This window comes from Varroa jacobsoni, unplaced genomic scaffold, assembly GCF_002532875.2.
Source record: "Varroa jacobsoni isolate VJ856 unplaced genomic scaffold, vjacob_1.0 scaffold_928, whole genome shotgun sequence".
Classification (NCBI taxonomy): Eukaryota; Metazoa; Arthropoda; class Arachnida; order Mesostigmata; family Varroidae; genus Varroa; species Varroa jacobsoni.
Window position 1 is genome coordinate 192,963 of NW_019213830.1, and position 53,642 is coordinate 246,604.

At 42.9% G+C, this 53,642-nt stretch overlaps 4 protein-coding genes across 4 annotated transcripts in view; 3 read left to right on the plus strand and 1 right to left on the minus strand.

Annotated features, from left to right (window-relative positions):
• Nucleotides 1–7,282: 7,282 nt before the first annotated feature.
• cno (adherens junction formation factor afadin) lies at nt 7,283–38,885 on the plus strand (the record flags this gene model as incomplete). Its single annotated transcript, XM_022841398.1, is given in 12 exon segments — nt 7,283–7,594; nt 12,541–12,736; nt 21,642–21,940; nt 22,427–22,703; nt 26,787–26,936; nt 30,441–30,688; nt 31,271–31,448; nt 31,681–35,102; nt 35,376–35,589; nt 35,911–36,095; nt 36,434–36,789; nt 37,053–38,885. Coding segments are annotated over 12 exon segments (6,033 nt in total), but the record flags the coding sequence as incomplete, so codon positions are not given.
• Nucleotides 38,886–39,046: 161 nt separating this feature from the next.
• LOC111265059 (uncharacterized) lies at nt 39,047–41,660 on the minus strand. Its single transcript, XM_022841402.2, has 3 exons — nt 41,233–41,660; nt 40,362–40,571; nt 39,047–39,687 (listed from the first exon to the last, which is right to left on the minus strand). The coding sequence occupies exons 1-3, from the start codon at nt 41,343–41,345 to the stop codon at nt 39,537–39,539; spliced, it is 474 nt and encodes a 157-aa protein (XP_022697137.1). The 5' UTR covers nt 41,346–41,660; the 3' UTR covers nt 39,047–39,536.
• Nucleotides 41,661–41,806: 146 nt separating this feature from the next.
• Nucleotides 41,807–47,253, plus strand: LOC111265057 (uncharacterized). The gene is made up of 5 exons (XM_022841399.1): nt 41,807–41,969; nt 43,067–44,229; nt 44,409–44,468; nt 46,003–46,101; nt 46,290–47,253. Exons 1-5 carry the CDS (start codon nt 41,947–41,949, stop codon nt 46,568–46,570), a joined length of 1,626 nt encoding a protein of 541 aa, XP_022697134.1. The 5' UTR covers nt 41,807–41,946; the 3' UTR covers nt 46,571–47,253.
• A 5,712-nt stretch (nt 47,254–52,965) lies between these two features.
• The window catches only part of LOC111265058 (uncharacterized), a 10,536-nt gene continuing 9,859 nt past the window's right edge, over nt 52,966–53,642 (plus strand). The window contains exon 1 of the mRNA XM_022841401.2: nt 52,966–53,157. Within this exon, the coding sequence (XP_022697136.2) occupies nt 52,966–53,157 (192 nt within the window). The remainder of the gene's footprint in view (nt 53,158–53,642) is intronic.

Consider the following 53,642-nt stretch of genomic DNA (forward strand, 5'->3'; position numbering starts at 1 on the left):
GTTCGCAAACTATTCCCCACCTATCAAATGGGAGTTCCGGCCGGCAATTTGTGTCGTATGAAAAAGGCACCAAAGATACGCCCAGACTATAATCGAGATTTACGTACGCACTATATATGAATTACAACAAATACGCCTAGTTTCCGTGACCAATTTTTCGCCCTTATTTCGTCATAGCCGCATAGGTGCTTCAATCGTCACTTAGTCTCGTCGTTATTGTGTTATTACCATTGTCACCGACAGTTTTTTTTATCGCTTATAAACAAGATCTAGAAATTTACGTTGAATGATTTATTGAACCCATCAGACAACCGGAAACGAAATTGACTGCTTTTTCGGTACGAAGAAGGATGATGTCTCAGCAAAACTGACTATAGCATCGTTAGTTATAACGAATACTATACTTTGTAAACAAGAATTTCGTTACTAGTACTATAATTCTCTCTAATACATCGTGTCGTTCTAGGCCATTCATATTGGCTCTGTCCGTCAGCAAACGACCAACTAAATACATTAGTATTGCTCGCCCCACGATAGTCCCACCATAGTCGTGACAGCACTGATCAAGTAAAATTTATAAATAATTACTGTTATACTACCGTACGAACTAATAGATAGCACGTTCATAGTGCGATCAAAGAGATCCACGAATGGATGAATGTTGCAGAATATTAGCGGACAGCAGACGCTGGTAGCAGATAAACAATAACAAAGTAACATCATCAGCGACCCCTAGCAGCTGCCAATGCATATGGATGTATGCATCGTCATATATGGCAACATATTCGGTTTTGAATCGTCTATTCGAATGTAGCATGCTGTGTTCTATTTAATAAACATTTAGAAACGAACAGAAAGCTAATCTAAGATAAAAGAGGAAAAGTTTACAGATGAAAAAAAGTAGAAGTAAAAGAGATTGTCTAACAGGCCTAGCCCGTAAGATGGCAATGAAAATATATTACAAAATTATAACCCCCGCTAACACATAGAACCGTGTTTATATATCGTTGTGGGAGTACTTACAGTTAGTTCGTAATAAGCAAACAAAGGACTGTCTAAATATACCGAATAAAACCTAGCAAGCAGTTTGTAGCATCATGTATGTATGAACTGAGTGTAAAAATGTCTGGCTATGTAATCCAGCTATGGGAAAATTCATTATGTGCAAAGCAAATGCTTGCACACAATGTATATGTACATATATGCATTGCAATTTTACTTTCATATTAGCATCGACTGGACGTGACGGTCTCCTCTCTGCTATTCGCGCCGTAAAAACATTCGATTACATCGCCTTCGACATGTTAGCCTTCGGTGAGCCACGAGCTCTTTCTTACCTATTGAAACTGAAGAAAACTATTGAATAAAGGTCGTTCACGCTCTTGCTACCTCGCGCTGTTCATGCTGGTCGACCTATCGAATTAGCAAGAGTTAAGCATGTCAACTTGATTACGCTAAGGATAGTATACTGGTCAACAATTGCTCGATCGTTTAATTTGGCCTCGCTGAGGAAATTGCCGTTGTAGGTTCGCATCTTTGGAGGAAACTTATTACTCATGAATGCGAAACAGCCCCCCATCACTTTCCGTGGTTATAGCTTTTCAAGTGAAATCTACTGCTACGTTCTTCGTGACGCCTGCTGTTTAACTTTGATGACATGACGTGCTGTTTTTCGGCTGCTTCCACTGCTATCGTCATGGCTAGCTTGTTCCCGTAATACTGGCAAGTATTCATTTGTTCTGATTATTGTCCTCGCTCTTCTGTGACAATGCGTAAAGATACATTTCTAGATAAATGAAACGGTCGTAGATGTTGCGTAGTCCACACAAACTCTTATTGTACTCCCATCGCCGAATCAGTAAGGTTCATTAAATGGACCCATGATGGGTCGTGACGCAAAGTCGCCAACAGAAGAAAAGAGGTTGAGACCGCTAAGCGACAAGAAATCTCCTTGTGCTTCTATTCTGTTCGGTGGAAATTTTGTCACCTGCAGTGTTTCCCACAGCGTTGCCTGGTACCTGATTGAGCAGCGTCATCAACAAAAGCGTCGCCTTGATGCTTACTTCATACACGGGAAGGGGAGCAGTTAGATCAGTGAATTCCAATATACTCTGTATCGTCACGTACATAGCGGCGTTGTATGCCTACACCTCATATTCAGTCATCCTCATTTACTGTGTCACGTTTTACCATTATTCAATATGCTCAGTCTAAATCGTTCCGCCTATACGAAGTCAAAGTTTACTTTTTCCAGCCTTTTCCGACTGCAACTTATAGCTGCATTCGTGTAAATAATGCCCTTTTGCTGACCAGGTTAGTTGTCCTGATGTGGCACACATGTTCGCTGGGCCCATTCCACACAAACTATTTATTTAATGTAAAAAGTGTATAGATGAAAGTTCGATCTATAGCACAGGACACATACGATGCCAGCAAGGAACACATGGTGTTAACATTAACTTATCTAAGAAAAGTCTAGCAGTTCGATCGACACGCAGCATGTGAAATGTAGGCTGCGATGGCAAAATGAATAAGGCTTTTTATCCTTCAGCCGACGCCATGACTACTCTTCATGACGCTGCAACGGCTATTGCAGCCAATATGAGCAAAAATAGCTACCGTTTTAATTCTAGAACGCTCACTTAGTTTAGTCGATTATTTAGTGTTAGTATGGTGAGTCGAGGCTATTCAAAAAGACGCGCCAACGACAGAGAAAATTTTTCGTGTAAACAGCATTGCACAATAACGCAACGAGTTTTCACACATTCTCATACAGTTGTCTTATTTATGAGAGTGGTTCCTGCGTTAGGAGTGGTCCCGAGACTGCCTAGTACGGCGAGGCAGATGCCGCTGTCGCAAATTTCCCCCTTCCGACCGTTGTAAGCAGTTGTTGCTGGTCGGGTCAAACCTGATCGGGCTGACCATGTCGAACCGTTAGCTGGATTCATCTCAGAATCGATTGGATCCCGTTGTTGCTGCTGTGTTCGTCGACAAAACCCAGGGGAGCGTGCAGCGACAAGTAACAATTGAAGCCGATTTTTACCGATCGATTTCGATTGATTATTGCTAACGGACGGTAACTCCAGCCGGCTAACGTATTCCAAACTCTCTCTTTTATAAGCTGATAAATGTATGTATCAAGGCGTTGTTGTTGTCGTTGGTTGTGATATCCTACATGGAGATTTCTGGATGAATAGTGTTCGTTGGCCAGCATTTGTATGCGATACGGATCGCAATCATTACTGTCAATCATATCATACTCTGATAACATTAAAAATGCTAGAATATCGAGATGTTAGGCAAGCGCAGGAAGAAAGAGTGCGGTTAGATTAGTACGATGCTGCTGCTATCTATACAATCTAAGAGCAATCTAAGAAAATTCACGAAAACGTAAAACGAACGCTGAACCGTTAATACGCAAAGGTAGTTATTATATGTACCCATTGTAAAGTAATGCGTGTTAATAAAATTTGTCGCAGCGCTGAATTTGTAGCCTTTATCTAGTAGGTATTTACTTGGCAGGCACACAGTATATTCTTTTGAAACGGTAAGAGATAAAGTAGATGTAGGAAATTCTGTGAAGGTGATTTCTCCATTACACGCCTTAGTCGAATAGTGGCCGACTAATCGTGAGCTGGCTGGCTAGTTGACACGTTATGCAGGCACGTGCTTTTAGCTCCGGATGCTTTCGGCTAAGGATGGCAAGTACGGATCGAACTATTGACAGCAGCAGCAGCAGCATCAGCATCAGCAGCAGCAGCAGCAGCATCAGCATCAGCAGCAGCAGCAGCAGCAGCATCAGCATCAGCAGCAGCATCAGCATCAGCAGCAGCAGCAGCATCAGCATCAGCAGCAGCATCAGCATCAGCAGCAGCAGCAGCAGCAGGATTGCTTGAAAAATTATTCAGCTTGTTATTAGCGTTTATGCGAGTTCGAGCTGGCCATATCATGATCAAATAGGGGCATTCACTGGCGTCAACGTGTCGTTATTGGAGATTCGACCGTTACTATTTATCCAAACAATCGATATTGTAGACGAATGTAGAAATAAGCATAATCAATGTAGAGATAGTTAAGTGTAATTGGAGCAAAGATGTAGATATGGGTAGATTCAACTGTATTTTACGATGAGCTGAGTTTGTCAGCTAAGCCTTAATAACAGATTGTCGGTAATTGGATGTTAGTGCTTTGAATAATAGCTTATTAAACAAAATAAAATGAATGTTTTTAAATTAATAGATTATGTTTACGTTTAATTATTATAGCTATAATTATAAATTTGACACTAGTTTCGTATTTGACGCGTGTCACTTGTCGTACAAATCCAATTATGGTGGAACACCAAAAAGATAGAACCTAAACGTGTGTCATAACCTACATCATAATTTTTCCGTGGCCTTCTTTTAATCATTACCGATATAAAACCGAAAAAGAAATTCAATGTAATTGCGCGTCTGTGGTAAATGTGTCCGCATGATCAACAGCCGCCATTCTATTACTGAAACAACTGTACTTCAGATCGTCAAGTGGAAGAATTCTATTGAAAATGTTTAGATAGTGTGATGTCATGCACACATATAAACGTACCTTCCATTTCGTCGAGCTCTCCCGCGTGATAGGACGCTTCTCTTCATTTTGCTTGCTTCATAGTCGCCAGTTGCTGACTGCGGTCGTTGTTTGATCTGGAAGCTTCGTTGGCCGCAACATTCCTGTTGCTTTTTTGACGTCTGACGCATAATATTAACAGATCTACGTCGCTAGCCGATCAACTGTCTTTGGCGTTCTTGTCTTCTTGACTGACTGCTGTTGCTGCTGCTACTACTATTCCTGCTTGTGGTCATGAAGGCGTGCTGATGCGGCATGTCGGAATTGTAGCAAGTGAGCTCTACATCATATGGAAACGTGCATAACTATGAGGAAATAGCGGGGAGTCGAGTCACGTCAGCCTAGTTGCTTGGCTTCTTCTGCCACTATGAGCCTTAATGTCTCACATGAGAAAAGCGGCCAGCTGGGTTCGATTGAGTTTCCTATGTTTAGTGCAAACATTTGCGAGGCTGCGAAGCTGATACCGTCCCCTTCGACCACGAACAAAAAAGGAATCGCCAGTTATACTCACCAACATAGATCTTAACATGTATAAATCAAATTTACCGTTCATCGAAATATCATTTTGAGTCTTGTATTGGGAGCTGTTTCTCCTAACAGACTCTCTTAAAGTTTATCTGAATTAAATCATAGACGATTTAAAGCTAACGTTGTTCCTCCTCCAGCGGCTTAACTGTTACCGCTTAGAAGTTACTAAGTACTTAATTAAAATATATTGACGCTGACGTGGATTGTCAATGCAACGTAAAGTTGTCGCTAATCGTCTGCAATCATCCATCTGAGCCTGTGCTGCGAATGACGGCCAGTGGCTTGCCATCGGGTGATTCACCATTGAGTTCCTATATACGTTTTGGATCTGTCTAGAAATAGATGATATCATGCCGTACGTAGGTCCCTCCTGAGCCGCTTGATTATTGAGTACAACGTTATGATGTCCTGAATATTTTCAGGTTTGAAGGGAACTATCTATCCTTATATTATCTTCGTGCATGCTCTATCTGGTATCCCTCCCCACATCGCCACCAATGTAGCGTAATAAGGAATTTACTAATTAGGACGAAAAATGGAACGACAGTTGTCAACAAACCATATACCGGACCCCACTTCCAACTCGCAGATACTTGTATTATTATATAAATTATTGTCCCGCTTGTATTTGTGACTCAGCTTAATTGAATGTGTGACTGGTCGGAAATGTCTGCGTCTGATCTCGTTTCATTATTAATACGTGTAATGGGTATCGTCAGCAGCATGTCGTCTGAAGTTGGCGTCTTCGATTTGGAACCGTAAGATCAATCAGTTTCCAATTTTAGTTACACTGTTGTTGTTATAGCATCGTTCTACTATATAAAGCACGCGATATCGGTATTCTTTTGTTACGTATGATGAAAGATATCACATCGAGGTGGGGCCTTTGTCCGACCGCTATCGCAATAATTCTATAGCAATTAATAATAATAATAATGAACATTTTTACCAGGTAATTAGAAAAACAAAAAGCAATTATATCTCGCTGTTTAAAATATATGGCGATTGCGAGCGCCTTTTATAGAGTCCGTAAGTCATTTGCTGCTGCCGGCGCCACTGCTATGAAAGTCTGTAATCCTGAATAGACGAACGTCCTGCTGATTGTTCCGTTGTCGTTTACACGAAGGGGCAATATGCAGGAATATCAGGCCTTCGCCATGCGGCACAAGGAGCGACAGCAGACCACTGAGGGAGCTTCAGAGATTTCCAGTTAACTAATAGACCAGTTGGCATACACGTCGAGGCTTACATTAAGTTGAACTTTTTTTCGTGTGTCAGCATTGCTACCTACCACCAGTGTCACCGTTCACGCTTTTAGATAATACGACATTATCGGCAAATACGTTCGGTTAAATTTGTCGAATAAGTGGGGATGCGATGATGTCGATGGAAGGAATACCATGTGGCGAAAACGCTGGATAAACAAGCCTATGAAATTAAGGTTTACCAAACAAGTTACGTCAATTAGAGGTTCAAAGCGTTTGGCTTATCGGCGACCGCTTTTCGGTCACCGACGATCGAGGCAGTGTCGGTACGGATGTCTATTGTAACCGCCGTTGATTCAGTGTTCGGTGAAAAGCATGTGGACGAAGGGGTGGAATAAATAGCAACACGTAAAACTATTATTATGTAATGTCCCGTTCGTCACAGTTCAGCTTGTTCAGTTTGTTTTTCAATTATGTTTTTGTTTGTTTTGATATAACGTGTGAATGTAGCCACTAGGTGACATTCAAAGTTTCACACATTCGCGCCAAATTTCGGTCGGCTTGTAATGGGCGAATCGAACGTCGAGTGCTTTATAATAGCGATGATCAGACGCAATGCGTTTGTTTATCAGTAGCTCATTCACACGTCAAAATATATACTGATGCTGTTAACATGAAGATTTCGCGATCTTCCGATTGCGACGTTCGAAGCTGGTTACATTCCTTGTGTTCACTAAACACAAAACTACCTCATGGTATTTTTATCATAATTCGCCTATTACAAAAGCAACGCCGCTATATTCCCCTCCTCAGAAGACGAGCAATGCCTATCAATGGTTGCGCTGTTAAGTTGAATCTTCTTTATAATAGTAGTAGTAATGCCGACAGTGTTTGTTAGCAGGCCAACCTGTTTAACCTTACGTTCGTGTTTCCTTCGTTAATAGGACCTCGAATTCCATGGCGTGATGCGTTTCTACTTTCAAGATTCGGACCAGCGAGTGGTTACGAAATGTTTACGCGTAGCAAGTTCAGCCTGGGTGCGCGACGTCGTACCGACACTCATCGAGAAATTCCGACCAGATATCGGAATGCTCAGCGCGCCAGACTATTCACGCTATGCTCTTTACGAGATCCATGAAAATGGTGAAGAGCGAAAACTCGCCGATGAAGAGCGACCTCTCATCGTGCAGCTCCGATGGCACGAACATGACCGCGAAGGCCGGTTTCTTTTTCGGCGGATGGATGCCAAAAGTCACGTAAGTACAGTAGCATGTATATCTGTGGCTAAATCCATGAAGAACTGACCGTTTAGCTAGTTTATTGATCAGCTGTATTATATATCGCTTAAAAGGGTTAATTGGCAAAGACTCATAGGGCTCATAGAATCAATGGGACATTTGCACAATGGCGCGGTTATAAATACCGATCGAATCTATGATTTTTTCAGAAAAACAAAACTTGGGCGTGAACCATTATTAGTTTGGTCAATGCTGTGAAATATTTTTTTACAGCTAAGAAAGGGAAAACTAAATATGGAGGTCTATTCTATTGCTGCGCATTAGCCATACACATCCCTGGGGCGTTCCTGAGGTATAGGTAAGGATAGGTTATTAAGGTAAAGCTGACCCTTCGGCATGCATGGATATATTTATTCTGACCCACACGTGCCATAGGATCGTCGGAATCATTCACAGCGATCGTGATATGCATCTAATACGCGGTTGCGCGTCCAAATACGAGCGTATGTTCATTGAATCGCCCGACATTGAAGCCCGACGAGGTCGTATGCCTCTGCTTGAGAGCGCATTCTGTCTAATAGCCTTATTGAATTAATGTTTAGGAAAAAACCGTGCTCTGCGCAAGCTAACAAAACCATTTTGTATTTCAGTTTTTTGCGCTCTCCAGCCGAACAAAGAAACTAACAGCTAAACACTGAGAATTGATCGCCTTTAAATAAAGGCGATCAATTCTCAATGTTTACCTGTCTTGTGGCGTACGCAATAACTTTTATGTGATGACTTTCCTTTGAAGTATTTTTTGACAACTGACCAAACAGTGAGCCATTCGTTAAATTCTACTACGCTATACCGTTTTACATAGTATGGTCTTGTGTGAGATTCGTTCGAGAGACGGTTAAAGCCTTCTTGAAGGGTATAGGCGTCTGTGCATCGTCGAGATGTCTAGTTTTTTGGGCCGTATAACGTGGTATTTACATGTAAAGCTCAAGCCAATTCCGCCTGAGGAGCGGAACAACTCCACGCAGCAAATGGGTTAACGGTAACACCGGGAACAGGCTCATTGCAATAGGAACACAAAATAATTAACGGAGGCCTATAAGACACCTTCTGTTAGGTCACGCGATGGCCAGTAGAGGATAGCGGACTATTTAAGTCATCGCAATTGAATGACTGAAGTAAGGTGGCGAATTTACTGAAGCTACGCAATCGAAGTGCTGAAATTATGAAGCGAAGTAACTGAATGATTCGAGCAGTGCACTAGATTACGAAAATATACGATTTACTGTGTGGGAAAACTACGGTGAGGAAATTACAATGGGGCTGAAGGAAGAGACATACTGCAACAGGGTACGAGAACAACGGGCACGAGTTTCATGTTTAGAAACCAGTTGGAAACTGATCCGGTCTGAACTTGTTTTCTACACTAGTGAAAATAGCAACAGAATACTATTAGATTGCGTCCGCTGTAGGGACCCGTGCATAGGTATGTATTACATGGCTTATGTGCGAGGAAGTAATAAAGCTGGCTTGGACCTACGAGTAACTCACTGCCGTCCGGACGCCCGAATCGTTAGTGCGTGCTTCTTCTACATGCATTAACACAGCGTACATTGATTTGTATTTTCATTAGCATAATTCCTTTATTAATAATCCTTCAAAGATACTAGCTATCGTTCAAGGATACGTTTCCCCGCGTTCGCAAACGCCATCGACCGTTCGACGTAACGGTACCCAATGTAGATTTCCCCTATTTTCGCGATTTGCTTGCTTCTCGGATTAAAAAAATGAGTAGTCGCCATTTGCTAACGAGTGCTTAGGTGGATACTGTGTGGTTTAGCGTATACTTTATCGAACCATTGTTATTTCTGCCGGCGTTCAGCCGGCGGCTTCATAAACGGGACGCGACAAAGGCTTGTACAAATGTCACGATGCAGTAGCCTTATTGTCGCAAGTTTGTTTCTGACGCCCGTGTGCCAGTGTTACGCTATGGCAAAACAATACTTCCGCCAAATTTAGTCTGGCCATTTTCGTCGCTTAACGCCTAAAGGAAGAAACGGCGTTGATTCAAATTGCTAAACAACAATACCCTTATTATCTCCTGCTGACAACTGCCAATTTTCCGTCACTCTGTGTAAGCAAGCAGTCGATCCATCCGGCCGTCGTCTCGTCACTGCTATGGCCTGCCGCATTGCTTACGGCAAAAATTGCCGCATCGGCGTACAGAACAGCGTTGCTGCAGGTCTAGATGGCCAAGGTAGCAAGCACGAGGAAGGCGTGGAAACGCTTTCAGTTAACGTGTCACCGAGGATGTTGCCGTCTTAGGTATTGTTTTCCTGCTATTGCTTCTGTTCGCCGATGGCGAGCAGTCACTAGACATATATATACATATGCAGCTGCGTTTTCATTGTAGTAATAGCAATTACACATATAATACAGAGAGAAGACTTTAGAAGATTTGCCAGTGGAGGCAGCTTGAGTTGACGGCGCAACCTACATTTGCTGTTGTTGTCGATAATGTTAGTATTTGTTGTTGGCCGGAGAGTGGTTCGCGATTGCTTCGTTTCGTGGGATGCACTTTCTAATATTGGATTTCGGTTCTCGCGCATTCGGGCACGAGCTGAACAATTCACGAAATCGTTATCGAATGTTGCCTATCTGCCGCTGCATGCATCCAGCCTGTGTTCCCGAGTGCGTCGAGTTTGCTTTGTGTCATATTATAGAATTGTTTTGGCGTATAGGACTGGCTAGCTTTTTATGTAGGTCGTTACTAGCTGTGGATCCGAAACCCTGCTGTGGCGTATTGTGGAGTAGGCATTGATGACGGCGAAATTATCGGAACGTAGATATTACGTGTATAGAGGAGCATGAAAGGAGATAAATACGGGTGACATCAATGACTGCTCTTCTCAGCGGATTTTTTTCACAGTGAGATTGACGCCTACCAGATACTGCCGTCAATTACTAAATTTTCAGTATTCGTGTTGTGGTTTGCTATCTTGGGTTAGTGGCAGGAGACTTACGTGATCATACAAGCTTGCGGTTGTCGGGCTCCTTTGGCTATAGCTATATGTTACCGAGAAAAATCGATAACAATAGTCATCATTATGACTGTTATGAGGTATTGCTTATTATAAATGCCATTAATAATTACAGACGCACATCCCCACAATTTGTTCGACAAAAACATCGTGATTGATAAAGGCATATTTACACTCTGAGGTCTACTTAATAATAATTCTACTTAATAAATAAAAATAATATATTCTTGTTTTATTTTGCCTCACAGAACACGTCTCGTTGAATTGATATCATCGTTCCGTTGATTACTAAATGTATCCATACTTTTTACCCAAAGTTTGCCACCTTGTCAAGCTGTGATGCCGAGAATCAATTTTTGCTATCAAAACAGCAGCGTCGAAAAAAGATCATACAAATGCACAGAAACGAATCAAGGTAATGTTACAATGACTGGTCTAGTTATTTTCGATGCCTGCTGGGTACGGAAACGGGTCACAGATGGCTGGGCCCTATTATAATTGTTCTTGAACGTCATGCAAACTGAATAGGTGAGTATGAAGCGATTTAAGAGATAATAACCACATTTGCCCCTGTGATTAACTTTCATTTCGTAGCTATTGGCAAACACTTGTCACGAAATTGTCCGATGTTTTGCAAACAAAGTATGAAAGTAGAAAGAATATTGCTTCTTGTTAGAGACACTTGACTATAGCTCGAGTTTGCACATTTATGATATTTTCAAATAAGGGCAACAAAGGACTTATCTATTGAATATAGGCATAAAAGCGTATACATAGCTGTTACTGCGGGATGCCACATCCTTGCCTAGGACGACATCACCAACGTTTGGTCGTTGTCAGATCTGTTTTTACAGTCGTCCGCTATACCAATGGCCAAAAATCACTTTACTTACCGGCCGTTTGTAAAAATCAAATACTAGATAAACTGAACCAGAAAGTAGCTTGGTTCCTTTTGTATGTCATCGTTATTAATTATCGTCATTAAGATCTTGTCGCTGAAGTTCCCTATCAGTTATTAGTATATAAGTGGTCGAAAATCTGCGGGTAGAGCGAATCTGAAGTTGTATCCCTAAATGAAAGACTGCCTAAGCGTATCTGATGAAGGCAGATTGTTGGCTGCCCTTGTACACAATAGGTAGATGCGCATCACGTCTTATTACATATACGTTATTAGTGAACTTCCTATTTTATTCATAGAACGATGTATATCACATAAGAAAATGTCTTCCGAGTAGATCACTGGCCTCTAAGTGATTAAGCCTAATTAGTTGGCTTTGCTGTCTCTATCTGTAGACAAAAAAAGGAGCGTCCTACCCAGCTATTTTTGTCTCGTTTGACGAGTCAATTTTGAATTTATCGATAACCGACAACAATAACATTTGTTAAAAAAAAATCAACGACAACAGGATCGGAGCAAACTCTCACCCCGCTAAGAATAAGCTATCCATATATATGTTTGGGCGTCTGAACCTTATGTTTTATCATTATTTCGAGCTAAGACGTAAGCACGCGCCAGCAGAGACGATCAATTTATGGCATACTGTAATCAAATCGAATTGATCAACTCTAAAATAACTTTCTAGCGGTGTTTATCTCGTGACGTCCTCAAACCATCGACGTACAGCGAACCTCGGAAAATATAAAGATGCTCCAGGGTTCTGAGCACTTTTAGGAAAAGAGATACTTCAATACCGTAGCTCATTGAACTAACTTAAGTACAATGGAAAATGTGCACATAAATAATTTTAGTAGTAAGTTGTAAAGTTTTGACTTGTTTGATGAAACAATAATTGTAGTTTTATTTATTCACAAATATAACAGCAGACGTATATTATCTATATAACTAATGATTCTCACCGTTTGTGAAGTAAATGCACTGATATCATAGCAGTTATCTAACATCTACTATTTTGTTGATCATTACAGCTACCTCGTCTTAATGAGGAGAATTCATTACGATTTCAAAAAAAGCGTATGTCAAAGCGCGAGAAGAAAAAACTGGCCAAGAAACAGGCCGAGTCCGCTGCCCAGCTCAGGACCGAAGGTGGTGAGGAGAAGATTGCCCACAAACTGTACTCAGAAATGCCTGAAACCAGCTTCACGAGGAGCATCTCCAATCCAGGTAAGTTATAATAGCATACGGATCAGTTTTGAATATTTATCTATAATAGGAACGAGACGGGGCCGTTTCGATAGGTCTGCCTGCCTCCTGTCAGGTGTCCTGCCGTGAGCTCTCGTACAGAACGCTTTAAGGCCTGACGATTTTATCAATCAAAGTTAGCTCAAAGTTAACAAACAAGACCCGGTCGCAATTAGAATCATTGTCGTTTAAAAGTATCTAAAAACACCAGTCATTGTTTTATAGCAATGAACTTTTCAACTTTTCAGTGAAGAAACATTAGAAAAACAAAGAACGTTTGAACTGGACCGAACTCGCGCAAAAAAATTTACCAACAATTACAACAAAAAAAAAGGTATTAACTTCAACAATAAGTTAGTGCCTTTTTTTATTCGTTTATGGAACGAGATAATGGCGCAATTACTATCGAAGCCGTGAGATTTCTGCAAGTGGTCCCGTGTCACAAACATGATACTATCGATCGACTTTGAATATCGATCGAAATAATAGCGAGGTATAATATCAAATCGTAGCTAAATGTAGAAATGTGTGATATTTCAATAAAGCACCAGTGCAGCGTACTTGTAATATTGGCAAACACCAGATATTTTTGGACACCGAAAACATAAAATGCGGCGGGCGTGTTCGCCTCAAGTGCCTTCTTTCTTAAGCAAAAATCTTTCGGCTGGATGGGGCGAGTTCATGCTTATCTCTCTGATCCTCAATAAAACAGTGGCCTGGCTATAATATTGGAAGTTCTATGTCTGCTTGGATCGCTATGTATCTGGGACAAGGCACTTATGCCTAATTTCAAATGACAATTTGTTAATCTTGTCGTAGGGTTTCCAAGCGGATAGATCCGGCAGATTCTGAATGAGGTAGAAGTCTTTTCAGTCAAAGAAGGATCTTGTTGGTTGGTGAGACAGCGTTCAACAATGCTGTCGAATCCAGTAACTGTTTCCGGTCGATCGGGAGTCACTGGGCCGCCATTGCCACAACGACGATCCAAAAACAAACAAGGAAAAGATTGGCTTGGAGAATGAGCCAAGCAATGAAAGGGGTCGTACGAAGTTGTGGTAGACTGCTATTTGCGAGACATTTTCCAGTGTGAACATTGACTACCTTCGCAGCTGGCTTAAATTCCTGGCTCCTCTCTAGACCCAATCCAATCCGGTTTGATCCATTTCGTAATACTTTCCGAAGTAGATAATCCTCTATGTCTGTGTGTGTATTGGTTTGCCTATGCTAAGATCCCACCAGAAATAAGGTGCAGTTGATCCTTGCAAACTAATTCATTGAAATGCTTTGGATTACCTGCGAAGACTTGGTCCCAACGTCTGACGGGACTGGTCAGTGTTTGTGGGTTTTGAAAAAAAATTACATTTCCTTTATCTCGTCACGGGTTCTCGACAAAGATGTGGGTTGTGTTAATACTTCTAATAACGATGCCCTATTTTGAGAAATACATTAGAGGTGAGCGAGACTTAGACTCAATAAGAAGCGATCTGTATTCGTTGTGGAATCTTCGTTGTTGTGTCCTGACGAAAATAAAGAGCAGTTTGCTATTAAATACAGCAAAGGGTCAAGGTGGAGCTATGCAAACCTTCAGGTGGCCCGGTTTGGTAGCCAAGGTCGCTAGTTGCTGTCTGGCTAGTGTAATGCCATCTGCATTAGCTGCACGCCAGTGTCTGTGCGCCCTGACTATATAATCTATCTTCAGTGAACGCCTCAAGGCCGCAACGCGCAAGTAAGCTGAGTGGTATCTCGAAAGCTACATGGTGCGAGAAGCTGCTATTGCTTCGAAAAGAGAAATTCTGTGATTACGTTGGCTAGTTTTGCAGACCACACCTTTGGTGGACACAGCATTGTCTGTCTAAAAGCCCATCCCACTATATGATTGCAAAACTGGATGACTGCAAAACGAACCGCGGCTATATAATAACGTAGCTTCGGTATCCTATCTTGTCGTCTCTCTAGTAAATAAAAACATGTCTCCCCAAGCACACTGACCCTGGGCATCGTATAGAACTGCCAAGTCTATCAATCTGTCCATGGCCTTTATCGTCGTCGACGTCTTGACGATGAGCGAAAACAACGAATGAGAGGTTGAATGTTTAAATCGAATCTGTGCTAAATTTAAGTCCGACGACACTCGACTGAAGATACGATTCAAATGAAACTAGAATTGAAACAAAAAAGCAGAGTTATTTGTATTGGTCTAATGCTTTTTGCCGCCTAAATAGTCCTTTACGGTCCTAAATGGTAACAATGTCTCCGTTGCCACATGTCCTCTAGGCACGGATTCAACCAGCCAAGTATCAACTTGCTCTTATTGTTACTGGAATAATGGAATTGTGTATGCACAGATAGTTACACAAACGTTCACTTGCCTTCATCATATACTTAGTTTGTTAATTTCCGTCGCGGCGTTGTGGAGAGGGTAGGTGGCGACCAATACGGACAAACCAGGCAAGAGCCGCGGGCAGGCCGGATTCGCCTTTGACAAGTCGATTACTCGACGTACGTTCACCAACAATGCAGGAAAGGTGGCGCTGGTTGCTACGGGAGGAAGAACGTCAACAGACGACGAAGCGTCGCGAGATGCGCGACTGGCTGGTTCTGATCAGACAGTTGAAGACACGGAATACAGAAATCGTTTCTATTGAAGACCAGTGAAACAGGCCGGGCTGGGTCAGCCGTACCAAAAACACAACGATTGCCAGAGGCAGAAAATGCTCTGTGTTTTGGGGTACTGCTTCTACCATTAAATTACAGCAACTATTTTCCGGGCTGCAATCTACCTGAGCGTAAATCGCCTGCCGTTTAGCCGCTCAACTACGGACACCAGTATCGCTTTATCCAGAAAGGTGGTTGTTACAGCTCGATCTGATTCTTCCGTCGGCAGCCGATCCGAACGTCCGCCAGTCTTTTGTTGAGGCGGTCGTCAAAGCGATGCTTATCGCCAGTGTAAAACGCAACGGAATATGAAGTGGCGTGGCTGCGGTGGATCTACGCAGCACTGGATAACGCAGAGCTGACGATGTGCGAATGAAGAAATCCGATTCTGTATGTCAGCTTATGTTGAAGACTGTGCGTGCACATATGCATATCGTAATCGTCTGAACAATAGCAGCAAAACAAATGGGTTTCTAGCTGAAACTACGTTATGTTTTTCTAAAGTATTAACGCTGACGTTAAATCGGATTTGTGCCGGTGTGATTTCATGTGTGCAGCATTAATGTGATGATTAATTGCTGACAGTGCACGGTGTCATGACAGGCTATACAAGGTGATTTTGAAACAAGAACAAGTGTATTAAGTAAGTATTAGCTATGCTAGCAGTCATCTCGATACCACTATACGGACATGTAGCTGTGGCGGGTTGTTTACCCTCAGTAAAGTTGGATTTACCATCTGTGCAACCAAATATCAACATGAATAGTGGTTACAGTTACCCAAAAAACGTTCCGAACCAAACCTTAGCTATATGTCTGCGGTGTTAGATAGCGGAAGTGGAAGCAATCCTCGTCGTGTGAGGGCACTGCAGGCCTCCTTCAATGCGATAACGTCTCACGGTAGCTCCGAACGTAAAACTTGAAAATTCTAATTTTAGATGTCTACGAAAGACCAGCGTTAGTGTTTTCTAATTGCCAAACGAAAATGGGTTGAAATTACTAACCAGCCTCGTATCTAGTGAATGCGCGATGGGTGATTCGCATGTCGAGACAAGGGGACAAAGTACAGAGTGTGAAGTACGAAGGCATGATGTACAACATAGCTTGGTCTTCAGATATTCCTATGGCTCGTAGCGTAAACGGATAATACTTTCGTTGCGCAGCGACAAGAACGAATGAGTAAGACATTTGAAGAAATTTTGACATTTATGTGAAAAGATTTTTGCCCGTATGTTATACATCAGTCTGGCGTAATCTTGAAAATGCGACTGGTCTTCAATCGAACAGCTTAACCCAACAGTAAATCTTTTTTCGTGAAACAAACTGAATAGAAAATCTATCGAATTTCTTGCAGAGGCCTTCTTTTTATATTTTTCTATTAATAGATATCCTAGTGATGGTTAATACACTAGTTATGAGAGCACATTGTAAAAAGTATGTCATTTTAGGAGATAAGCGATACCTTCGTGTTTTTTTGGCCTAAAATTCATCAACACTTTTGACCTCAGCGGCGTATTCCACTGATATCGTCTTTCCTGGTATCTTTTGGAAAAATCCGATTCGGTGCTGAACCGAACTACCATTGGTGCTATCGGAGTCAGTTTGGATGGCTCGATCTTTAATTGGGTTACCATCACTAATTGGAAATGTACCGGGCACCACACTTAAATGGGGACAAACTTTACCGGCTGTTTTCCATGGGGTCGTACGTTACTCCTGACCGCAGACGAAAGCCAGCCTCCATCGAGATTATAAGCTTTTTGGGTCGTCGTAAATCAACGGTGTGTAGCAGCACAAATGGGTATGCAGTTGCAGAAAAAAGCACCAGTGGGTTTCAGCGCCGTACAATGGAAACTCAAAGATAGAAATAACAGCGTTGATTTCAAACTTAATCGCTGCCGTCCAAGAGCGCATTTCTAATGACCCTTCCGGATCTAACGTTGCGGAGGTTACTGAAAAACTATGATATGAGCGCGCGTTCGATGGCACGATGGATTGTTCACGAAAACTCCAGGTACACATCATATGTCATAAAGGTCAAATGCTTTCTGCAAATAATAAAACCAAGGGATTTGATCGATGTTGTTTGTTCTAGAATGGTTATTTTCGATTTTTCTTCCATGCGGGATTTTTTTATTTTCGATACACAAATGAATCGCCGAAAAGGCAGCTAGTTGGCCGGAGATCCAGGGTATGTACCTGTTATGGGTAAATCCAAGTTTTCGACCGAAGTTCATGGTGTAAGTATGGTATCCAGCGAAGGATACGGGATGCCAATAGACTACTTCCAGAAAGGCGAACGCATCTTTAAAGAAGTTTATTCGCGTATTCTACAAACGGTTAAGCAACAGTAAATAGCTAAAACAAGGAAGAGCATGCGTCTTTGAACAAGATGGCGCACAGGGTCACACGAGCCCATTGGTGCAGGATTGGCTGGCTGAAAATGCAAGCATGTTCTGGGGCGCACATTTGAAGCTGTCGTCCTACCCGTTTACTGTGTACATATGGAGCGTCACTGAGTGAGAGTCCACGAAGTCTCGACAGCATGGTCACACCGAGTCGCTCACTCATAGCTACATTAGGACGAGAATTGCAAAGGGAGTAGTTGAAACGAGCCTGTGAGCAGTTTCGGACCTAAATCGAAGCTCTATCGTAATCGCAATAATTAGTGACTACACTTGAAAATAAGCTTCGTCGTAATATCTGTCTCCTTTTTTTTGTTTAGATACTGTCCTAGAGAAGTTGAAGTGCTCCGCAAACATACCTTTACGACGAATACTAACTGAAATACGGTTGTAACAACTTTATTGCAACAACTTATTACCGGACGAAAATTCATGTGTATGAAACCCCGAAAGCTGGAGCCGGAGCATGTACCGATATTAGATTCCCGTGCCGAACGAACTTGCAGACCTAACATACCCGGCTATTTCATTTATACTCTATAAGGACAACAGCTAACGGCATCGTTTTTTAAGGGCAAGTTTCTGAAACTGCTCCATTACATGATGTTCTCTTTCGCCAACCAATGTAATGAACTTGCCACGTTGTTTTATTCTATAATTTTTTTGAAGTAAGCCATTACAATGAGCAGGCTTCATGAATGCTTCGGGTGATTCCTTAGCCAGTCGTGGTCCACAACTAAAACCCACGTTATACTTATTAATTATCTATTCACCCAGTCATTGTTATAGACAAAACGTCCCGTCACTGAGCACGCCAATTAAATATTGAATTTAAATTTCCCAGAGCTAAGTAGCTAGCAAACTCCACTTAACGCATAGTGCTTTTTTTCACTATTATATGATAGTTAAGCTAAGAACATAGACAGGTACAGCCCTTACGGGGCTTATACAGGGTTTATCATTGACTGCGACAACGCCAAAAATCATGGGGCAATGAACACCAAAAGAAGACAGCTACAAAGCATTTGATATTTACTTGGCGAGATCATTTTTAAACGTAAAGCGTAATTGTTTCGGTTCACAATGTCTACTGTAGGACGCAAATGATTCGTTTGGAATAAATCGTTAGCCTGGTGCCTTTCACAACAGCAGTAATAACAGCTGAAAAAACCTCCTAGTCAAATAGATTAGCATGTATTTAATCGTCCGCCATAATATATCAGCGTTGCTGTAAAATCTGTACGGTTGAATGGCACGAGATTGCTTGTACACCTTTTTGCTGTTCGGGTGATAGCGAACTTTGAGAAACAACAACATCCCGCTCAGGATTTCTTTCCGTATTCATTTTGGTTTGTTCTCACACTATACATATATATACATAAAGCTCCTGGGGCTTTTTTCTAGCGCAGTATCTAAACAGATATTACGACGAAATTTATTTTCAAGTGCTTTAAATATCTTTATGGTCATGTTTATTTACTGTAGTCACTAATTATTGCGGTTACAGCTTCAACTTGGGCCGAAACCGCTCACAGGCTCGTTTCAACCATACCCTTTGCAATTCTCGTCCTAATGCAGCAAGTGAGCAAGTCAATACGACCGTGCCATAGAGGCTTGCTGGACTCTTACTCAATAACGCTGCATACTAACGTAGTGAACGGGTAGGACGACAGCTTCAAATCTGGGCTATTCGGCGCACACATGTGCTCGCCCCAGAACATGCTTGCATTTTCAGCCAGCCAACCCTGCACTAATGGGCTTGTATGACCCTGTGCACCAGCTTGTTCAAAGACGTATGCTGGTTCTTCAGGAGTTTTAGCCATCTACTGTGGCACAACGTATAACTTGTTCAGTAATGCGCCCGCCTTTCTGAAGGGGGTATGGTGGCATGACGTCTTCTTTACCGGACGCCGCAATGAACTTTAGCCAAGGATTTATTTTCGCCCGCGGTAGGTATATTCCCTGGGTTGTAGGACAATGATAATTTCCTCACTTCATTTTTGTGTCTAAAACGAACAAAATTGCCTTAAGAGGAAAATTGAAGACGACCTGCGACTTCATCCTTGAGAGAAGCGAATAGCAAAAAATAATGATCCAACTTGTTGATTCTATGCTATTCAGAAAACATTTGTCTCAGTTTTACAGCATATGACGTGTACCCGAAACCTTTGTAAAGAATCCGAGACATCGGACGCCCACTCTCACTAAGTTTCTTTATTAATACGCCGTTCGAAGCAGCATGATCTTTTGGGCAGTAGCGATTTATCTTAAGGTTCACCCTACTCTTACTTTTCGTCGGGTTTCCGCTCTGCTGTGCTGAAGCTTGCTTGTGCTTCTTCCGCAGGCGTATGTTCACTTATGACGCCGTGCGCTGTCGATCTGGAATTATCAAGGAAGTTTATAATCATTTGGCAGGCACATAAAGGCTGAATAACTGCTGACTTTAGCTCAAATTCCGAAAATGAAGCACTGTTATTCGACTGACGAGTTCGCTGTTTTGCTGTCGCATGGACTGACTTTCGTGTGGTACATATGCTCATTAAGACACACAGCCCGCCAGTGCTTGCCCAAGTTTAAGTGTAGTACCCTGTACATTAACTTGCGCCGATACGATTGTTAACTGTGTAACATCCGTTTCGATTCTTGGCAATAATTTATTGGGCGGGCCACTTTCATTAGCAAATTAAAGATTTTAAGTCTCTTCGATACCGTCTATTATACGATCGTTGTTGATCCTTTTGTTGCGATTGATTTGTCTTACGCGGCCAGATATACAAGCAAATCATACCAATACTGTCACTTTGATAATACGCGTCATATTAACTTACTAGTAAGTTTGTTTCTGACCTATGCAGTTGTACCACTGCCGCTAGTTACTGAGTTCGATTTCGCTGGTGCCAGATTGTGGCAAATAGCAAAAGAGGCCATTTGAGTTAGAAAGTCTAGAAAGACGTACTGTTGTAAAGCCTTTATCGATGAGCAATTTGTAATAATAAAGTATTTATATTAAAGATTTGTACGGCAGAGCAACTCTTCAAATTAATAAAGAATTATGTGGGGCCTTACTTGGCATTCGGTTTAAGCACGCCTATTACGAAACATGAACGTATTTGCATATGCCCTTTACGTTAAAACCACAGTTCCTACTTGTATTTATTTGGAAACACCATTGCAATCGGACTTCAGTCAGCAATTACATACGGTAATTATGGAGCCTGCTTTTCTCATTGAAAAGCAAACCGCACACAAATGCCTGGCCGCTGTAGTACTATCGTGATAGGTTGTCTTTTGTATCTGTACTACAATGCGCAATGGGGCGTATTGATCCATTTTTCAAATACTGAAAATATGGAGACAAAACACTTATCTTTAACAATACGTTCAGTAAACTTGATTGCAGGACAAAATTAAAACGATATTGGAAAGCTTCCATAGCGCGCGCCAATCCATTCTAATAAAATTTTAATAAATAATAATTAATTGTACTTAATATCGGATTCGAGGCTATAATACTCGAGGATGGAGGCAATTCCGAACAGGACCTGTTCAGTTAGCTTCGGAAATTTTTTACTACCAGTTTTTTTGACATGTAGACCTTCATTTCCGACTTCTGCAGAGTAAACACTGTTACTATTTCTTACTACCGTTGTTTTGTTATATTCTAATTACGTAGAGTCCTCGGCTCAATTCAGTAACGCACGCAAAGGCCGTCTTTGCTGTTGGTCATCTAATAATCGCGCCCACGGGGGGTGTGAGCCTGTTTAACAAAAAATCCACTTGGGCGCATATTTTTCGATGTCGTTGATTTTCATTTTTTCCATATTTCAGAGGCTGTTATGCGTCGTCGTCGTCAGCAAAAACTCGAACGGAAACTTCAACAATTTCGAGAGGAAAGTGCCGCATTGGCCTCAAGGCCAGGCACGGCAGGCACTGCTCCTGGTGCAGGCGGGGGACCAGGCGCTGGAGGAACTCTTCGTATTTTTGGTGAAAGCCTGAACCGCGATGTGCCGTATAAGACTCTGTTACTATCGATCAAAGACTCAGCGGCTCATGTCGTTCGAGAGATGCTTGACAAGTACGCACTGGAGTGCGACGAGGCTGCTGCATCGAAATACTGCCTCGTTCAGGTACTGCGCAACGTTGTATGCTGGAGTTTAGTTAGGTCACCAAATGACTAGTACACCCGTCTCACTGTTTAACGTCTATCGTCGTAAACTACGACTATCAGCCAGCGATGGGGCGGCCACAATTGTGGCTGCCTTATTTCCACCAACATGCTCGGTCGTCGGAAGTCATCCACGGAAGGCTAGCCAGCTGTACATCGTGTGATCCAATGACGTGGGATCGAAGCCAAAGATATGAACTGAGAAACTTGAACTGAAAAATGATTAGGTTGAATTATATTGGTATCAACGTACAAATCACTGATAATAACTGTGAGGTCTAACTTTATATGGTCTCATAGGCGATTCATTTCTCATGAGCGCAATGTAATCGTGTTGGTACTTCGTGATAGGTAGGTGACCGTATATATGATTAGAGGTTTCTAGGGAAACGATTAAGTTATTGTTCGATCTTCCCTATTCTACTAATAGGTTATCTTAATTTGGCAGGTGTTTGTGGCTCAGTCTCCGAATGGCGGTCCGAATGATGGTTCCCTACCTGCAGACTCATCGTTAGTCAAGGAATATATTCTCGACGACGACGACTGCCCCTTGGCGATTATGCGTCAGCACAATCGAAATAAGGGTACGCTCTCTTTTCATATTCGACGTCGCCCGCACGACTATCAGCCGCGCAAACGAAAGAAGAAACCGAAACCGGCCCAGCTGCCTGAAGGGGTCACGCTCGACAGGTTACCTTACCTGCAGGAAATTCGGCCTTCACCAGGTACGAGATGTGATGTAGTACTGTACACGACTGTAATATATTTTGGTTGGCATATACAGCTCTGGTTTCTACAAAATATAAGATAGATGTTGCGGTAGTTTTCGTACGCAAGAGGCCGTTGTACTCGACAATTAGTCAACGCGCCAAGTAGCAGTTAACGGTTGAATATTTGTCACGAAATAAAAATTCTATTGGGGTTAAGCATCGGCGGGACAATTTATAGCCTGATAGTTGGACAACTTTTGCAAATTTTTAAGGCGTAACGTTTTACATGATGGATGTCCTAAGAGCTCGTACCAGAAATAGCCTGTTTCAAGGAATCCCAGTAGTTCCATACGAATTCGAATTTATTTACAGCGCTTAAGGATGGCAGTTATCTACTCGCTGCTGGGTTCGCTTTGTGATCTTGTGTATTAATTTTTTCCTTGATCTATGTCCTGATTGACACTGGATTTAACCCTCAAGTGATGTTATCTAAGTTCTTACTTAGGTTACCTAGCAGTCCGTAATAAATTCAAATGGTTTGGGTTTGTAGTAATTTTATTGCCTGAGCAATGGGTATAAACGAACCAGCTTATGTACCTGTTTCAGTATACGCAGACTATGCGCTCTTACCCGCCCAATGCTTATTGAGTGATTTCGAAAAGCTCCGACCTTTGTCCTAAAGATGACGAACGACGATGGCGTTTCGCTATTAGTCAGACTTGATCTCCGAATAGTCTATTGCATAATTTCGAAACGTTTCGCTGAATCGTATACATAAATATTGCAGTGCTCCAATCGTTCGGCAGCTGTAAGTATGGATGACCGGAATGTTAATGCGCCGCCTCTTGGCGTGAAAGCGTAAGTGCTTGGTCGAGCGATGTATATTGTAGAGGCCATATTGATAACACTGACTACTTACTGACGATATTTCCTACGTGACACTGTTTCTTATGTATTTGCCTGAACACGAAAATAGAGTAGCCATTATAAGTTATTTTCCAGATTTAAGTATCTTACTGATCATATTTTCTATGTTGTGGGTATATTCGCATCGAGATAGAAAGAACATCGTATCAGTAAAGCTATTACGTTTGTTCCGTGATTTACTTGGAACATCACCCGCCGTCAATTCAAAGACCCACTAGCGAACTTGGCGCACGCTTTATGACCAGTTTACCAGTACGAAGAGAAAGCTGTGATTCATTCGCTTTTTTCTCTGTTGTGTGCACGTTTTGTTGATCTTTGCCAGATTGAGCTGGCAGTCCTTTCGCGGAGCCCGCTTCATTACTTTCTCGTGCGGTGCCTGATCTTCGCGAAGATCATATATCTCTATATACATATTCAATGAAAGTGATGTGAGTGTCAGAGATATCTATGGCAATATTCCCAAAAGAATCATAGCCGGAAAGGTAAGCGTGCTCTATGCCTTGGTTGGACTGTCGCCTGGTGAGCTTTGCGCGCACGATCTTTCTGTTGACGCATCTCTTCCACTTTCGCTTCGGCTGCTGCCGTTGTTGATACGACTACCGGGGATGCCGTCGCTGCTCGAAGGTCAGTTTGTCGATTGTGCTTGTACCGACTGCGACTGCGCTGGACTTTTACTTATATCGATACGTTTATAAAGGGAAAAGTAAATACACACATATGCATGCGTGTGCGTGCGAGCGGGGTGTGAAAAAGACTCGAGCGTTTCGTCATCGATCATCCGGCAATTTGCAACAGGTTCGGCCGCTGGGTCGGGTCGCTGCTTTGCAGTCCCGGTCCAGCTCGGCCTAATAGTGAGGCGACTCTATTTATTATCGCTGATCTCGTCAATATGGTTATATATCGGAATAGAAACAGTAGAATAATATGTCGATAAGTTTTGTTAAGCTGACGGAATGAATGGTCGCATCGGCTGATCGGTCGACGAACACCAGCCGAGCGAGCTGTACGTGTCAATGAACGTCTCTGTGTATCTCTGAGTATTTGAGAGAACTACTGCTGCTGCCGCTGATCAAATCTGTGAGAGAGATCTACTTCACAAGCAGAGAATGGCAGTCGCTAAAGCTGGTGGGGCTAAGCCAGCTTCTGGAGCGGCTTGCTTGTCAGACGACAAGAAACGGGCGTATGCAAGCGCTAGGACGCACTCATGTTAGGATCGTTGTGTGTGGGTGAGAGGGTGTATATATTTGAGTGTGAATGTGTCAGGTTGCGAACGTCTGCGTGACCACGGGAAAAGTCCGGGTCGCTATGGTGCAGAATTTACTTGCTGCTGCTAGTAGACGTTAGTTGAACTAAACAACCCACGGACGAGCTCAACTGGGATGCCCAGTTTAGTCTAGCGAAGTATAGCCACTCGAACGAGGTTGCTGTTGCTGCAGTTGGGAACAATTGCTTGCTACTCGTAAGCTCCTGTCGTTCATGGTGCTCGCCGTTCATATCCAGGTTGGCGGGCAACCGTCGGCGGGGCTTTTGACGCCACCGTCAATATGCAGATCTGTATACATGACCGATTCGTAGGTCCGTTGACTTCTCTGTTTCTCTTCGTCAGCGAATCCGAGAGGATCAAATCAGAGACAAGCAGTAGCAGTAGCAAGAAGCAACAGAAGCCCGCGATATGGGTCGGCCTGCCAGAAGCCCCGGTGCATCCAACAACGACCGGCCGATAGAACGTTCTTATCGGTCAAAAAAAAGAAAGGGGGATAAGTTACGAGGCGCAAAACAAGGAGTAGTCCGTGGTGGACTGTGAACGGGCCGCTACACGATTGCTTGGGGTCGCTGGCTCTGCCCTTTGATAGAAACGCAGAGCGCAGGGATGGTGCTTGTGGAGACAGGAGTGTGATTCGACTAGTGGTGGGGTATAGTAGTTATTCGTGGCGTTTGGCGTCTGTAGGCCTATGCTATTGTGAAGTAAAATCTGAGCGTTTGCACAACTCAGCTAATCCACGTTATAGAAGTGTGTTTATATTTTTGTAAAGAGAATGGGAGATGCAGTGCGGTGATCTCGCCGACTAGCTGCGACGGGCCGAACAGATGAATCGTTTAAGTAATATGGATATTAAGCGATGAGTCGTTTACAGCAGAAAAGGAGGCTAGCCAGAAAAATAGTGACTGGATAGATCGTGTCGTTGCTAGTGCAGGTGTTTCGTGTGACAGATTGCCCTGTGACAGTGCGTAATGGAACAAGCAACGGAAAATGGTTACCTCGATGATTTCTGTAGCTGACTGAACGGTATTTTTGCACGACGAAATAGATGTCATAGCCGTGATGTTACTCGATTTTGTCAAGTCTTCCTGGATTACTTCGGATCACCTCGTTGTGTGTTGAAAAGGGGACTTCAAAGGGGGTAACACTGTCGGCCTGCGGGACTTCACGCTGATGAAATGAAAAAGATGGATCTTTGTAAGCTTTTTTGAGGAGCAAATCGTATATCTATAAAGGTTATTTACATTGGTAACTCCCCGAGTCTGTTCTGGCCTTGTGAGTGTAAAGGACGTCATGTTGGATGTTCAGAGAATAGAGCTGAGATTCAAACGTATGTTTCCTACGCACTCAGCCTTTATGGAACGAGCCGTGCATCTAGTTCTTTGAAGCTAAGCCAATAGAGAAAGCGATTCCACTCATTTGGTGCTTTTCTCTGAAGTCTGCAGTGTTACTATCATAGTCCTCGAAGGACATTCAAACAAACCTTGCGGTCAACGGACATTTCTCAAGTAGCTTTTTCTTTATTTTCATGTAACTACTACGCATTGGACGCAAGCTGACCATTTTTCCTAAATACTGGCCATAGATTGAAAGCATAAGCAAAATATGGATAAATGACACATCACATGCCAGATTCCCAAAGTCAAACGACGTCCAGTTACCCCCCTGATCTAATACCGGGCAATTGCATTTGCTAAAACTTTTCTGAGCGTTGCGTGTTCGACGAGTCCCGCATCCTATCTATGTCCTATCTGTCCATCCTACGCAAGCTATTAACAAATATAAGCGGTTCGACTTAATCACCCTTTAAGCAGGTTAATCATCCCTCTTTTAGGTCAGTCGAACACATCAAGGTGCACCGGATTGACGATTTTTTTTTTATTTGTGTGTATTTTATCCATTGATCACAGACGGTTCTTGGCTGGAGGAGGGCGCTATTCACAGACTTCTACCAGACGTAACGGAAATTGGTGGTGTGGGAGGCGTTATGCCACCTCATCCGCAGAGTCTAGTGGTGCCTGGGTTGTTGCCCCGCCACTGTGTTATTGCACACACCCATGGTACGTATATATTTATTCTTCTTTCTTCAATTAGTAATCATGTTTAACCGCTCAACTATATTCCGTAGATCGCATACACAGCAAATGTGAGGACCTACCAGTGTTGTCACTATACATTGCACATTAATCATATTGTTATTTCATTATATTACCGCATTTTGTGATAGATACAATATATTTACTCGTTCTCATTCGTAACTTTTCGTGTAGCCTATGTTTGTACTGGCTTATCATACGCTAAGTGGCATTGTTCAAAATTCAGACTAGTGCGAGCTAAATGATAGCAGAAAATACTACAGGGAGCTCATGCTGCTAGAGATTTCTGCATTTACTGTTAGGCAAAGAAGCTACTTTCATGCCAATTAACTATAATCGAAATGTTTGGGCATGTATTGTATTATACCATAGCGTGGAAAATGTGTCCTGGAACAGAAGCCAAATATGCCTTTTTTTTTTTAGTTCTAAGCTACTATAATGACGGCATGAGTCACTAGAAGGGGTTTATTAGTCATTCGATGCGGTAGCACTGCTACTTTATTGTCAAAAGTGGCCTTTGCTCGTTTCGATGCGACGTAATCTCTATTATCAAGTATTTTTATACCGCCACAGTGCAATAATACGAATGGTAGTTATCTTGTAGTATTAAATTGCTATTATATTATACAGAACTCCGTAGTTTATATTATATTTGTGAAAATGTAGAAATTGTTTGCAGTCCAACAAAACTCACTACGACGCTATACGTATACGTTCCTATCAATTATACTAACTATGTCAAAAGCAAGACAACTTCTTAAAGCAAAGCTTTATTTATCGTGTTGTTATCATTGTTTTCGTGAAACTGAACGTAAATTCGTGGCTGCGCCTATTACGGTGGTCGGTAATATTTGTAATACAATTACTAGGGGATAACTGATAACGGTACAGACGAGCCTTTGTTGTTGATTATACACTATGGACTAGTGTGATGCCAATAGGTGTTTAAACGATATATTTCATCCATCAAACAACTTGCTCGTATGAAACGCTGAATTCGGAATACCAACTTGCTAAGGAGTTGTGCACAAAACTTAAACTGCGCGAATAGGTATCGAGAGGTATAGTAGCTAGAAATCGTGAAAGGTACATATTGAAGCCAGTGTCCACGTAAGAGTCGATCTGAACAGTCCAATGGTACAGAGCCCATGGCAACGTCAGCTACCCTATGAACATTGTCTCGTTGAACGTTATGTTAGAGCCTCCTCGAGCCAGAAAAAAATGTCTTTAGCGCTAGCTAGTCGTCTCCAAATAGGCTAAGGCCATATCGTGCAAATGTTTCGTTGGTCGTGAATCGAAATATTACTAAATAATTTCCCGTTATTCGTATGTGCTGGCTATCCTGAGACAATAACTGGCTAGAATGTATTTGAAAAAATAAGCTTCAAAAGAACAGAAGTGGGTGTTATGTCAAAGTTGCGTCTGTATCGAAAGCTTTTCGAACAGCTATTTTTAAAAATAAACAACACTATTTTTCACCTTTGATTCTCCGCATTTCCGTTTAGATTCTAGCGTCTGAAACAGGATTTTCTATTCTTCGCAGTGGCTCTTATTGTCTTTAACAAGTAACGCCAAGTTCTTACTGCGTGTCCGTCATGTTATAATTAGTAAATTACCGTCATCTAGAATGGACGATCAGTCTTTCTTTATCTATAACAAGTAACATTTTGGACGGCTGCCTCTAACCAGCAAGGCTTATGATAAAACCATCTATTTCCATTTAAACATGTGAACATGTTGTTCAAGTGAATTTATGACATCTACATTCCCCGTAACGAAGGCAACTCATCCAGTGCAGCCATGCGGTAGACATGTTAATAAATAGCTCTTCTATATTACATTGTATACACTAATACGTCAAATATATAGGCTGTTTGCGTACTATTGTGTTACGAAGCAATAAATCCAGCAGACGACTATCTACAGTTGTCGAGCAATGCTGAACGAAAAAAACGTCGTTTATCACCTCTCACTCTGATCTAGCTATTTGTAGAGATGCTCCTCATTGAAGAGGTACGTGAGTGGTTTTTCCTGTCAGTGAAATTGTTCTCAAAGGACGGAATGAACTCTACTGTCTTATGTGCGGTTACCTGTTGCAGGCATTCTTTGCATCCACTGATATGCACCCTAGCCAGGGTTAGGCCCTAGACAAAGTAACATTCAACCACCGTCATGCCCAATTTGAAATATAAGTACTGGTGCAGAATAGCGATCGACGCCAGGACACGTATCTGCGCAACGACTAATCGAACACCGAACTCGTATTCTGGTCAACTAATAGCTCAGTTATCGACTTCTTTTCTACTATTAGTTAAGAGCACTGTCGGGTGCATACAAAAGCTATTGTCGTCCGTCCACCAGGTCTTAAACGCTATTTGCTCGCTCAGTTGCGTTTGGCATGGTCTATTATTAGTCATTGTCATTGCGCAATCCAATTGATTAGAAAGAGTTTCGAATGGACGATCCATTATAAGCGAAGCTGGTAAGGCCATCTCACACGATGCCTATTCGTCATCGTAATCATAACGAAAGTTTCGATCGACATCCAACACTATTTAATTTATTGATTGCTACCTCTTTCCTACGACCATCTGTCTACTCGATATTCCTCACCGCTTGTCAGGCTGGGGCTCTCCGTTCGTAGTCCTTGATGTCGTCGATTGATTGCCAACTCAGCGAAGTGAGCCTTAAGTAGGATCAAGTAACGGCAGATATTACTTGTTAGCTTTTATATTCGATTTAACCGGCGTATGACACCTTCAATCTCGAAGCTGGACAAAGTCGTGGCAGCTGATCATCGTTGTAGGTATGGGCTTTGTTACAGACAGCAGGCAACCGTCGAAACCAACCGCAGTTGACTGGCTGCGGAAAAAAACAGTGAGCTAATAGAATTATGGTCGCTTTTAAGCCAAAGTGTGTCATTCAGTCAAAAGAGGTTAGGCAGGTAACATAGGGAAATAGCTTTTACTCGAGCTGAACGCCTATACAATATTCTGTTTTCCGCTATTAGTACAGGCTATTCTTACTGTGTGTGTAAATACGCGTAGTGGTGACGTTTGGCTTTTTTAACTTCATACGAAATCGAGGAGTGGTGCGAAGTTAGTTGGACGCGCTTGATTTTTAAAGGCTAGATAGCTTTAGGGTTCATTGGCGTCCATTCGGAATGAGCTTGTGTAAGAGCTTGAAAATGTAACGCTGGAGCTTTCTTGTATGTTCTTAGTCGCTTGATAGATACGCTGAAGTTTAATTACTAGGCACCTCACCGTATGTACAGGCCACCTCTCGTGGGGAAGGACAGAGATTGAGTAAAAATGTGCCTTAAACTGGCAGTTCCAGCTTGTCTCTTTGGTTATGTGCTTGATTACTTGGTGTGTGTAGGATGCTAACTGAGGCAAAACGAAGCTGAAATGAAGCATATTCGAATAAGGCTTGTGGCTCCGTCTCTCATTATCTTCGGATCTCCTACAGGAGGAATTGTCACGATTACACCAAGTGGTGACCTTAATGCCGAGACCTATCTTAACGGACAACGTATCCGAGACACGACCATTCTACAGCACGGAGCTATTCTGAAGCTGGGATCTCAACAGCCACAGCCGGGTTCTGGGGATCCGGGTGTCCGCGGCGGTCTTCAGGGACACACGTTCCGCTTTGCCGACCCCGCTGCGGCAGCTTATCCTCTCGCAATGCAGAATCCCCAGCCGCAAACTCACAGGGTAAGTGTGACGCTGATACTCCACACTACGTACGCAATGGTAATAATATTATAAGACAGGTCTGCTCCGTTTAGAGTAACACGAAGCAGTCTGGCAGCTCAAAGATTATCTAAAAAAAATCACTCCTCGCAAGATAATTAACGCATCTGTTATCTCATTTGCGTAAAGGGCTTCCAGCGAGGTAAGACAGGATACTCATACTGTATTGCCCGCATAGATTCTCAGTTGAACATACACATATATATTCGCTCAATTGAAGAATATATTGAAGCTAAAAATGTTTGTTGTCTATAAAACCTTTAAGATAAGTGACCTAGTGCGTTCGAACCCAAATCACTGCACCTATATAATAACCATTGACAAACCAATATACTCGCATTGTTGAAACTTCTTAATATGAAAGCTCTTATTTTTTTTTTAGTGACAAGCCACCCATAATGATATGCCATAATATCCTATATCTTATATCCTATGAGATTCCATAATGCATGGGAGAACATTTTACTACGGCTTTTATAACGTATGGATATGCTAATAACTAACATACGCGTACATGTATTCATTACTCACTCGTTTCGATAGGTGGACCCAATGGGACCCCGTCCTGCTTCGGTAAGCGGCGAGTATGACTCAAAGAATGAGCGTCATGCATCGACCAACAGCGACGGGAGTATGGTCGCTTCAGGAGGTCATCATGGATCTGCAGTGCCCCCTGGAAGGGATCCGATTTTACCTGCGGTGCTCGAGTTTTGGGAAGATCGTACGTACTTATGCATTTATTGACTATAGAGACAAGCATTATTGTTTGTGGCTCATTGAAGTAAATTACATGGGTATTTTGTTCACAAATAGAAATATATACCAGCTTTAGTTGGTCCCCCGCGTAACAAGTGATTTAACTTTGTTTCTCTGTTTTCACTTGTACTGACTGTTTTTAAACTTCGTTTTGTACTGTCTATCCTCAAGTCGTGCATTTTTCTTATCGTTCACAGATGAGAACGTGTTTTTGGACAGCGTCATCACTCGGCTAGATCCTGCACAAGTCCAATTTAAACTGTCGCCTACATACGCTCTATATATGGCTGCCCGGTACCGGGCATCCACGCATTTCCGACCGGAATGCTCGCCTAATGAACGTGCCGTCCTTCTGACCGGCGTCGTCGATCAAGTGGCGCGGCTGATCCAGCGTGCCGTTGAGGAACGGTGTACAATGCCGCCACCGAATTCCGCGCCCATGGCGCAACATCGCGTCCATTGTTTATCTTTCTGGTTAGCTAACGCCTCGGAATTGCTCCACTTCCTCAAAAACGATCGCCATTTGTCTGCGTACACGCTGGATGCTCAAGATATGTTAGGCGAAAGCGTGCAGATGTGCTTCGGCGGTCTTGCTAGCTGCCTGCAGGCTGATCTTGATGCCGCATTACCGCCGTTTATCCGAAATCCGACCGATGTAAACGATGTGGACGGTGCCATCGCCGATGTTGTCAACGTGCTTGCTGGTAGCATGACATTATTGAGACGTTGTCGCGTCAACGCTGCCTTGACCATTCAGCTGTTCTCACAACTATTTCATTTTCTTAATATGTGGCTTTTCAATGCCACCATTAAGTCTGCGATGAAAGGCTCGACGCAACACAACATGTGTCACAGCCTCTGGGGTTCATGCCTGAAACGCCGCCTCTCTAAGGTAGTTAAATGGGCCGAGAAACAAGGCTTAGAATTGGCCGCTGATTGCCATCTCAGTTTAATTATCCAAGCAGCCCATCTGTTGCAGACGCACAAATCTCAAGAGAACGCTGTCGATTTGGTTCAGACATGTTTCAAATTGAACTCACTTCAGCTGCGGGCCATGCTTGAGAAATACCGCGTCGATACGGAAAGCGGAGAGCCCCCACTGTCGCCAGCGTTTATCGAACAAGTGTGCACAATGGCAGAATCTAGGGAAGCAGCGAGCCCTGAACAAGATGTCCGTTTACAGGAAGATCCCAATTTACAACTACCTTTCCTGCTTCCAGAGGATGGCTACACCTGCGAAGTGATCCAAGGAGTTCCGCAGGGTCTCACAGAGTTTCTTGCCCCGCTCACCAATGCGGGTCTCTGCAGACTTACGCTACAACCTACGTCTATCGGCCTTTGGACTATTTATATGGCGGACCAGGACATACACATAAGAAATAATTCGTTCGCTCGAGAAGCACAAAATAATAATGAGGAATCGATTTACAATCAGCCGCCACCTCATCCGCAGCCCATTCAGCAACAACAGCAGCAGGCGGGGCCTCAAGCCAGGACCATAAGGGAGCCTCCGCAAGGCCAGCCTGTACGACCAATGCAACAACCTGAGATTTGTACTCTATATCTGAAAAAACTTAACAAATCGATGGGCTTGTCAATTATTGCAGCAAGGGGTTATGGCCAGGAGCAGCTTGGCATCTATGTGAAAAGTATCGTTCCGGGGGGAGCGGCAGACCAGGACGGTCGTCTACAAGCTGGCGACCATCTCTTGAAGGTTGACGGCAACTCGCTTAGCGGTATTAGCCAAGATATGGCCGCCCAACTGATGATGCGAACCGGCGACGTCGTCCGTCTTGATGTAGCAAAACAGGGAGCCATTCTCCATGGACTGGCAAATCTACTTCAACAGTCGCCGATGACACAGAGTGATCCAAATAATAGTCGCGAAAGCATTCGCCGCCTGAGCGACCGAGATGCCCCGTCAAGAGTTGACTATCCAAACAGCGCTCACACGTTGCCGAATATGTCGATACATCAGCAACAGCACGCACAAATAGGACAGCGGATACACGAAAGTAAATCAGTGCCGCAGCTGAATTACGCACAAGGTGGCCAGCCGTTAAGTGCGCACGCCTATTCGTCCCAACAGCAGCAGGCCTATCCCCAGCCGCTTGGCCATGATGGGGCGCGTGCCGCGAGCGTATCTTCTTTGTCGAACCACTACGAACAGCATCCTATACCCAATCAATCGGTAGGGCAACAACAGTTAATAGGAGCTAATTCACCATCTATGGGACCACCGCTCGGGCCCGTACGGTCGGGTATGGTCAACGCTCCGCCGGTTGTTGGCCCGAAACCGCCTCCCGGTGTTCATCAGCAACCTCGACGAAGCGGCGATTACGATCTTGGCGAATCCGTTTACCAGAATATCTCGATATATCAGCACAAGACACAGCATCAAAACACGCACGGGCCGCAACAACAGTTTATGAGTCACCAGCGTCATGGGCCACAACAGTCACAGCAACAGCAACAGCCCATGGGTCAATATGGTCCTCAGGGTCAGTACGGGCCGTCGAAGGGTCCACAGATATATCCGCACGGAATGCAAATACCTGGTAAGCCTGCACAGCCTGCTGCTACCATGCACCCGAGCGCCATCTATGGTCAATATCAACCACAGCCTCACGCAGGTCAGCAAAACGCGCCCCTCAAGCCCCAGCACGGCAACTACGCTGATCAGATGGGCCAAAACCCACCATATGAGAATCATTTAATGCCGATTCCGCCATCGCAGTACACACCTGCACAGGTAGCACAAATGCCAACTCCACAACATTCTCAACAACGCACACCGAACGGCCTAGTGCCCCCACATTATCAGAACCATATCCCACCGAATCCTCGAGTACACTCACCGTCACGACAGAGCACGAAAGCATCGCAATGGCAGGAGACTTCGATTATGGATACGGTGCGGCAAACTAGCCAGGACAGTTCGCTGCGGCATGCCACCAGCGAGAGTTCCGTACGCCATTCCTCAACCAGCCAAAGCCCAAATCAAATGCGTGCGGAGGCCAAGGTGGACGAGATCCGAGAGGAAGTCAACAGGCGACAATTTCGAGAGAAGCAACAATTAGAGCGACCGGAAACGCTTGTCAGTAGCAGCAGTAGCTCGAGTCGATCGGGTCACGAACAACAGCAGACTTCGACACGCAAAGTTGAGATCAGGGATCGCTTTGAAAGCATCGCGCAGGTAATGCCCTTGGCCCCTAATGGCATCCTAGGTAAGACCGCACGTGAGGAGAAGGAACGCCGCGAACGTGAGCGCCTTGAGGAGATCCTTCGAGGCATCGACATGGAGATTGACGAGCTGGAAGCCCTGCCCTCAAGAGACGAGAAACAAGAAGACCGGCTGCGGTGCCTTCGACTCGAAAGGGAGTTCCGTCGACGAGCTGATGAAGGCGATGAAGATGATGACGAAGAGGACACAAGGCGGAACGACGTCGAACGAATCGTCCAAATCCAGGAAAACATCGACAAAGCAAGACAACAGCATCTGCAACAACAAACACACCAGCAGCAACAACAAGTTGAAAGGGAGAAGCAGCAGCAGCAGCGTGAGCGGGAACGTGCAAAAGAAATCAAGGAACGGGAAACGCAACAGAAGCAGCTTGAGGTTAGTTCATTGGAGGAGAATTCGTTCGTGTGTATTACGTACGCCACTACTGTATATACCACACAAATGAACAGGCAAAATGAGTACAGCGAGAGAAATGTGTCCATTCGTTGTACGAGTACATAATACATCGATCGGTGATGATGGTACCACCGTTTCGGCAGTATAACATGTTTGAATGAGAGCATTTGGGCTTGTTTCTTCTAATTCGAGGCTTAAACTTAAAAAGCTGAACTATTTGTTTTTCTTTCTTTCGTTATATGACTATTTCAGGATGCGACAGTACGACTGGACAGTGTTGCGTTGGCGGACCCCGAGGACGAACCACCACCTTTACCCAAGTCACCACCGCCGCCCCTTGACGGGTCAACTCCATTAAACGACAACAGTCATGACGTGAACGCGACCACGATAGCGACAACCGAATCAGGCGTGACAAACAATCATGGATCCGCCCCACTTCAGTCGGTGCTCAAAAATTCGAATGGTACGCGAAAAAAACCACCTGATGAAAACGGCTTATCGAAATTCCACGAACCCATAAACTATATACGGAACGATCTATTTTCAGGAGGTGCAAAATCAATCTGTTGGAAAAATACACTTTTTAGCTGATAAAAAAACAGTTAGTTTAAACAGTCCACTGTGGCCTGCTATGATACGCATGATTTGTTTTTTCGTATATTTATCATGTTAGTATATTGAAGTAAAGAGGTAAACTTATCATATTTATATATCTTGATCGATAATGTTAATCAAATCAGTTATATATTCGTTGAATAAATGTTCGTTTGCAATTTCCTTACAGGAGTATCAAGCAGTCCAAGCAAGGGCAACCTAAAACAGCCAACTATAAATAATAACGATAGCAGTGGTAGTAATAACAATAGCAACAATAATAACAACGAGGGAGAAGCACCGGTGAAGCCTCCGGCAAAGAAGAAGGTCTCCTTCCACGAGACGCACACAGAAGTCTCCTACGATAACTATGAGGTGTGTGATACTAATGTACAATAGATAATCCGAGTAGACAGATTTACATAATAATTATACATTTAAGTGTAGAAGATAACTAAATGCGTAATGAGAGTTAGACGATGTAGATTACACGGTCAAAGTCTCTAAACTCAGGAAATCCTTATCGGTGAAAATCTTTATCTAGAAACGTACTCAGTGTTGCTGACTGTGTCGCTATTTTGTAAAAAAAATAGACTTGTTCTACCTGAGGTTCTGATAACCATCAGTGCTGAAATACTGAGATGACAGGAAGTTACTAAGAAAAGTATTTGTAGGCTAATTGACAATCGCTAACATTGAATGCATTTTGTCAGGATGACTATTACGACGAGGACGAAGATGACGAACAGATGATTGAAAGCGAAGATTATCATCGTCAGATGGCTATGCAAATGGAACACATGGAACATATGCAACATTTACAACAACAGCAGCAGCAGCAGCAACAACAACAACAGATTGCTTTACAAAGCGAGCCACAACAACAACAACATCCTGCGAGCGGTGGACAAACACTGCAGACCGACGGTTTGAATGGTAAAGTAGCTGGAAGTGAGAACGAGAGAGCAGAGAAGTACACACTCGAAGATATAGATGAAGTGCTCAATCAACCTCAACTTACCTTCAGCCCACAGGCGCCTGGGGTCATTGGAAGCCAGGAAGTGTACAGGTGTGAATCAGTAAGACGTTCTGGCTTTTGTTTACGAGAAACTATTGTTAGCCGTTCAAATAAATAATTCACTCAAAATAGAAAGAACCCAAACAATCGCGATTCCATATAAAGGTTCCTTCCATTTAAATTGAAACTTGTATATTATTGTTATTATTATTCCTAATCTTCTTAATAATTCTTAATAACTATTAAAATCTACGAATTTACTTTTGTTAAAGTAAGATTGAAATACCCTTATAAAATATCGACTCAATTTGCAGGGATCCCCGGCAGCGGATCATCAATGCAAAGCAGAGTCAGAAGGAAAGCAATCCCCAAGGCCCCGAAAAATTGACCTTCCAAGAGAAGATGAAGATGTTCGCTAAAGATACTGGCGAGCGAACCCCGAAAGCTAAAACATCGGTATCAAAAGCACAACGTGAGATCGACCATCTTGCCACTCCCACATCTCAATGAAGAGAACTTTCGCAAAAGAGACCATTACACTGACTATAATCATCACCATCATTATAATAAAACACACTGACGAAGAAAGCACCATTCCATTGTTCACATTCATATCGAGTGTATTATCCATTGACAATCAACATCGATATAGTGGAAATCAATTGGGGTGAGGCCTTCGAGCTATTTTGTAAAAATATGATCGCTGTCGTAATCGGCCTAAAGCTGTGGCGGTGAACCCTTTGGTCAGATATTAAATATTTAATCAAACCTCACCATCGATTGTAAAGTACCGCTAGTTGAAACAATTAAGCGAAAAAACAAGTCACAACAGCATCCGACCGGCATTTTCAATAACCGGGAAAGTAACGTCTTTTATATCTACGAAGCATCTATAAGGAAGGGTAAATACGCGGGGACGCAGAGTTTGTGACACAAAAAGAGCCTTTGACGAACGTTGCTTATTATTGAAAAGGCTTTAGAGTCCTTTACTTGTCAAGCCAACCTTGAGAGAAAATTCTATAAACAGACGCGCTGGTGTAGTATGTTATCTGCCTTATCTGCACGAACTCACGTATGACCTTTGTATCGTTGACAATTGTTCATCCGTCATGGCACATCTCATCTATGGTCGTTGTTACTATTACATCTGATCATGGCTCAAGCGTTGTACATAACGTGCCTGCCTGCCTGTAAGGCGAAGCGTAAGTGCCTGGGCATGTCACCCCAAGGCGGCTCTGAAGCAATCGACATTTAGGGCTATTGCTGCTTGTCAGAGATCGAAGGGGGAGCCCCTAACGGTTAATAAATCGAACGCGCTGTTATACGAGACAGAAGTTACAAATGTAACAGGATTGACGAGGTCTGACACCTGTCTGAACGTTTGGCCTATGTCGACATAGAACAACATATAGCATTTGATATCTTCCTAAAGATGTTGGGAAGATTTCACAATGTTTTGCGTAAGCAGAAAAAAGTGGGGAAAAGTTCGTTTGTTCTAAGGAAAGTAGCACAATAATATGAAACCGTTAAATAATGCGGGAGATACGCGGATTTTATGATTATAATCTAAATAGGTAAACTTTGAATATTTCGCTTACTCTCGACAGTCGCTGACGAGCACAAACAAATGAGAAACCGAAAGGAGAGAAAGATACTAATAGTTACCCAGTATAAAATCCCTCTTTCTCTATATATATTCAGATAGACGTACAGTATAACTATAATTATTGCTCTAAGGTCAATAATAACGACACGAGGGAGTAATAATAATATTTTTAGATATATAGTATAGTAAAAAAAAATATAAGTATACCCAAATGGCAGAAGACCGACCCACTGTTTATAAAACGCATCATCAATTATTCCGTCTCTGCCCGTGTTGCTAAAATGTTCAATCTGAACTGAAGGCAACTTACGATATTAGCGCTTACAGGTGGATTGGCACCAGCACAAAGGAGAAAGTGGTATTGATCCACAACTTCTGACTGTGACGTGAGTACTTGGGGCCATTAACACATACATAACGAACAGAAAATTCAGCACACTGATTTATCGAATTGTATTGTGTATATAAAAAGCCTTGTAAATGCCCAAAGACACAATGGCAGTGTATAAAATAAATTGATTACTATAATACAAATGCAAAATTTTGTTGTCCTAAATGTGAGGAAGATATTCAAGGTGTATTTTATACGGAATAAATAACATTTCTCTGTAATGTTGTTAATTTTTTAAATCTTATACGACCAATTGATGTTACACATACGGCCATCATATATGATAGCAAAATAATAAAGACATTTGAATCTAACATTTTGCACAGATTTATACGGATAAAAGCTGTACTAGAAGTTACTCTTTATACACATGTTAAGCAACACAAACAAGACATATTACTTCATACACGTGCTCCCGAAAATACTATATAATGTTTTACGATGTGCTCAGCTGCTGTCGTTTCGCTATCGCCGACATACGTTTAGAGCTATTCATTTGTGTACTCGCCTAGATGATAAATTTATACAAGCTGCATATCTAGCACCTCCGTTCATTATTTCACCGTGGAAGGAACATAGCATCGTATGGTCATAGTAAATGAAACAAAGAAATTTTTAAACGGTAATTATAAAGCGAGCACGGTATCCAACTTCGCTGTTCCGCCATACGTGACGCTGAAACCGCTATTTCTTCTCCCACACGCACATACGAATCCACTCCAGAGAGATGGTATTCGTCCAACCACGATTCCCAGCAAAAGCGTTCAATCAGCACAACGGGAAAACGACTTTTTCTCGTGATCAGCTTGGAGATAAATTTGTTAGCTCATCAATAAGCTTGTCCTGCTCCTGTTTAAGCTCTTCTAAGATCTCACGTTCCTTACGTAACAGACCAGTGTTTAGCACATCTACCAAGAGTTGAGTATCTATCGAAGCGATGCCAGTGGGTCGTCTGAAAGCAATGAGGTTTGTTGACATTAATTTGTCAATTAATTAATTTGACTACAATTCGGAGGCACAATCAAACGTCGACTAAGTTTCACAGTATCATAGATTAACTGGTTCTGTAAGCCTACATATGGGGCAAACCTGCAATTTACTTAAGCAAACACATGTTATCATAACAGCGATTGCTCTCGAAATTCGGCCACTACGCAACAACGTTTCGTGTCTGCAGCAGGTTCAACACGTGAGCCTAAATCATCATTTTAGCATTATTTCACTATTTTTGGTTTGTCAATTATTTCTGATTAATTTTCAATCAATGCTTGTAATAATAACAAAATTCATTATTCAATTATACCGAAACTACATTCCCATTCTTCTGAGTCAGACCGGATAATAGATTGATAACATCCATTTAGCTATACATTACTTGTTCTACCAGATCCGTTTTCCGAAGTTTCCTAAATAGGTTAATGTTTCCCATCGAACTTTGGACGCGACTATCTGACCTGAGCTCGTGCTACTTGCAGAACAATGTTAGTATATTTATATTTACCTTTCCGCCCATCTGACAGAACTATAACAGTCTATTACTATGCATTATAATAACATACACCTCGCAAAATCGTATAATCTATGCCTATCTCATAATGTTAACTAAAGAATTATTTAGCGGTTTACCTTACGGTTGTGCCTTTAAACTGCTTTTGTTGCTTGTCCATCTCCCTTAACTTCGTCATCTGTTCCAGAAGACCTTCGCTTTTAAATAGCTTATGTATAGCATCGAAGCTTTTGCGGACACCTTCTTCATAATGTTGAGAAGCAAGATTCTGGATATCGACTGCGTGTCTTGAGCGCGAACTCTTCACCGTCAACTCTGTCGCCTTTGCACTGTGAGTAATAAAAAAACAGGCGAACAAACAAAGGATTCGAATCCAGTTATTTAAAAGGCTTTTAGAACTTACTTAATCAGCATGTGCGCCTGAATGCACGCAAATTGGCCCCAACACAGCGAACAGCATACAACTAATAATTTGTGGAAAACGCCGTAATATTTCAGCAACAATGGCGGCTTTTTTAAGTGAGAATGGTATTATTACACACTTTAATTGTTCGTAGCACACGAAAACTGCCCGCTACAAAGAATCACCAGTAAGATTGAGTACCCTATATTATAAGCGTTGCAATAATAAATAATTATGTGAACGGGTCCATGGAGTTTTTACGCCTTTCATTTTTGGCACTTCAATCCTATTATAGGTCTAAGATTTAAATTTGGCGGGTTTCTTGTGTGTAGCATGATTGAACGAGGCATATGATCTCATGCGTAAAATAAATGACTAAAGAATCGTATGCTCAAAGTCAGTCCTCGGCTCTTTTAGTCGCCGTTTGCTGCGCGTAATATACGAAGCATAACGAAAAACGGAAAGTTTGAGAAATTAGAGAGATGCTCAAGAACTATACACTATTATTATTAAATTAGAGAGCGATCAACTCCACCGACCGGGCGTGCTTCATGCATTGACATAAAACCTAAACAAAAAAATCTTACAGTGCTCCTTTGAAGTAGCGTTTCACATATTCGGCTAATTCGCGTTCTACAAGATCTCGTTCTTGTTCCTCCGGCGTCATGGTTTCAGTTTGCTGTTTATGTAGACGATCCATTCACCGAACATGTGAACTAGTTTGGAAACTAAGTTAATTCCTACAAATAGCCACAGTGCACACAAAATCTCTGGTACTGCTGTCTTCTTGTAAATGCTTGCAATATGACTTCATATGCTTAACACGTCCCAGCTGTTTTTTGCATTTGCTTCAGCTTAACTTTTTGCGACACTTTGATAACGGCAGCGACGCTGTTCGCGGGCTGTGCACCCTGGCGCCGTCTATATTCTATTATGTGCACATCTTGCTATTTCGTGAGTTGGGTCTGACAAAAACAATAAGCTAGTTTCAAGGCATCAATTCGTCGTGTGTCAATTTTGACAATTCGTTAAAAACGATACGTGAACATGAGAAATATCACCAAAATACTGTTGATATATGATTGTAGCCACCGTGAAATTGCTATTTTAAATTTTCCCGCGTCCCCATTAAGCATCAGTGTTGGGCCAGTCGCCATCTTGGATCGGTTTCGTGCTCGCTGTAGGCAGACACAGTCACAGTAGCGAGACTTTTGTCAGCATACAGTGGTAGGTTTTTCGTTGATGTGTTTGACAATCCTTGTAATCCTTGAGCGAATCATACGAACTCACCGGTGATCAGTATGACGTACGGATCTAATGTAAGGTATGTCTCACTGTTTACAAATTTCTCTTATCACTCGTTTCTACAAACTGACGGTTGGTTGCTAGGCGCTCTGTTAGGCGTAGATAATCTCGTGGTCGATAGCTTTGCTAGACTCTCAAAATAGGGACACTTCCCGGATCAATAAAACCCGAACCTACTCCCGCTGAATTGAGTTGAACATCATTGTTTGGTAACATTAAAGCTTGATTTAACATTACGCTCTGTTGTTATGGTTGTAGTTACTAGTGGCTTATAATACATGCAGCACCATACAAACACGTTACGTTTACATTTCACTGAGCTTCCTCGTGCCACGCTCGAACGTTCTAATATTCAAGTGCAAGTCAAGCAGCACCATTAAATTCGTTGTGGACATTAATAGTCCATATGCTGAACCAAAGTTAAATGAACAATGCTGTGCAAGAAATAGTGAACAGATCTTCATTTGCATTATGTTTCCTGCCCGGAATTACAGGCCCGGTAGCACGATTGCTGTTCCTGAATGACTCACTCATATATGTGCGCGTGGCAAAAATGAGTTGGATTGATTTTGGCTGAGGCTGACTTTATATGATGAAATGTATTTCAAGAGTTTTGTTTAGAATTTAAAATATTAAACATAAAACTTGTGTTCGGCTAAGAAAACAGTTCGCGTTAGATTGTTATACGTTTCCTAAGGATCCGGCAAAAATTGGTAGTAAGTTGTTGCAGACAGTACAACACAAGAGAACTGAAATAAATTATTTTCATTTAGTAAACGAAGTAAGCTAATAATGCAGGAAATAGTAGTTGCGCTTACAATACTTACACGTTTTACCTTTGTCGACGAACGGGCTCTTTGTGCTCTATTCTATAGCTGATAAAACACCCAGTTGTGTATGTAGTAATGTAATGTAGTACTCTGGCTTATACTAGCTGATTTAACTTAGGGCTTGACCACCCATTAACAACAATGAAGTCGCATGCGCAGTTAAGTCTTATTGTAGTGTAGAAATTAAACTGAATTTTGTCGCGTAGCCACCGTTGGTTACTAATACATTTTCAGTCAGCCGTCTGTCTAGGTTAATGACGATTAATCTCGGTCCTCTCAATTGCAGCTCTAGGTCCTTTGGCTATGGCGGGGGCTCCCGGCTGTCCTATGGAGGTTCTCGGGATAGTGGCGGTGCCCGAGGGGGTATTGGTGCCAATAGATGGGGGAATGAGAACAAATTCCTTACGGCGGTCGACTGGTCCCGTGAAAAGCTTGAAGATTTCTCCCGCAATTTCTATCGGGAACATCCAACGACAGCTGCTCGGAGTGAACATGAAGTTCGTATGTGGCGCGATAAGCACGAGCTGACAATCATGAGGACAGGAGGACAGAAAATTCCTAATCCGATCTGTACGTTCGGCGAAGCACAGCTGCCCAGCTATGTGGCGCATGCTGTCAAGAATCAGAAATATGAGAATCCAACTGTGATTCAAGCACAGGGTTGGCCTATCGCACTGCAAGGCCGTGATATGGTGGCTATTGCGCAAACGGGATCGGGCAAGACACTCGGTTTTATGCTACCTGCCATTATCCACGTGAACAACCAGCCACGTCTGCAAAGGGGCGATGGCCCTATTGTCCTCGTCTTGGCCCCGACCCGCGAATTGGCCCAGCAGATCCAACAGGTAGCAGCCGAGTTTGGCCGGGATTCACGTCTTCGCTCCACCTGTGTATTTGGTGGAGCGCAACGTGGTCCCCAGGCTGGCGATTTGCGACGAGGTGTCGAGATCTGCGTCGCTACGCCTGGTCGTCTTATAGACTTCCTTCAATCCGGTACAACTAACCTTCGTCGATGCACTTACCTTGTTCTGGACGAAGCCGATCGTATGCTTGATATGGGTTTTGAGCCGCAGATTCGTCAGATTGTTAGCCAAATTCGACCGGACCGTCAGACCCTGATGTGGAGCGCCACGTGGCCCAAAGAAGTTCAGGGTCTTGCATCGGATTTACTAACAAATTTCGCACAGATTAACATCGGTTCTTTAGCGTTGTCCGCGAATCACCGTATCCACCAGATCGTAGACGTGGTTGACGAGCATGATAAGACTCGTAAGCTAATGGACTTTTTCAGTGATATCCAAAAGGCAGGTGGAAGCCGGAAAACCCTGGTCTTCACCTCGACCAAGCGAGCAGCTGATGACTTGGCCTCGTATATGTGGAAAGAGAGGATTAACTGTCAAGCCATTCATGGAGACAAAAATCAGGCGCAGAGGGACAAGATCCTCTATCGTAAGTGGCTTAGAGTACCTCTCAGATCACGAGAGCTATTTTGACATTCTATTATGGTACTGTCACTGAGTCACTCTTTTTGTTTACACCTAAATATAGTGTATCTAAAGCTGGCAGATATATATTCAATGAGAGTTTATTTACTAACGTGCATCTATATCATTGTTGTGTATTTACAGAATTCCGTTCTGGCCGTCTGGAAGTGTTGGTAGCCACAGACGTGGCTGCCCGCGGTTTGGGTAAGTATGGGGTTAGGACAGTGGCCGGCGCAGTCGAGGATCGCTTGGCGCCCGGCTACTGGTCCGGCACTTGAAGCGGCACTCCGGTAGCCCTTCCGAAAGGATCGGCGGAACCCGTTCGCTCTTGCGTGCTGCGTCGTCAACTAGTCCTAACGGGGCTAAATATCGGGCTGACGACGACAGCTTGTCGACAGACAATACGATTCGAGAATTATCTGACTCGCTAATTGTCACCACGATAGGAAACATCGGTAAGCATCAGCAGCACTCGGATCAAGGTGGCCCCGTACGAATTTAGTAGGGGGTAGATGGCGACGGAGCGATTAAGACTACTACGTTTTGAATATAAGCGCTATATGCCAAAAAGGTGATACTCTCCATTGACAAGTTGTTATTTTGGATGAACCTATTCAGTGAGCGTGTTCCCTCTGCTCTATGGTAGTCACTGGTGAACTAAATAATGGGTCTGCTGTTTGGTTACGAAATGCCTATTCCTCATAACAGTGCTCCTTTTGGTTGCCTTTCTGGGTTATCTTTTCTGGGTATGGCTTTAGTACAGCTGATGCCTGTTGCCTGTTAAGCCTGTGATCTTCCCGTGTGCCTGCAGTCCGTGAAAGGAGGGGTCGCCGTTGGCAACGAAGATATAGACACGAAACTACGAAAAACCTAGGCGACCTATGAGGGATATATTGATGTGGACTGTTGTGGGTACTGGATGGCTGTTGTTACAATCGATGTTTCTCGTGAAGTGGCTAGTTACCTTATCGCTTCCTTCTGCGTATCAACTCTGTAACGGACGCCGCCATGGTAATCATAATCGCTGGTATGGAGTAACGTGTTCGAAACAGACGGTTAGATGCTATCGCACGAAGTTATCCCGATCCCGAAGAAAGCTGAGAAACTGGAGAGGATCGGAGTAGCAGGTCGACAAGTCGGGTCCGATTCGGAGATGTGGGAGTTCAGTCGGAGACCGCGCCACTGCCTGAGACAGTGGCCTGTCTGAACGACAGTTTCTTGGACAAATCCGTGAAGATAATCAGTAGTACATCTTCTCACTACCAGAGTTGGAATGCAGGAGCTGCGATTGTAGGGGGCGGTCGAAGGCTGGAGTCGTCCGTCGCACGCAGGGGGGAAGAGGGTCGACGGACTCGCGCGGGTCTCTCTCACTCTCTCATATCGAGCGTCACTTTCCTAAGTCAAAGCGCCGCTCTAGAAACGCTTTCGACAGAAATGGCGGCAATCTAGCGGCGTTTCGGCTGAGGAAGTTTTCCTTGCTCTCAAAATGTGTGCCATTGTACGGAGGGATGGTAAGGTCCTCGTCACTGGAAAGCATATGGTGACTAGGTGCAACACTGACCCTTGTAGTGGCTTGTATTATGGCCTGGCATATTTATGTGCGTAAGGGTGAGCGAGGGAGACTTATACTTCTTTGTTTCGGAAGATAGTGCCGCATCGTGAGCTGTGTATCTATTGGAAAGGGGATATCGAGGGGGTTTGCGTTGTAGATTGGGTGTTAATGCTTTTTTTGTTATAGATGTGGATGACATCGCCTATGTCGTTAACTACGACTATCCGAATAACTCGGAAGACTACATTCACCGCATTGGACGTACGGCAAGGTCTAACAAAAATGGTAAGCCATAAAAAAGCATTAACAACATGTGAGGAGAATAGCCAATTATGAAAACTTGTAAGAAGCTTAACATTTCGATAGTTTGCCTAAAAGTAAATTCTGCTGAAAATGGCTTCAAAAAACGTCGCAAGATGATTTTTCAGATGCTCGACCCTATGTGACGATCAAATCTACTTTGTCTGTTGCAGGCACCGCGTACACGATGTTCACCAAGAAAGACTCGAAGCAGGCACGTGATCTCGTAGAAGTGCTTAAAGAAGCGAAGCAGGATGTCAATCCCAAGCTTGTGGAGATGGCCCGCTGGGGAAGTGGCGGCGCTCGTAACAATTACTCTCGTTACGGCTATGGCGGGGCCAGTCGAGGTTTCGGTGGAGGAAACCGATTCGGTTCGGCGGGTGGTATGAAGGGAGGATTCGGAATGAAAAGTGGTGGTTTCAATACGTTCAATACCCGCAAGAGGTTCGATTAATTGCGGAAAATTGTGACCTAACACAAGAACCAGTGGGCCGCGGGTCTTATTTTAGTTTTAAAAGCGAATAAATTATCATTTCATGCTGTGCATAGTAGCACCGCGGTACCTACCGTAGAGATACGTTAGTCTCTCGTGGGTATGGCGGAGAAATATCATCGGGCAGGAAGTTGCGGACAGGTAAGTGCGGGGCGGTAGTAATTCGAACGAAGCAGACGATAGTTTGATAAACAACAATGAGAAGACAGAAGGGCTTTGGGTAGCGCCATTATCGTAACTAATAGGGACGACAAAGGATTTTGGGTGACGTCATTATCCTAAAACCTACGTTGGACGTACTAATATTGTTATCAACAAAGGAACTTGTGTTATACCATTGCACGCCTGAAAACTAGATTAAAGAAAACAAAGCAAGCAAATTTGTGTACCACAGAAACCGCCACCGGTGATGCTTGACTTGAGCATCGCTTTGGTCCTGACCAACTGCCTTGTAAATATTATACAAATTAAGCGACCAGGCGTAAACACCGAAGCATCTCGTGTTCCTCCCCAATCATACGCACCCGTAAAAAGTACCATATATATATATCTATATAACATATATATGTTACATGAACCGTACGATATCTTCACTGTACCTAGAACTAAGACAATAAAGAACTAACTTAATAAGATCAATTTCATCCACTTTGTTTTCACTTAAATTGCTAATGAAGTTGTCATAATTATAGGTAGAAATTTAAGACTTGTGTGGCCCGATGTGAGCTTAAATTCTTTTTACCTTTTAGAAAAGGTCTGCAGAGTATTCAGCATTTACCTTAGTAGTACCCAAAAATTACCTGGATCATCTCAGTAGTTCACTACAGCAAAGGTGAATTTTGATCATAGGAATTTACCTCAGTCCGTTAAAGCGCTTTATCACCTTTAAGAGGAATCATATAAATTAATACAAGGGGTTGACACAAAACCAGCATAATGTGATGAAAGTACCGATGTGCGAGCCAGTGCATTTTAGTGGTTAAAAATTTGTGGTTATAACATTTCAGTTTCAGTAACCTTATGAAAGTTTTTAATAGTATCTGAGACAAAACTACTAGACGCTTTATACCGAGAAAGTTTGCGGAGCGGATGAAGAGTTGGCGTTTAATCAGTGTTTTCGGTCTGGGTTCAGTGCTTAGACAACTGTACCTACGGTTCGACTTACGTACACGTCTCCCCAAATCTAGATTCTCTTAGAGTACATCGAAGTTCCTCTGTTGCAGTTGCTGATATCTTTTCTCAAAATTAATTTTGTAGTTATGAGATGAACCATGTGACACATCAACCTCTTTTAAAAACTACAGGATGGCCATGCTTCGTGAGAAAGAGTGCTGTCTTTAAAGTTCTCATTTATCAAGAAACATATTGGTTCCCTGAAATTTCAGTATCGACTAATAACGCGGTCCTTGATCTTGTTTTTAACACAGAACGTGATATCCTTTAGTGCTCCATGTTCGCTTTCTAAAATAACCAGTAAAAAATCACCAGATTCAAAGCGTTTGCAACGTATAACCCATATTTTTTAATTTGGCATGTGACTAACAGATGGGCAAAGAATTGGTAGACTCTAAGTCGGGCCATGGGTCAGTCCTGTGGATCCGAGAAAAACCGAAGAAAAAGTTCGAAACAAAACGCAAAAAACAATTCAAATAACTTGCAAGTGTGATATCTTATACCGTAGTTAAGTATTACTTCAGACCGCTGGCTCTTGGTGCAGAATCAAATGCGGTTCGAGTCTGGGTCTAGAGCAGCTCAAATGTACCGAAGTTTAGTAAGCGTAGATTATCACCTCACCATTACCAGAACAAAAACAAAAAATTGCGAACGCATTTATTTATCTAACGAAATAACGGTTAACTTTTCCGATTTATGTCCAGTCATTCTTTCTGATGTCTTCTTGAGCAGAAGATAAGAGCTAAGTACTACATTTTCTGTGCTGACCTCCAAGCTTCTTAGCATAAAACCATGTACAGCGCGAGACGTCTTGTACATTTAAGTTCATAAATCACAACTAGTAGATTACCCGCTTAAAAAAAACTAATACAGAAATAGACCATAGGCTAAGATTGCGGATATGGAATAAAGAACGAAACCAAAATGAATGAGATTCACTCAATTTTTTTCTGTAGGTGTGAGTCGTGCTTGGTATATACATTGAAAACTGACGACACTCATGAATTTCCTAGGGAATCTGGGAATGCGTTGCGAGTGTTGTACGCAATATCTAAATTGACAGTTGCCCTTTACCAATAGTAATATTTGCCTAGCCGTTTTATTTTCTTTGTCGTAATGTGTGATGTAGGGAAGCCTGCGACGTCTTACGTGCTTACCGTTACGTTTCCCCAGCAGAGCCTTCCCATTGTTTATTCCTATAGTGACATAAGTTGTTCCTTGGGTTTAACAATCTCCGTTACTTCGACGTAATCAAATGTAGGGTGATGTGTGGCCCAGTACTTATCAAAGCCAATAGTTTGGTGAACAACAGAAAAATCATAACGAAGTGCTTTCCGACGCCGTGATTAGTTACTCTGTAAGAATCTCTATCTGTTTCTGGTGGGAAACTTGTTCTTTATTCAACCACCATTTACTCCCAAGATGTTCAACCTCTCGGGGATAGGAAAAACATTTAAAAAAAATATTACTTACCAAATGCAATGTTAAATGCACGACTCGGCAGCAGCACAAACAAATGTTTCTAATTTTGCGTCCGGTTCGATGCCGCCTTAATTAAGCACAGCTAAACCGTCTGGTAGCTCTTTTGAGTACGAAACAGCATTCATTCTCGGTTTCAAATAGACCACCTCACGTATTTAGAAAGCAAGTACTTTACACTGTACCACCAAAGACCAACTGACAATAGCGACTTCGACTTTGAGCCAAATCCATTATGTTTCATTAATTAGATAAAGATGCAAACTACGGGGCTGTATTTCTTTAAAAGTTGTATCGAAATTCAGCCTGGTTTTTACCTAGTGTGCCTTAACATACTGTGTGTAACCCTTGCCATTTGCTATGTATTGATTTATAGGAAGTTTCATTTCCGAAACAGTGCAGGTGTGTAAAGATCCAACTGCATTTGAAAGAATCAGTGACGTATTCATCAAATTGCCGATTCTAATAATACATCTTAGTTTGTTTGCTCGCAAATTTTAGAATTACTCGATCTTTGTTAAAGTTATTGTTGTTTGTTCTGTGTTGGTTTGATGAAAGTTTTTTGCAGTCAGATTTATATTTAAGTGACAAAGATGGATAGTAGTAGAACACTGATGAAATAATGACCCTCATAATTTTTCACATAATTTAATATTCAAAAATATTACGTAATATTTTTAGAAACACTGCTTACATCGGACGGCTACCTCTCAGCACATAACAAAGTATGTTTCCAATAGACCATTTCAATAGAAGCAGCTAGATCTGGCCTGACAGATCTCTGCAGGGCAGACATTGTTGGGATTTTTAGTTGTTTATTGACAATTTCGTCACAACCGTTTCATTGTCAAGTGGTTACCGCTATCGTATTATTTATTTATTACAGCTTACTCCCATCAAGTTATAATCTAGAACCTCAGCAGTCAAATCGGACGGAGAGGAATAGGACACCAATAAGCATATATAAATACGATGCAACAATATTGAAGAACACACTAATAAACCGGCTAACATAAAAATAGACGAAGAACCTACCTTTTCAAAAAGTCTAGTATATAATGCAGGTAATATTGCATTGTCTGCTACTGCCGTTTGCTGCTAAAGCCGAGAAAGTTTCGTCTTTTATCCGTGATACGCATACGTATAACTTTGCACATGCTCTACATTATAACATATGAAGACCATATAGTAAATTCCGGGAGTAATTTTTAAGCCAATATATTGAAGATGAAGACTCCTGGTTTAGTGCATAATCTAGTTAGAACATCTCTAGGCACGACATTTATGGCATGCGTGAATATTACACACTCGGCTATACGTGACGCCCCAAATGAGAAAAAAAAAAGTGCAAAAAAGCAAAACCTATTTTGAGTAAATTATTACTAGACGATTTTGGTTGGCCGCTAGAGTTGCTTATAAGAGTTTGCAGTCTTTCGTTGGCTGTAATGCTGCAAGCTCAAACCTTTCTAAAAATACCCGAAAATACTAAGTAAAGTAACGAGTAATCATCACTTGAACAGTATAGTGTGTTGCTTTATGACGGTCTGAAAAGAACATAGTTGTGCACTTTGAGGACATTTTAAGATAAATGCGTGTTTCAAGTGGTGTTCATCATGATGATCCCCGTTAAATGAAGAACATAATTTTTGGCTTCGCTACGGCAACAGCCGTTTTAATGGCGTACGACAGTCTGCCCTAAATCCCTTTAGAAATCAACTTGGTGGAGGAGAGGAATTGATAATCCCATGACAACGCGAGTAATATTAAGGCGGTCGGATGTACCGAGTAAATGTCGTCATAAACTACAAATCCAGTCTTACTTCAAGCCTCGTTCCTTCGCCATCAATAATGTTGTACCTATTAACGTTAAATGTCCTCATCCCTGCAGATCTTAACCTCTAACTTGACCAAATTTATCTTTTCTATAGTTTCTGTCTATAGCCCCCCCCAGCTTCTAACGAGCAAAGAGTCCGCGCCCAAATCTTGATCCCTTCTGCTGGCGTTTGTTATTAAATTAATAGCCTAACGTAAGGCTATCATTGAATGTAGCAAGTCCATATACTCAATATAGACTTACCGTGTGACTGACAAAAAGACGGGTTGGAAACACTGCCCTCTTAACCATTGCGTAGTGTACCGCTGTTATGCAGAGGTTTAAAACTTTTTTTTGCAAAGGAGGCTTACAATAAGTCCCGGCTCCTCCATCGGCTTGTACCTCGGGACGCGCATTGCCGCAACTGAATCCACCGTACGGGTTGCGATTCCCCATTTCGCTTGGTTCCACGAACGATTAAAGGCCAGTCTTCATTGAGATAGGTCTCAGTTGCAGTTATAGTAGCAGTAGCAGGGAGTAGCGTCGCAGCATCGTGTATTCCGAAATGACTGCAGCTCACAAGATTCGGTGGCCGCAGTTGCGAAGGAAAGCCACATTCGACTTAAACGACGACGGTGTTTCTACGACACATCGTCGACAATCGAAATTGTAGGCATGTGGGCTTCGGAATGAAGGCTAGTGGTCGGCCAGAAAGACCCGCTTTAAACATTGCACGGATGTTCATCGATCGACCGAGGAGTCCGCTGACTATGTCCAGTGTTCACTACCACTAGTGCGGCTGCTGCTGCTGCTACTACTGCAGGTGAACCGGAGCCTCATCACGGCATAGTGGTTGCGCTCGGTATCGGTAGGTATCTGATCGCGGTTGACCGCGCCGGCAAAGCAACTTCGATTCAAACGGCTGGTGCCCCGCTGCTGCTGTGTCCGTTTTAGTATCATAGGGTGAGCAAGATACCGTAGCCGTGAAGACGTGGGTGGAGCCAACGTCGAACAGACAAAGCGCTAAAAGCTCCGCCTGCCTGTCCACGACGCCCCGCCTCTGGTCGATGACGGCTCGGTTAGTGTTTATCGGCTGCCCAGAAAGCGTGCTCTGCAGTCGTATCGGTACTGCCGCAGAAGTAAGCCAGGCTGCCGCAGTTCGTAGCCAAGTAAAGTCTTCCTGGATGCTGCGGTGAAGAGCGAAAGCTCTTTCATACATTACGTTTCAAGCTTATCGAAAATAGCTTGTACGATATTTCATCGGATGACCTAACTGTTTATGCTGCCTCTGCTACGGTGAATCTGTCTTTTTGGTTAGCATTAATCAAGTGAGAAGTTAACAAGCTTTGATGCTGTCTTGTGACAAATACACGTAATGTTTCTACCGGCCGGATAAATCTTCGCCGCGCAAAATCCAAACCGAAAAACGTGTGCTTTAACAACCTGTGTTATCAAGCTGTCCATCCATAGCCGGAAAGCGTGGTTAGGCATAACCGGTTCTATTTGTGACCCCAGTCTTGTGCGTGACAGAAAGGCAAGCGTTAAGATGGGAGCACTCCATCTATCTGCGCGTAGACGTTGCGTTATGGAATTGTGCTAGCGATTGTAACTAATACAAGGTGTCTGCCTAAACGAGGAAGTTCGCTATGCGCTGTGGATACGCTCAGTGTTGATCTCATTTGTGCCTTAATGCAAGATGTGTTGAACTTTAAAACCGACGTGGTTTGTAGCGCGGTCTAGTGGCTATTGTTACTCAAAAGCTGGGTGTGCGCATGTGTGTGTTACAGCCGAATAGGGAGTCGGATCATCAGTAGGACTAATTATTAACAAATAAGGTCGGGTTGCTGGGTCAAGGGCGGCTGATGCGCCCAGATCGTGTGGAGTGGCTGCGATGTGCGACCTGGCGACGTTCGGCAGCACTCTAAGTGTTGTTGTACCCCCGTGTGGTGCGACGGTTTCCGCCGACGACCAGATCGTGCCTGACGCCGCTGCCATTCTTTCTGCTACGGGTACGACCCCGCTATTCAACCAACACCAACATTCACCTCACAACATGCTTCATGGAGCCGCTCTCACCGGACAGGTGAGATAACCGCTGAAGACCACAAAGTCTGAAGAGAACCAAGTCCATAGAAACATTGTAGTTGTAATGCAATTAACGTGCGATGACGTCTGTTAGCTATTTGCGAAGTACTACGACAAGCTTATCGACCACTTGGCTTAAAAACTCTCTAATAATTCCTAGTGCAACGGAGCTTTAATTTGGTTGAAGTCAACTGCGCATACATTAGATGCGGCTTTTTATGTTTAACGGCTTTCCAAAAAATGGTTAGGTCCATGTACACATTGATACATCGAGGTCCGCACAGAGAGACGTTTTCGTTAGTTAGCAATCTCTCCTTAGTTTCCACAATGTTCTGCTGTTTCAACGAGCTTGATGACAATGAAACGTTCATTCCACAAGTAATTGTAAAATTGTTTACTTGTGAAAGTGTCAGTTTATTGTTAAGTTCTTTGCAGGGCAGGCGCATGCTTGTACATTGACATACTAGACTCTCTCATTTGATC

What these genes read in the sequence shown, in the direction of transcription:
- LOC111265059 (XM_022841402.2), bottom strand. Translation starts at nt 41,345, where the DNA reads ATGGATCGTCTACATAAACAGCAAACTGAAACCATGACGCCGGAGGAA. An exon ending in CGCTACTTCAAAGGAGCACT is followed by an intron (nt 40,572 to 41,232) that starts GTAAGATTTTTT and finishes TATTACTCACAG; the next exon opens with TGCAAAGGCGACAGAGTTGA. An exon ending in TTTAAAGGCACAACCGTAAG is followed by an intron (nt 39,688 to 40,361) that starts GTAAACCGCTAA and finishes CATTGCTTTCAG; the next exon opens with ACGACCCACTGGCATCGCTT.
- LOC111265057 (XM_022841399.1), top strand. Translation starts at nt 41,947, where the DNA reads ATGACGTACGGATCTAATGTAAG. An exon ending in ACGTACGGATCTAATGTAAG is followed by an intron (nt 41,970 to 43,066) that starts GTATGTCTCACT and finishes TCTCAATTGCAG; the next exon opens with CTCTAGGTCCTTTGGCTATG. An exon ending in GAGGGACAAGATCCTCTATC is followed by an intron (nt 44,230 to 44,408) that starts GTAAGTGGCTTA and finishes GTGTATTTACAG; the next exon opens with AATTCCGTTCTGGCCGTCTG.